At 43.6% G+C, this 71,470-nt stretch overlaps 2 protein-coding genes and 1 long non-coding RNA gene across 4 annotated transcripts in view; 2 read left to right on the forward strand and 1 right to left on the reverse strand.

Annotated features, from left to right (window-relative positions):
- RAB39A (RAB39A, member RAS oncogene family) overlaps positions 1–6,342 on the reverse strand; it is a 13,233-nt gene extending 6,891 nt beyond the window's left edge. The window contains exon 1 of the mRNA XM_055803127.1: positions 5,688–6,342. Coding sequence (XP_055659102.1) covers positions 5,688–6,010 — 323 coding nt within the window. The 5' untranslated portion in view covers positions 6,011–6,342. The remainder of the gene's footprint in view (positions 1–5,687) is intronic.
- A 25,756-nt stretch (positions 6,343–32,098) lies between these two features.
- Positions 32,099–53,655, forward strand: SLC35F2 (solute carrier family 35 member F2). 2 transcript variants are annotated; one of them, XR_008747005.1, is made up of 9 exons: positions 32,099–32,366; positions 38,686–38,861; positions 39,404–39,531; positions 44,826–44,985; positions 46,639–46,795; positions 47,583–47,635; positions 48,305–48,459; positions 50,993–51,179; positions 52,299–52,431. XR_008747005.1 is itself a non-coding variant. In XM_055802806.1 (8 exons), exons 1-8 carry the CDS (start codon positions 32,230–32,232, stop codon positions 52,515–52,517), a joined length of 1,185 nt encoding a protein of 394 aa, XP_055658781.1. In that variant the 5' UTR covers positions 32,105–32,229; the 3' UTR covers positions 52,518–53,655. The 2 variants fall into 2 exon arrangements, 1 of the variants encoding a protein (XP_055658781.1); XM_055802806.1 differs by lacking the exon at positions 50,993–51,179 and having other exon boundaries at positions 32,105–32,366; positions 52,299–53,655.
- A 6,522-nt stretch (positions 53,656–60,177) lies between these two features.
- The window catches only part of LOC129784401 (uncharacterized), an 11,670-nt gene continuing 377 nt past the window's right edge, over positions 60,178–71,470 (forward strand). Inside the window, exons 1-3 of the long non-coding RNA XR_008747114.1 lie at positions 60,178–60,337; positions 60,970–61,099; positions 68,762–71,470. The exon at positions 68,762–71,470 is cut by the window's right edge and continues 377 nt beyond it. This is a non-coding gene — a long non-coding RNA (uncharacterized LOC129784401). The remainder of the gene's footprint in view (positions 60,338–60,969; positions 61,100–68,761) is intronic.

Below are 71,470 nucleotides of genomic sequence, written 5' to 3' on the forward strand. Positions count from 1 at the left end.
TGAACAAGTTCCCTGGGAACCCAAGCGCTCTGCCTCTGTACGGGCTACAAGCCACCCAGTGGGGACAGCCCTGCCTTCCCTCTTAGCTCAGACCTGAGCCGAAAACAAAATATTGCTCCAGCTGAGTGCCTGGAAGGGTTCTGCTTGGGAGGGCTTCCCAGGAGCACGCCAACATCCTCAGATGTGCTCAAACTCCGCACAAAACGCAGAGGAACTTTCCTTTAGCACAGTGGAGGTACCTGTCTTTCACACAGATTCCTTGTGCACTATTTCACAAGGCACAAGGTCAGTGTTCACAGAGCCCATGGTACAGAGGCTGCTCAAAGGGTTTTGCTCAGGAGACATACAGCTTTATATCCTTTACAGGGCATGGTAATGTGCTGTATGGTAATGTGGCACTTACAGACATGGTTTAGTGATGGAGCTGGCAGTGTAAGGGTCTTTTCCAACCTAAATGATTCTGACTTCATATGTCTTCGCTAAAATGTCTGATGATGGGAGTGCATGGTGGCCAACAAAAGATAAGGAGGGCTGACAGTAAAAGGCTCTTCATGTGACAGCTGGTGGACTTGTAGATCTCCTTGGGAACTATGTTATGAATGTTCCATGAAAGGCGGAACAAGTCCTGAACGAAAGACTGAGTGAGCTTTAGTAAATAGAAAATCTGGCATCAGTCTCCAGAAGTCCCTCAAGTTGACAGTAGAGGATAGCAGAGTACTCAGGATAATTCAGACTCTATCAGAGACAAGATATCCACGTATAGACCACAGACAAAATCAGACTGGCCTTTCTTGTGTTCTTTCACAAGCAGGGATTCCACTTACATAACTATACACACTTTGGTAAGTGCTGCAAGGTCAGACTAAAAACAAAATGAAGTTTTTAACTTCCTTATTGTTGTCACTTTTTGAACAGAAGGAAAAAGAACCCTAAGGTCCTGCAGCTTTTCAAGTCAGGATGAGGAACCGCTGACAGGTCAGGTTTGATGTATTCCAACTTATTCATAAAGGATGTTCAAATTTCCATTTTTCAAATTATCCCCATGCAGATCCTAAATTCCTGTTGAAATGATGGCTTCTCTAATCAAACTAGCTTCTGGTTCAGCTGATTAATGTTATTAAGCTAGCATTATGGAAGGGAATGTGTTACTTGCAGCACCATGATTAATTTTCTGTGGGGAAGGAGGGAAAGGGGAGTACTTCCTTTAGTAGAGGGAAAGCCTTAAATTACAGACAGGGTGGGATTAGGGTGAAAAAGTAATGGCCAAATAGCAGTCTTTCTTCTAAAACTGGAGAGGTAGCAAAGAAGCCTGCCATCTCCTTCCAGGAAACTGTTCAGAGGAGGTGCTGGCTGGAAGTGGGAACCAGGACTTCGTTCAGATTTAGAATATGGTAAATCTGCCCGTGACTTTGAATGAAAGTGAGACTGAACTCTTAAATCCATCCCTGCATCTGTCTTTATTCATGTGTCTTATCTTCCTGCCTAAACCACTGTCTTCCTTCTACTCCTTTGTGCCCAGTACTTCCTTGCTGCCTTCTCTTTCAGCTTCTTTTTCACAAAAGACTCTGAACCCTTCTCTGAGCCTTAGCTTGTCAAAGTGCCCAAACCAACGTGTCTGCCTGGGACAAAGTTCAAGGTGCAAGCTGATATTTCAGAAAGGAGTCTGTCCCCTTCTGGCTACACAAAATGAAAGGAAACAACCCTCCTACTTAATAGAGGTGACTGTAACCCCTTCGTGACAGGAAGCCTACACTGCGCTGCTCCTCCTCTTTCAGGCCGCAGTATGCATGTCATACCAGGCACTGATGATGGCTGTGCTACAGCCTCCAGTCAGTCCACACTAAATATGTGAACTATTATACCGTCTTTGCCTGAGAGTTACAAAAATCAATGTAAGCACTATTAAAATGGTAATTCTTATATTCTCCCCCACTCCATATAAATAGAGACTATAAATCTCCTTATCTATGCTGTTGTTAAATATGGACTGTCCTTACATCCTCAAGACCATCCTAAGTTTTTATTTTCAGCAAGAATACTTGTATGAATAATATTTTTGCTCATTTCATATAATCTTGCCATTTAAAATAAATGAAAGGTAAATACAGATAAAGGGTTGGAGAAAACCAGTATTTCCCTACTACGATATGCTGAAAAGGTAGGACTTCAGTAAGCAGTAAAAGGGAACCATGACACTTTTATATTGATTGCTGTAAGGTTCCTCCAGATGGTTCTGTATTTGAAATTGCTGGAGGTGAGACTGCTCCTTAAAAGTTACACATTGTGATGTACAATAATGATATGAATTAGAATGTTTTTACAAAGGATAACTTCAAAGTCTTTATTTTTCATTGGGAATATTTGTTAAATGCAGATCCTAAATTCTTTTGTAAATTATGACTTCCCATGTAGAGTCTGCCTAAACTACCATTACAGAAGGGGGGAAACACTGTCTGGAACAGAAGTCATTCTCTTAGCTTGATCTAAATATTAGGTTTAAGATGTAAGACCCTAACTAATACTCTTAAGAAAAGCCTTGGTAAAATGATGGCCACTGAACAATTGTTACTGAAAATGAATGAGAAGATTAATTAATCACATCAGACTTTGGCTTTAGGGTGACTTTAAATCACTCACAGTGTTCCTTTCTCATTATAATCTTACTGATCTTTACCAGATGAACCAAACTTTCACTAAAAGCTTTATCTAATTTTGAAGACCTATTTTTACACTATGATTAAGACTGCATTGTAATGGTATTAATTTTGAAAATGCATATTGCTTATTCAGAAAGAAGAAGAAAGATAGCATTTTATTTTCAAGCCATGTTAGAAACACAAGGTAACTAATGCCATAGTCTGCTAAAAATATAATTGAAGCATCCCCACAATATTTTGTCCCTACGTTCTTGAAATTAATTCTTAGGCTCACCACCACTACCAAGCACTTTATAGCCTTGGAGGTTTCATGATTTAAATATATTGCTGGATTTAAACACAGGAAAATTAAATAAACAAACAAAAAATCACAGCAAAGGAGACGACGTGAAACACAGCCAAAGCAGCAGATCGATCTAAGTGAACATTGATCTCAAGATAGAAAGAAACCCGTGGTGTACCCCTCATTTATCTTAGTCTGCGTGACGGACCTGAGTCTACACCAAGCAAGTCTGTACATTCTTGTTCTAGCAAGGTGCTAAAGTTATTGATCATGCTGTTGTTGTCCATATGGCACTTAGCACAATGGGAGATTCTGCTTAGTGATGCCTTACTGATGTCAAAGTAAATACAGTCAGTAACTGCCCTGTCTGAGCTCAAAGTAAACTGTCCAGCACCAGTGTTTGCAGCCTGCTCACCCTTCTTGTGGAAGTGGTAAGAATCACTTTATTTGAGAAATAATGCAAACAGTGCATGTTAAAGATCATTTCTAAGACCACACATGAAATCCAGTTCAAATACAGCAGCAGCAATGACCTAGACAAATGTGAGAATTTTTCCAAAACAATTGTTCCAAGAAAATAAGTGCTCTCTTTCAAGAAAGTGTGATGGCAGGTGTGTCAGAGCTTACTTTTCCCCTGGGAATGTCCCTAATGCGTGGGACCAAAAGAAGGGGATTATTACGCAGCCAGTAGTTTGTCCTGGACGCAGGAAACTCCCCAGGGAGCTTTCAAGCCAGGTTTTACTTCCTCTAAAATCCCAATGCAAGTGAACCAGAGCAGAACTGGGAATCAGAACTGCAAACTGCTTGGCGGTCCACAAAATCAGATTGCTTCTTGGAATAATTGGTTCTTCCCCGAGACCATCTTTGCTTGTCAGCTGTAGTCTTCTCCATTAGCAGAGAACAGAATGTGCAAGTTTTTAACCTGTGGTGTATAACTTAGTAAAATATTTATAATTTACCTGAGTAAGTGTAAAACAGACTATACAATAACCACTATGATACTTGAGACACCAACTGACAAGAAACTCAGCAGGAAAAAAACCCACAGATATTTAAAACTACTTCCTTCAGTTGGTATCTTCTGGGTATTGGAAAAAACACAGATGTATACTAATGGTAAATTTAAAAGCAACTGACTGCATGACTCATCACTGTATATCCCCTGAGCATTCCTGGGTTAAAGGATGGCTGTCATTTGATTTCAAATGTATGCAAAACTCTTTGCATTTGCATTCCTTTCAGTGAAGTGCCTTGTCATTGGGCATCCCAGCTATTTGTCAGCAAATTCAAAATAAAGAGATTATACATTCTCAGTCACTTGTTTACAAGTGGGGGTTTTTTATGTTCTTTGCTAGGAAGCACAAAGAGGATGAAAAATGCTATCGCTGTTAATTTCTTTGCTAACCCTTCAGAGGCCTGCCTGCAAAACTAAGTATAAAGTTGTGACTCATGCAAGCCAAGGGAAGTTTTTTGTTGTTTCATTGTAATGCTTGTTATTGGGAAAAAAAAAAAAAAGGTTGGTGTCCCATGGTGAGACAGAGAAATCCCACCTCTTCAGATGAGTGCAATAATCTGCACAACTGTTGCAGCAGAAGACAGGGAACATAAAAGAATTGATTCTGGCCAGTGAAGAGACCCATTCCAACCGTCCTGCTAGCATCCCAGTAACGAGTGTGTGGGTCAGGTACCACATAAATGGGCTTATGCATTAGCCTCCTACCCTAGTTTATACCTTCTGAACCTCAATCCCAAACTAAAATCCACACACAACTTGCCTGAAGTGGCAAGCACTACAGATACAACCGAGTCACAAGAGTGAGTGAATGACAGTACCAGTCCGTATGTTGGGGAATTACCGTGACTCTTTGGGGGCAGGAAAAGAGGGTAGTTTTGCTGCCTGTTTGTGACAGAGAAAGGAGAGGGTTTAATACTCAGTGCAGCATTTGAGCCAGTCTAGCCACACTTATAAACGATAGAGGTATTAGTGAAGGCTCCTGGCAACCATCTGTGCAGAGCAGGTGCAGAAGGCAGATAAAACACTAATAAGGGACTGTAGCTGGCTGCCCAGTGGCTTCCACACTGCCAAGGCTGCACTGGTGCTTGCAATGCTGCTGCGCTGGAAGGAGGAAGCGCAGGGAGGTGGCCTGGTCTCTCCAGATTGCATGGGAGGGAGAGTTAATGGCACAGGGAAATACTGCAGGGGAGGATGAGTTTGGAGGTGATGACAAAGTAAGAAACGCGGAGTGAAGCAGGGGCCTTCTGCTGCAAAGAAGGAAAAAAATGCAGAGGAGGGATTGCTACCCTAGGTCCAGGACTCCAGGGCAAAGATGAGGGAGAGAAGGAGAAATAGGACAAGGCCACTTGTTACCCCCTACTGTGAGCTGGGAGGGGAAGGGTAGCTGTGCCCTGGTGGGTGTGAAGGGAAAGGGTGGGAAAGAGGAAGCTCATGGGGGGAAACTGGTGGGCAGTGGGGCAAGAGGGACGGCGGGCCACTGGGCTGGGGGGCACTGTCAGGCGATGGGGTGGTGAGGCTTCATGGCAAGGGGGAGGAGAGCTGCTTGGGGCACCGCAGCCAGGTGGGTGCAGTGAGACAGGCTGGGGGGCACGTCAGAGTCCTTGGGGCAGATGTGTCGGATGGTGAGGGGTACGGTGCCAGGAGGGTGGCGGTGGCCGGGGCTGCGGGCAGGGTGTGCCTGGGGGCCGGCAGGTTTGGAGGGCGGGTGGGGAGGAGATCTCGGATCCTGTACCTGAACCGCTCCTGCCCCGCCGTGTCCCAGAGCTGCAGCTTGACCCTCTTGCCGGGCTCGATCTCCACCAGCCGGGAGAAGAAGTCCACCCCCACGGTGGGGTCGGAGTGCAGCGGCCCCGGGAAGCGGCCCTCCGTGAAGCGGTGCAAGAGGCAGGACTTGCCCACGGTGGAGTCGCCCAGCACGATCAGCCGGAACTGGTAGATCCAAATCGCCGCGTCCATGGCGGCCCCGGCCTGGCCCGGCTCCGCCTCGGGGCTCTTCCTGGGGCTCCTGCGCGGCCGGTGCCTGCACCGCGCTCCGATCGCCCCGACACCCGGCATCGGCGCAGCGGGCGTGCGGCGGCGGGGGGTGCGCAGGGCCCGGGGAGCCGCTCCCGCGGGTGCAGGACGGGGCCGGGCGGCGGCGGGCGGAGGCCGCGTCCCCCCGCCCCGCTCCCGGGGCGCCGCGCCGGGCTCCCGGTGCCTGCCCGGGCTGGGCGGGGCGGGGCGGGGCGGGGCGGGGCGGGCGGCGCCGCGGGCGCTGTCCCTTCAGCACCGCGCGGCCGCGCTCCCGCCGCCGGCCCCGGCCCTCGGGCCCCGGCTCCGCGCCCCCGCCCCGACTGCCCCGGGCCCTCCCGCCGCGGGGGGCCGCGCTGGGGCCCGCCGCTCCCGCCCGCTCTGCGGGGGCGCGGCCGAGCCGCCCGCCGGGGCCTCCCACCATGCCGTCATGTGCGCGGCGCGGCGGGCCCTCCCCCGTGGTGCGGCGCGGCGCGGCGGGCCGGGCAGGGCGGGCTCTGCCGGGGGGCTGCGGCGGGGACGCCGCCTTCGGGATCCCGCTCACCCAGCAGAGCAGCTCCTCCCGTGGGCAACAAGTGCAGGGGACGGCCAGAGAAGGGGGGCGCGGGCGCGGGGGGCAGGCTCGCCTGGGAAATCAGGAGAGAATGGACCGGGCCGTTAAAGCGTGAGGTCTGCAAAGAAAAGTGGGAGCAGGAAGGAAATACCGGGAAGGACCAGATGGGCAGGTGAGAAAGGGTGTGGGAGCTGGCGGGGTGGGAGCTGGGCAGGGGCTGCCCAGAGGAGTGCAAGCTGGAAGGAGACATAGCAACGGGCAGAGGAGCCAAGTGCCAAGTGGTAAAACTGGGCTGGGCAAGTGGCGAAAGGGAAAAGGAGAGCGAGTGATCTAGGTGTTCCCAGAGAGAACCATGCAAACTGGCTTGAGAAAAGGCATAATACTGGAAATGACAGGGACACACGCTCTTCATTTCCCAGTGGAACAAACTGCCTGTACTGGGCCTCTGTGAAAGTACCTTTACCTATGGTAAGAGAACAATACTGTCAGTAGAGATGTCTGATGGAGAAATTTCTTTGGCCCCCCCGGCGTCTTCAGCTAAGTATCATGACATAGTAAATCTGCTGAGCAATAGATTCCTCAGATTTATTTCAACCACATGGTATAACAAAGAACAGTCCTCAGATAGCTAGTAAGGGCATTAGTGCCAAATAAGCAGAAACCCTGGGACTTTGGTAAACAGAATTGCAGCAGCTTCTTCTGCAGATCCGGCTGGGATGAGGCAGCTGGGGGCAGAGAGCCTGAGAACCCACAGAGTAGGCTGGGTGAGCTGTGAAGTAGGTTGTTGCTGGCAGAAGGTCAGCAGCAAGTGGATATTCATATGAATGGGCACTTTGATAGTGAAAAGGACAGAGAGAGGAGATTGGTGAGTTTGGGGTTTTTTCTATGCAGCCTGTTGTTTTTCCTCCATTAATGTCAGGCACAGATGCAGCTAAAACTATAACTGCCTGTGGCTGTTTAGGGGCGTATCTGAAACCACATTTCTTTTGTAACTCTGTGGGGCAATCTGTTATGACAAGTATTCTCATTGCCAGCATCTGGTTTTGTTATTACGTGGTCACCAGTGTGAGACTAGAATGTTTCCCCCAGGGTGGGCAGACCTTGAAGCCCCGCAACGTGGATAAGAGACCAAGGGCGCCTTGGCCCTTCATTGGACCAAGGGCAGGATGAAGTCAAAAGATGAGTTTGCTTGTGCCATGCAGATCATGTCCTCCAGCCCCAAAATGAAACTGGCTAGGATATGCATGCATGGTTGGCCCTGGGAGACTCAGCCAGGAGACCCCAGAAGCTTCCAGCAGACTTGGCCTGACAGCTGAGAAGCTATAAAAGGCACAGCCAGGAGCTGCCAGAGGGATTTATCTTGCTGTGCATGCTGAGTTGAAGCTGCAGGATGCTGCCTGCTCCAAGAATCCAGACTCTCCAGGGACCTTTTGGGTTGGCCAGTCAGTCCCTAGGACATAGTGACTGTGTCTGCATGTGTCTCTGAGTGTGTTTCCTCCAGAACCCTGCACATTTGTCCCCTCTAATTTCACCAGCTACTCCTGTAAAAAGTAAATTGAACATAGCTTGTACTTGACTAGTTGCTCCTTTGAGTAACGATTAAAATAAAATGTTGGCTCAGATAAATGAACCTTCAGAAGGGCAAGATTGCAGTTCTATATCGGACATGATTATGGGCAATTCCTATGGACCTTTTCTGAGTGTTCTGACAAAACTGGCGCTTAGATACAAGAAGTGTTTGTATGTGAAACAGAGATGTGAGGTATGTGGTATTAGTAGCTCTGATACCTGCTGAATGTGAACAGGGCAAAACTTGGAAGTGGACTTTGCTCATTGTACAATACCTAGATCCTGCATGGATCACCACCCTGCCTAACACCCATAGGTCTTCAAAGCCTCACACAGTGCTCTCTAGTTTAGAAGCACAGCAGATTGCTGTCCTTTGCACATCTGGGCTCAAAGAACCTCACACTAATGAGATACACAGCTCATTTCATTCCTAACAGGTGAGTGAAGTCAATTTGCCTACGGCGTTTCGAGTTGAGCTAAATATGTTTGCAAATATTTTCAGGCTTCCAATGTCTGGTCTGTCTAGCTAAGCTTGTCATTGTAGAAAGACAGTGGTATATAAATTCACATGTATTCAAAGCACAACCTTATACCTTCACCTGGGACCTTTTGAGTATCATATGTTAAATGCTACCTAGGGAACCTGCATTTGTCGTGTCTGCTATGAAATGCACAGGGTGGGTGAATTTTATCTCCATGTCATTCAGTTTTTATTAGCTTACCAGTGAGTACAGATGCCCTGAGAGCATGCAATCCATCACAAAGATCACAGACCAGTAGTCAGAAGCAGCAATCAAAGTGGGTACACTTTGAGGAGCTGGAATGGTTAAAGCAGAGAGGTTAAAGTATCAATATGAACCTGACTTTCCTTCAGAGAGTTTCCACTACTTGGGCATTGGCAGCTTGAATCTGTTCTTCCCAAGAAGGGTGAATCAAATGTAAATTCTGGGAAATAATAACAAAGACAAATAAACCCAGACTTCCAAATCTACTCCATTATTGGCTAGATGATTGCACTAAGCCATAAATCCAAGACCTTTCAACCTAAACATTCCTCATTTCTTTTCACGTTTTTGACTTGACATGGATTTTCTCCACCTTTGCTAAGTGTGTGGGTCACCAGGCATTACATAGATCACAGTGCTCCTAAACAATGTGCACACATATTACATGGAAATTTAGAGAAGCATGGACAAAAGTAAGTGATTCTCAACCCCAGTCAACCTGAGAGTGAGAAACTATGCTTTCTGCTGCTGCCTAAAGAACACATGAGAACTAGGGGACCTGTCTAGAAGCAGGTGCCATCCAAGCCTGTTTTAACTGCATAGGCTATTGGTCTGGAGGCTGATAGAGCTGCTTATTTTATCACAGAGAAAATTTCAATAGATGTAAGCTCTTGGAAGGTGCTGCCAGCTATATATTTTTTGTTTATTTTTTTTGATGGAGTAGTACTGGCGGTAGAATACTTCCTACTAATAAGCAATGACTTTCCTTCGTCTAAAATGTCATCAAGATAGGTAGGTTTCACCTAATGGTGAGAAAGACATTTCTTAAACCACAACATTTTGGTACTGTTTCTTCCACAGACTTCTTTGATGCACAGGTATAAAATTAGTATCCGAGTAGCAGAACAGCACTATGTTGAAATGATCAGTCTGCCCTAAAACCTCTTAAGTGGTATAAGAACAAATCTATAGCCCTTCTTACTTTTTGCAGTTTATACTATCTGATGGGTTTCACACTTCCTCCTGTGGTGTTAATTAGTAAGTCACTCCAACTCTTGATGAAGCTGATTCTCCCAGTGCTGCTTGGGAGGGCTGAGTGGGGTCAGCAGGAGCAGCAGGTTGAGGCCAAGATTTTAATGCCACTCTCGGTATAAGCCTTCCCTTTCAAAAGTTTCCAAGAGTACTCATATCTCCACAGACACTGAAGGCAAGTGGGTAGAACAGGAAACCTGCAGGACACCAGGCCTGCTAACCTCGTGGTCCACAGAAATCCTTGCCAGTACTGACAGGAGCAATGGAATGTTCCAGCTGCTCAGGTTCAACTTCTTGGTCTTGCACCCAGGTGCCACCTCTGAGCTCACTGTGGGACTGTGGTTACAGCTCCACATTGTGCTGGGGCTGATCTCACTACGCCAGTTTTACAGTGATGGGATAGCAAAGAAGTGCAGAGAGAATATTCACCTGGCAAGAAGGTGAAAAAAAAACCTGAGTAAAGGGAAATGTGTTGGAAAGTTTTATGTTTATTGCTTAGCATGATCTTATTGCATTTGTTATTTGTTGCTGGAAGTTGATTTCCAGCATACCTGAATACCTGGAGCTCTTCACAGGTGAAGGACAAAGGAATATTCTAGGAAAACATGGTAGGAGTTAAAAGCTTCTTTCATTTATGGTGTTATTAATGATTACCTGCATAGATTTCAACAAATAAATGGTTGGTGAGGGTATTTTTATAGTACCCTAAGTCTCTGTGTGTCAATGTGATTGTTCATTCAAAGGTACACTCTGACCTTTTAGAAGATGTCCTTGTTTGATGAGGGTGTTCCTTATGTTGTTGAGATAGATATGTGCATGGCAGAACATCAATATAAACACTTGTGGGGGGAGTGGGGTGGTGGGGGGTGGGCAGGGAAGCTAGTCAACTGAGTCATCAGAATCCATGGATGAATTTATAGATTAAAAAAAATCTACATAAATAAATAAATAAACATTTACATACAGATCCACTTTGTTCATAAGGCATTGAAATGACTCTGTGGAGATGATGCAAGTGAAACTACTCCATGGCAAAATGAGACAGAAGCAGATAATGAAGAACAGAAACACCCACATGAGACAAGGAAAACTTCTCCTAACTTCTCAGACCTGATCTTCCAGAAGGACCTACAACATAACTTCAAAGACAAGCCTGGGAAATGAAAGTCCTAACTTTTCAAAATATTAAAAACCAAGGACTAAGTATTTACTCAATAAACATTTCATAACCATTAAATATTTTTATACTTTTCCTCATATCTCATCAACTGTTAAGCCATCTCTGTTCCACACAAGTAAACTTCTGTCTGATCTACAGATACTGTTTCACCCCTCTTTGCCAACTATCTACTTCCTCAAAATGTGAGTAATATTGTTATACTCAGAGCAATCACTTCCAGCTTGACGTTTGCTGTGTCTAGATCAGACATACAAGAACTCTATTTCCCTCCCAAACATCCAATTACTCCAAGTGTAATAAATGGTATCTATCTCTGCAAATCTTGCCATTTTAGACATCTAAGATGGCATCTTAGTCACAGTTACAGAAGCACATTTAATTCAGTAAAGTGTCAGGAAAATCCAGGAACACGCAACCTGCTCCACTAAAACACTGAATTAATGCACATTGACATTTCAGAGTTAATGCCTAAACTACATAAGAATCTGTTTTTAGGCAGGATTAAGATTACCTTTAGGTGAGATTAAGAACCAAACGCCAAATGGCAATTCATTCTACTACATCAAACAAGTATCATGCCTGCCTTTTTGTCATTTATCAGTCTTACACCTCACTCTTCCTTTTGTCGTTTGGAATTAGTCCTTCTAGGATTCTATGCGCTCTTTGCTCTGATGAAGTCCATCTCCTCCATCTCTTTTCTGTTTGGGAAATGCTGGTGTGTGAAACAATATAGATTTCTGCTACCAAAGAATGCTTTCTGTCTAAGCTTTGTGCCATGGACCTTTTGGGTATGTTGATCAAAGAGATGCTTTTCTTCTGTAAGCACTGCATTTCTGAAGGAACTCTACACTGCCCAGTGGCATGGTCACCTGTTTTTCCAAGATGCCCACTTTTGCTCCAGATGCATTCTCTGATAATTTCTTAAGGACTATTATTTCTAATTGCCTTCCCAGTGTCTCTGTCCTATCCAGTGCCAGCAGCTCTTCTCATGCTTTATGCAATTGCAGGCCTCACAAAGCACATAGAAGACACTGATACGTAAATGTAATTGCTGAGCTAATTCAGGATGGGCAGACAAGTCTCCCTGCACTGTTTGCAAAAATTAAACTAAGAACTTCCATGTATGGTAGGTGCCACTGAGTTTAGCCTACCTGGAAGAATTTCCAAGACAAACGAGCTGTGATTACATCTGCCAAACTTGAACTGACTAGATTAATCCAGTATGAGCTGGTAACACACGTAATTTTTCTTGTAAATTACTTGGGTGGGAGGCCGGAGGGTTACAGAAACTGCTGTGGCAATTATTAATTGGCCTCAGGGATGGAGGACATCAAAAAGCTTGGGCCTCAGGCCATGTGATTAGCAGAGCCATTGCCAGCTTATATCAATGATCTAATATCAAAGGTAATAAATTGTTAAGATGATAGCCCTGTGGGAGCAACCACTATACATAGTCATTTGATACCATGTAGAAGCTGAAGCCCAAGATCTGCAACACACAGAAGCTAAGCTGACACCCATAGACCCAGCATGTCAACCAGCCAGAACGAACGACCTGTTCCTCTGGGGTTACTGGTATAGGACTGGTCTAATCTAGACTGGTGGGGCTGAAGCTCTGATCTGTGTGCGATGTGTTTGCAGAACAGGAATCATTATCCGCTTACCCATCCTCTCAGGTAAATAAATATTAGACTGAGTACTGTATCACACCACCCAGTCTCCCTGTGACCACAGGATGCATAGTGCAGATTAGAGACAACTTTCATTCCAAAAAAGTGACAGCTGCCCTGCACCCCTACTTCTGGTGCAAAGACTTGCCTTAGGCTTTGTAACTGGAAGTAGGTCCCATGGTCTTTCACCCTGAACACCATCCCCTGCACTTCCAGTTGGAGACTCACCTTGTTTACACTGGAGGTAGACTGAGTGCTTCCCTCTGCCCATGGGAATTTAAAGCCATTTAAAAATGAGTAAATGTCTAAAAAATTTAATAGAATATGCCTCTGCTCAAAAAGCATGCATCACCTGAGGATATTTAGAACAAATAAGAGGTTTGTAAAAGGGTATTAGCAGACATCCATGGATAAAATTTTCATAGCAGATGAAGTCATCAGAAGGGGTTGGATGCCCTTGCCTTGTACTGTTTAACAGACTACCATCGCAGAACTACTCAGGAAACTTTCACCCTTGAAGTAAACCTAATTGGGGACAGGCTTTACAGACTGTTACCTTATGTGACTGAAGGCTCATCCCCACGAACACAAAGGAGCAGAGGCACCCTGACAGGCAGGGGAACCCCAGTAACCTCACCAGAGCTGGCTGAGCTCCTGACAGGGTTGCTCCAAGGGCTGGTACAGGGGAGCCACCAGCCACAGGGGGAGACACCCAGCTGAGTCAGTAGAAGACACTCCCCACCAATCCCTCATCAATCCCACTACAGATTCTGAGAGGATTACTGCCTACAGGAACATGGGACTCACTATAGGAAGCTGGAAAAAAACATTTTGGGGTTGTGCAAAACTTACTTGGGATGTTTAGGGGAAGGACCAAAGATGGGAAGGGAAAGATCGAATTGGACTGGGGAGGAACAAGTGTGGAAAAATATGGAAGAAAGGGGATAAAAGGAGCTGGACTTTTGTAAACAGGTTACTGGTCAGTATGCTTGTGATGAATTGCAGGAAAGGCTGGGGCCTTTGCCAGCTAGGGGTCCATCCTAGGATGGTTTTGGTGTGCTCAAGGACACAGATAGCCAAGCTGTGCCAATGATCTCTTCATCACTAAGAAGTGCAAAAGCATCCAGAAGTAACTGAAGCAACAACTGGAAAACAACAGCAAATCAGAAAACAAATGGCATAATCATCAGTTCTTGAGCCAATCCTGTAACTAAGGACATGGAAAGCTACTGAGGTAGCTGGAGGTGGCTGAAAAAAGACCCTGGGGAAGGAGGACCTATGACTCTGCTCCAGGATGCAGGACCATCTCTGCAATCTTTGAGGAACTCCAGCAGTGGAAAAGAGCACAGGAAAACCCAAGACCCACCCACAACCCTGTGCTAGGATGATACAGCATGGCAGGACCCACCACACTGACCCATCCATTCCCTCCCCAGGATTTCACTGTCTCTCCTGTAGAACAAGTTACTTGTGAAAGAAACCACAATTCCAGGCTGCCCAGTTTCCCCCCCTCACTGCACCATCTCTCCCATGGCACAGGGAAGTCATGTAATTTTTAAAATTTCATGTGTCTGTCTATTCAGCATAATTGGCAGGTTGGGAAGGGGGCTGTAGGGCTGAGGTTTGTGGGAAGGTCACAGCCAGTCCCAGACAGCTCCACCTGACCCACTGCAAGTCACAATTGAGCACATCAGCCAGGCTGATGGTACCTCTGAGCCAATCAATCAGATGGGTTTGTAGCACCTCCGAAAAAGATGCATTTAAGAAAGGGCAGAAGGCACCAGCACAAAAGAAAAAGTGCCCAGGCTGGAGGAGGACAGAGAAAACCATGCCTGAGCAGGGGCCAAAGCCATGGAGCTGCCTGAGCAGGGCACACAAGGCATGACTCCAAAGGGACCGCTACTGATGGAGGAACCACCACACACTGACACCAATCTCCTGTGCTGCCCTTTGCCTCACTGAAGGGACTTAGTGCAATGTGCAGTAAGGGGATGGGAGAAGAGAAAGAGAGGGGAGAGGTGTGCAGGGGGAAGAAGGGGTGTTTTTAATGAGGGTCTGTTTACACTCCATTAAAGAACTAGCTCTCTGAAGTCCCTCCCAAGAGGGTTTCATTTCCACTACCCCTTCTGAGTCATTCTGTATTACTGCCAGGAATATTACTGTTCCTCCAGATTTTTGTGGTTTAGAAAGAAATACAGACAAGCCTTCCACCAGGGAAGTCCTGCTCCTAGTTAAAACATACTTTGAATTGAAACAGAACTCAGACCTTCTGAGCCCAGGAATGAAAATGAAAACTACTAGCAACAGGCCGAATCCTCACCGTAACACCTGTCTGAGATCTCTCAAAGCCCATTTGAGCGTCTTTGCTCTCAGCTCTTCTGTTCTTACACCCCAGAATGTGTCTGGGTTCAAAAGGAAAGCTCAGGGTTTTGCAGGAATCAGTCAAAGACGTTTAGGGATTCTCAGTGTTCAAATCCTGGAGTGCTGGTACTCACACGCATGTTGTTTTCTTTTTATCTGCTGAAGGGTACAGCACTGAAGGAAAGGAAGCTCCTTAAAGCTGCCTCATGTGCCATGGTAGACAAAGCTGACAAGCAGCACTATCCACTGGTGAGCTGGAGAAATCTGAGGTGAGACTGAAAATGCTGCTGCCCAAGTACAGCCCCTAACTAGAAAGAGTCTGAGTTGCCAAAGACTGAAAGAAAATGGTACACCAGGCGGAACTAGCAGAGGCCTGGTAGCAGGGCGGTTACAGGGGTGACCTGTGTAGAAAAGGGTCATGGACTGCCTTCAGTCACAGCTGGTTCCAGCTGGCTTGGCAACCAATAACACCAATCCTCTATGTGCCAAAACCAACCAGAGAAGCAGATAGCACCTTTGTGAAAATATATTTAGTAATGAAGAGCGGCTGCTGGGACGAGATGTGTGAGGATACACATGATGACACACAGAGGATGACACAGGAGCAGATACATCCTGAGGGGACTGCAGCTCATGAAGGAATCTCTGCAGGAGCAGCTACTACACTGAACAAAACTGCAGTCTGCGGAGGAATCCACACTGGGCCAGTTGAAATGTGTAAGAAACATGGAGTGCCAAAAAGGAAACCACTGCATGGTGATGTCAGTCTCCTGTGCTCCCTGGTAACACTTGGCAAAAGCAAGGGGAGTGGAGACTAGAAATGGGGAAAGAGAGGTGTCTGGATTGAAGTTGAGGTGTTTTCCCAAGGCATTTAATTTTTGTCTTGTTTCTTAGTGCTCCCAAATCAATAATTTAAAACTATGCAGTTGGCAATAAATTAAAAATCAATGAAATTTCCCCAACATGAGACTGCTTTCCCACAGCAAACAGACAGAGTAGAAAAGACAAGTGCTCATCTTTCTTAAGATTATGCTCTATTTAGGAGCCAGACTGGCTGCAAAGCTGTAATTTGTGCAGAACGTGGATCATTGAGCTAAGATCTGCTCTGGAATGGCTTCTAGCAAATTCAGTCCTTACAGGAAACAATAGAGAACAAACGTCAAAGGCAGTAAGAGTGAGAAGCTCTTATGTTTTGTTTTTGCAGATAAGGTTTAAGAGCCCTGTTCTGGAGTGAGGTCCATCTAGGCCGTTATCTTTTCTGACACTGTAAGTGAAAGTATGTTAGCACTGGCAAATATGGTGTAGGACACTGGATTCACCTTCAGAGACATCACACTGTACACTGAGATCTTGATGCTGTAAACTAAAGGTAACTCCTGTTCTAGTGATCTTTGTAAAGTTCACCTGAGAGGTATGATTTGAGCACGTGCGGGTGAAGTAATTTTGGATTGAGGGAGGATGCTTCTTTTCTGGAGAAGACTGTGTACAATGTAGGGGTATATACCAGTGGGTGTACACCTGCAAATATCAAGTTGGATTAGTTGGTGAGAAGGATAAGAGGCTTGGGAGCCATGTGTTGGAGCTGCTATAGATCTGGGCTGAATACTAGGGAGACAAGAGTAATCTGACAGTCGATTCCTGGAGACACCAAGAGATAGAAGCCAGTTACTGCACAGACTATGAGATCAGGTGTCAACTGAGACCCATCTGTGTGCATATGTCTCTGAGCATGAGTCAAGAGGAGACAATGGGATCCAGGGACAGTTACTGGGGAGATCCATAGTCCATATATGTAGCCATTGCTCTGTGTGGTGTCACGCAAAGTAAACTGGAAGGCCAAGGGTCCAGGGTCAGTTACTGGACAGTGTCTAAGGCCAACTAGTGGAGGGATCCATATTGTATATATGTACACATTCCACACTAATAAAACTTTAAGTTTTATTTATTTAAGTATTATAAGAGGAGGCAAGATTAGGCTGTTCATGCCATCTGTGTTTGTGTGGTCAGCTATGTATATGTATATATGTACATATGGTGTACAGCATCTGTGGGACTATTGGGAATACATGCAATAGTCCACCTCAGTACTGACTGCATCTGGCAACACGGAGCTGAGGCAGCCTCACCTCTGTTGGGCTACCAGATTCGACAGTTCTCAAACCAGTGAGTTTCTCTCAATACAGAAAGAAGCTCCAGCATTTTCAGATGAGTGACTCTGCACAAAGTAAACCATTCTCATGCTAGAAGTGGATGCACCCGAGCCTCTATTCAGATGAGTATTTGTCTATATTGCATGTGCAATAGCCATGTAATCCACCAACAAAAGGTTACTATGAATGCAATGCAGCAGAATAGCGCTGAAACTTCAACTCACAAAATTTAATTAATAGTGTAGAAGTGCAGGGACAGAATTTGTAACTTTTGCTAACTTAAGAAATTAAAGATAGATCTCTGGAGTATGTCCAACATCCTCACAGTTCCTAAAGTGTACCTACTCCATAAAACAAAGGTGTAACATCTGTTATCTGTAGTGTTTCCATGTGTGCCTTCTTGGGTGCATGCATTATTGAGTTGGCAGAATTCACATTTTAACATTTAGAGCATGATGATGAAGGTTAAAAATTTTCCTTGATAAGGAAACAATGAAACTACTTTTCCTTCCTCAAAACATATGCTATGGTCTGGCATGCTGAGTCAGTGTGATATATACTGAAGAAATTGCTCTTTACTCTTTAAAAATCAAACATTACCAAAGAAATAGTAATTATTTACCATTATTTACTCAGAATATCAGAGAGAGCTTTTTAACAGAACAGCATTTGCTTCCCCCTGCCCCCCTCCCCCTGCCCCCAGTGATTGTTATAGAAACTTTTTAATAGAATGGAATAGACTATTTCAGTTGGAAGGGACCTACAACGATCTAGTCCATTTGCCTGACTACTTCAGGGCTGAGCAGAAGCTAAAACTGTGTTACTAAGGGCATTGTCCAAATGCCTCTTAAACACTGACAGGCCTGGTGCATTGACCACCTCCCTAGGAAGCCTGTTGCAGTGTTTGACCACTCTTGGTAAAGAAATGCTTCCTAATGTCCAGTCTGAACCTCTCCTGTGCAGCTTTGAACCATTCCCATGTGTCTTGTCACTGGGTATGGGAGAAGAGCTCAGCACCTCCCTCTCCCCTTCCCCTCCTCAGGAAGCTGTACAGAGCAATGAGGTCGCCCCCTCAGCCCCCTTTTCTCCAAACTAGACAAGCACAAAATCCTTAGCTGCTCTCAAAAGACATTCCTTTCAGCCCTTTCACCAGCTTTGTTGCTCTCCTCTGGACACACATTCAAGCACCCTCACATCCTTCTTAAATTGTAGGGCTCAGAACTGCACACAACAGCAAACTTGCTGATGGTGCATTCAACTCCTGATTATTGATATTTATTCAAATCTAGATTATTGATAAATATACTGAACAGAACTGGCCCTAGAACTGAGCCCTGAGGAACAGCGCTGCTGACCAGTCACCAGCCAGATGTAGTCCCACTCGCTACAGCCCTTTCAGCTCTGCCCTTCAGCCAGTTCTCCACTGTAAATCTGCTCATCCCACAGGTGCACAACTTGTTGAGAAGGATGTTGTGAGGGACAGTATCAAAAGCCTTACCAAAATCCAGAAAAACTACATCCAGCACCTTCCTTTCATCCACTAGGCAGGTGACCTTATCACAGGATATCAGATTAGTTAAACAGGACTTTCCTTTTGTGAACTCACATTGAATGTGCTTATGATTGCATTATTCTTTAAATATCTTTCAGTAGTATGCAGTACAATCTCCTCCATAATTTTTCCAGGAACTGAGGTTAGATGAACAGGTCGTTGGTTCCCTAGGTCTTCTCTCACACTCTTTTTGTAGACAGGAATACATTGGTTAGCTTCCAGTCAGCAGGGACCTCCCCAGGCTCCCAAGACCAACTGAGAGTGGTCTTGGCATAACATCCCCTAGCTCCTTCAGAACTCTGCGATGAATCTCATCAGGCCCCATGGACTTACGAACTTTCAGCTGATACAGCTAGTCCCTTACAATTTCAGTGTCCACAAATGGAAAGTCACCGTTCCCACACTCGTCATCCTCCAATTTGGGGGACTGGGCAGCTCAAGGACTGTAAGTATTATTACAGACTGAGGCACAAAATGCATTGAATGCCTCTGCTTGTTCTTCATCCCTATTAGCCAGATGACCATCTTCAACAAGTATTGGTCCAGTATTTTCTTTAGGCCTCCTCTTGCTATTAACATACTTAAAAAAGTTATCTTCTTGTTACCTGAAAGAACACTGGACAGTTTTAACTCTAGCTGAGCTTTGGCCTTTTGTGTCTCCTCCCTGCATAAACAAACCACAGATTTTATCTTTTTAATTACCACCATCTTTCTCGCTTGAAAGGAAAGGTAGTTTCTTTGAAACTGTTAAGGACCTTTGTAACTTCACGGTTTGGTCCGTGCTTATTTCACTGCTGCCCCAAAGTTGTCCTATTGCCAGAGAAAAAGAAATCAAAACAGATGTAGTTAAAATACCCAGCTGTTTTTCCTTTCTCCCTTTGAATCTGAGTGGCCCTTCTCTACACAGACCATAGTCCAATAGGGCTGCTAGCAGAGCCAAAGCAGAGAAAAATGGCACTGCTAGAAATTCAATCTTGTAAAAGTACAAGATACCAAATTTGCGGGGAGGCGAGAAGATGAAGCACACTGGTTTCAGCATTTCTCATTAGAGAGTGCCTGAATCTAATCACTTCCACCTTTGTGACTAAGGCCATCCATTACTGTGATCATCAGTGCTTACAATACAGTATCAGCTCCACAGTATTGTATACTGATATCTAATTTTGGATATACTGCTAAAGACCATTTTGACTATTGGGTGATAATCAGTAAGAACTAATCAGTAGTGTGGAATGTATTAAGAAATGTTCATTGGATAAAGTTTAAAAGTGACCCATCAATTTTCTAAACACAAAATAGCAAAACCGTGGTGCACACAAATATGCATATAATATACATATGCACTTTCAGTATTAGCATTTCAGTCACCACAGGCAGTATTGCCCCAAAAGCAGCCCACCAACCCTTGCACGCATGCGCATGTGTAATGGCAAATTGGTGAAAAAAGCGTTCTGTATTGTATCTAGAGATGCACTGGCACAGCAAACCACTTTGTACCAAACAGGCTTAGGTGCACCTCCTGCACATGAGTCCGGCTTTGGTCCTAAAGCTGCTTTCATCTCCTCCCTTCGATACAAGATTTATTTACTTTTTTAAAAAAAATAATAAAAGATTAAAAAAATGTAAATATCCATAATGAAAAATAAGAAAGACTTTGAAAAGTATGTTAATTCTTACAAACTGGTTAACAGAACACGGCCCTGGGACAAGGATAGACACCGTAAATCCTCAAGCTAAGAGGTAACAAGGTAACAAGCTCAAGGAGAGGCAACTGGTTAATGCGACAACAGAAAATCACTTGAACTACGTGTGAACTACCCTAACTGGCACACTAAAAGATCCACTTTTGAGCAAAGAAACCCCCCTACTGGCAAAGCCCCTGCCCACAGATCATGAGGTGAAAAAAAAAAAAAAAATGCTGTACCTTTAAATGACGACAAAAGTTGTAAGAATCAATGAAAATTAAGTGTGACCAAACGTAATTGCAAAGAATTGTTCCAAGCGTGTAAGATGTGTTACCGCGTGTCAGAAGTGTGCTAGCTTTGTGGATTTACCACCTAGCACCCACCTCTGCGCAGACAGGCAATAAACGAACACCTAGCCTCTGTGTGCGGCTCGGGTGAAGAACCCAGATTTGGGGTAACACCTGTGCAGCACAGACCCTCTGAATCTGCACGAAGACACCCCCCACAGCTCCATCGCTGGGCAAGGGCACAGGCACGGTGCCTGTACCCCACCGCACGAACTCGGGGGCTGAGAAGACCAAGGCCAGCCACACTGAGGGCTATCCCAACGACAGGGGAGCCGCCCGGCCGCCTACTGAACCAAGCCCTCCTCAGACGCTGACGTGCAGAGCGAAAAGCCCCAGCGACCCCGGCACAGGCAGGGCCGGCAGGCGCTGAGGTGCGCAGCCCGCCCCCAAAGCCCGCCCCCAAAGCCCGCCCCCAAAGCCCGCCCCCAAAGCCCGCCCCCAAAGCCCGCCCCCAAAGCCCGCCCCCAAAGCCCGCCCCCAAAGCCCGCCCAGGGGCTGAGCCCGGGCAGCGCGGCCAGCCGGCCCCGTCACTCAAGCGGCGCAGGAAGTGCGCATGCGCCCCCCTCCCGCGGGCAGCCGAGCGCTCCCGCCCCGCCCCGTCCCCAGCCGTTGGGCGGCCGGTGGAGGCGCCATTTTAGCGCGAGGGGGCGCCCTCCGCCGCTGCGGGGAGGGGTGTGTGTTCACCTTCCGCGGCGGCGAACTGAGGGGTGGGTGGGGGGCCAAGGTGAGGGGTTACGAGCTGGAGTTCTGAAAACGTGTAATAAAGTTCAAGTGGAACGTTTTAAAAACAAACGCTTTAACACAAAATTATAGAAAAAGTCGATATTTTACCTGCTAAAATCTCTGCCCTAAAGCACGTGTTTGACTCGTTTGCTAGGTCTATGTGGGTGCATTAGCTGTAATTAAACTTGGTAATTAGTTTCGATGACGTGTTGTGCTAGTGGTGTACCAAAGATGTACCCACGTGTTTGTGACCAATGGTATTTTAAGATGGAAAAAAACCTTTGACATACTTTTTGCTGAAGCCAAAGGGAAAAAAAAACCCCTTTGGTGCTGAGGAGATTGTCAGTGGTTTTCAGGAGCAGACCCACAGACACGTTTATAGATGGATTGTTTTTATAAAAACCACTTTTTCCAGAAATAAATCCCAGTTGCTGTGGTTAAGATGCATTTCCCCCACTGTCTTCTCTGCGGTCTCCTGTAACGACGGCATCGTGTTCGCTGCCATAACAGAAACACCATAAGGAATGCTATTTAGTACAAGCAGTTGTCTGTATGAGAGTATCAAACAGTTTGGAAGACAATTACTCAGCTAGTTTTAACAGGGTTGTTTTCTGAGCGCAGGCCACCTTTCCGGGAAGCGCTAAGTGTGCACAGCTCGCCTCTTGGCATTGCAGGTCCATCACCAGCTCCCTTCGAGCCAGACCTGAAGATAAAAACTAGCTTACCTTGGTTGACACTTACCAAATATTCAGGTTTTCATATTTCATACAAGTAGATGCATTTATGTCAAATATTCGTAGAGACTTTTTTTTTTTGCCTACATCCAGTAGTTACAGATAGTCAAAGCCAGCTGGCAAGCTCAGCTACCTAGTCCTATGAATTAAGTCATTTTAATCTGTGAGCCTTCATGGTGATCCTGAAATGTCACTAGATCAAAGTTTGAGTTCACATGTATACGTACAGTCTTGGCAGTCACTCTGAATTTATTGCGGTCTAACTCAAATAAAAATCTGGCTCATGATTGCCAAATAGCAGAATACCTTGATCTTGGTAAAGTTCTGATTTGCAATGAAATGGGAAAAGGTCTGACAGTTCCAGGTGAGTCAAAATACAAGTAAATACATATTTGACTACAAATCTAGAAAGCTCTTTTTCTTACGTATGCATTGCCCAAGATACTGTACTATTTACAGCTTCAGGAAGCACAACGATCTTTTCATAATGCAGAAGTAATCAGAGCTATTTGAAAAAGTTTTAACTCACCATTAATGCAATGTAGATAACAAGAGAACATACCTTAGCATGCTGACAGAATAGAACAACCATTGATTTGCACATATTTGTTACTGAATTAGAAGGTGTCTTGGAAGTGATCAGTGTAATCTGAGGTGACATGATGTGACTGCTGAAGTTATGGCTGGTACCACTGTCTGATTTGGTAGGCTGGATAATGGTGGCAAGGGGTTTAGTGGTATGAGTGAGCTGAGCGGTAATGGTGGACTAAGGGATATTGGTGGATCAAGTGGTTGTTGGGGGGGTACCTGAAAAATTTGTATGCCAAAGAGACACACAGGAGAAAAATTGTTAACTGAAGAAACAGGATGCACAACAAAAATTATGGTTTTCATAAAACAGTGACTTTGTAATAAAATCATGTGAGTGCTTCCTGTAAATCAGTCTAGCTGTTGTTTTTCTTTCACAGATGTAATAGCAAGTCTTTCCTTGCATGGGATATTACATTTATCATACCCAAACAGAATGACAAAGCAATACTCATAGTACTCTGTTACAGGGTTTACATAACATTGATTATACTAAGATTGCATATATATTAAGGCTGTCAGATAAAAAGAATTCTGTGATCAGTCTTAGTCCTAATGGAATCATAATAGGAATAGGAATGGCTAAAACTATCTAGTTACATTTCTTAGTGAAAATGTTTAGGAAGGCACTTCAACATGTGAAGATAAATGGCTACTTAACATTTCCCTAACCTGGCAACCAGGCTTTGCAAGTGTCTGGGAGACTAATATTTATTGGGGGTGGGGGTGGGGTGGGGGAAGTAAATGAACATTGCTTATTTTGTGTTACTTTATGAGAAGAGCTATACAATTTCCCTTTGAATGTATATTAAACTGTAGGTTCAAAATGTCTTCCGGTATCTTCCCACATGGTGAAAGTTCAGCTAAAGTAATGCTATGTTAAAGGTGCAGTTTACATCACTTACTCATTAGTGGAATGTCTTGCCAAGATTAAAACAGAGAGTGGAATGCTGTTCCACAGGTCTGGTTGACACCTAACCTCTTTAACTTTTCTTCTACTTTTACAAAAATTTTCCTCTCTCTCCTCACTTAAAGAAAGTGTTTAGGAACTGTTCAGAATGAAAATACGAAGACCTGAACTCCAACATGGGTAGAAGAACAGACATATTAAAAAAAAAATATCTTTAAATACTTGATACTGAAATAGAATGTTCTTGAGAAAAAGTAATTATTTTTCTAAGAAGGAATTGATATGAAACATGAGCATTTTATTTAACTAAAATTTGTTCAAGCAGGAAATTTTAATGAAATGGCTTTTGTATGTATAGGAATTTTAGAAAAAATAATTTAAAATTGTTTACCTCTGCATTATTTGTGTCTGTTATTTATATATATATATATATATATATATAAATTATTTGTTTTCTACAGTATCTTTTTATATGTAGAATAGTTTTATTTAACACCGTTCAAATGTCTGGTATTACTCATATGTTGTTGATACTGACAAAAACCTAAAATGAAGAAAAAATAATTTGATCTTAGTTCCACATTGAAGTTGATACACTCATTTTCTTCTTTTTTGTGTGTAACACCTAATACACTTCTACAAAATACTTTTCCTCAAAGTGTGGTTTAAAATGTCAGAAGATATGTTTTAGTTTTAATAGTAATGGCTTTCCTAAGAATAAGTAACACTTCTTTCAATATAGATATGAACAGCAAAAAGAATGAAGAAACAATAAATAAGACAATTTAAGACTTCAGAAAGGAACTGGCAGAAACTATGCTTCTGAGACTTTAAATGTTAAAACTACTGAAATCACCCTGCATGATCATCTTAATAATCATTACTGTGTTCAAGTGTGGGCTCTTTAGTATAAGAAAGAAAATGGCATATAGGAGGGTATCCAGTGGAGGTCACGAAGATGGTCAGGGGTCTGCAGCGTATGACATCCAAGAAGAAGCTGAGGGAACCTGGAGAAGAGAAGACTAAGAGGGATCTTCTTACATTCTTCACCTTCCTGAGGGGAAGCTGTAGAGAAGACAGAGCCTGACTGTTCTTGGAGGCATGCAGCAAAAGGACAAAGGTTGACAATCACAGTCTGCAGCAAGGGAATTTCTGACTTGATATAAGGATTATATTTTGGGTTTTTTTTTTTATACCATGAGGGTACTTAAACACTGGAACAGGGACCTAGAGAGTTGTGGAATCTTGTAGATTGGAGATATTCAAGCTCAACAGGACATGGCTGTCAACAACCTGCTCTAGCTGACCTTGTATTAAGCCGGGGGTTGGGCTACGTGGCCTCCAGAGATCCCTTCCAACCAAAATTATTCTGTGATTCTATGAATATTTTTTTATAAACCCTAAGAAACATTTTGAAAGGAACATTCAGAAATATTATGTTTAATACTTCAAAACAAGAATATGGCAAAACCAGACAAGAATGAAAGGACTAGCTTTTCTTTGCTTCTTCTCTCAGATATGACCATTTATCTGTGCATCACAGACTGCATGATATACTATCTCACAGTCAGTCTTTCACTGATGAGGTAAAATATGCTGGTGCAAGCTCTTTCAGAAAACCACTTTCTAATTTCCCTATCTTAATGATACTGCATTGACGCAGCCCAAGTCTGCAACACTGCAAATCTAATTGGATGAACTGCTTGTGTGTCAAGCTATGCTGTCTTCAAATTATACTAGTTGATCTAATGAAATAATTTATTTCGCATGGAAGCCCCATTTTGTTTGTGGTGGGCCATCACAATGCTGTCTTAGACCTTCTTACCTGCAATTCTGTCATCAAGGTGTGAAGGAAAAGTGATAGTGCCAATAAGGTGTAAAAACAAACATGGAAGGACTGTCCCAACTTTTCTGCTAGTTTGGGAGTGGAGACACAGATCTCATCTGTCTGTAAAATACTATCCTACCCTTAAGCCTGTTTTTGGGAGGACCTGATTAGTCTCTTCTCAGCTCTAGTCTGTGTACAAGTGTTAAGATTTATAGATAAATTACACAATGCAAAGTCTGGCATTCACACACATGCAGGGTGGATCAATTGTGGATTCTGGCTTTCGCCATGGTGAGTTTAGTATTGATCATTACAACAACATCCCATCACTGACAAGCAAGTAATCTGAAATGAATACTGCAGAAACAATGCAGTCTCAGTTAAGAAAGATCTCAGAATGGCAAGTTTCCCAATTAAATATACACTGATTGTATTTTTCCTGTAATATCAGGGCTGAGTGCAGTGTCACAGGGTATTTTGATTAAAAAATGGGATCAACATAGTAAACAGACTACTTCATTAGTGATTTTCTCTTAAAGACTAAAATTTCTAATCTGGTTATATAAATATAGGGTGGGAGCACAACTAAAATATGCTTCCCCAAGAAGAACCCAATCCTGACAAAATGGATCTGCACCAGAGCTGCTGTTGTCACCCCAACCCCTTACCTTGTATTCCTCTGCCTTTGCATTGGAACTGGAGGTCCTCTCCTTGACAGCAATCTGATTCAGAGAGCTGATTCAATTGAACATTGATTTATTTAGGAAAAAAACCCAACCCCCAAAATCCTAAGGTGTTTTCTGGTGGCTCAAGCAGCCTCATGAGCTCCTTGCAGGATTGCAGGTATACAAGAGAAGGGGTAGGACCATGTGGCCAGAGGTGGAAGGCTTAGCATAGTGGCTTAGGAAAGTGGGTCCCCTGGAAGGTATGACTCCCAGCACCCCACACCAGAGCAGAGCTGGGATTCCATGCTGAAAGCACGAACTGAATGGCTGGCACACTGGATTATCAGATCCTGGGCTGATCGTGCAGGCCAGAGTAACCATTCTGTGTGCTTTACCCAGTCTGACAGAAATGCAGCCAGGAGTTTCTCCCTGGAAAACAAATTGCAAAGGCTTCCCAAACGTTAGGCCATAATTCCTAAATAATGTGGAAAACTTTCAGATAGGGTACCCTGGTCTGTATATAGGAAAGTCAAGGCAATTTTGCTAGGTCTTTTCGAATATTATTTTCATAGTCATCAGAGTGATCAACTAAAATAAAAACAAAAACATTCCATTTAGTCCCAAGAGCAGAAGATGCCTGTTGAAGAGGTCTTATTGTAGGCTGTGGCTGCACAGTAAGAGGTGTTAAATGCTAGCCTGTGAAACTACTAGGAGAATACGATTCTCTTGAGAGAAAGAAATCTGTCAGTGGGTTGAAGAACAGTTTCCTTCATTTCAGGGACAGACAGCCTGGGAGAAAAGGTCATGCTATCAACATGTGCTAAGTAGATGTAAATTTTAATGGTCCTTGGGCTTTATTATGTCTGCCTTTCTGACACATAGCTCTTGGTTTGAAACTGTAATCTCCAGTTTTCCCCTTAACCTTTTTGGTATCACTTATGTTGGTGTCAGTGCTCTAAGACTAAAGATTTGAGGGAGCTGTGTTTGGACTGTGTGCAAAGCCAGCGTCCTTTGAGATTTTACTAGTTATCAGTGAAATTAGCACCCACATTGGTGTACTTAGGCCTCAGGGGCACTACATTTGCCACAACCCCCATTTTTTTCTGCCTCAGTACAGTTCCAAGCAGGGGTTTGCATCTCAGATGAACTGGAAGTGAGGATGGTGTGTGAGATCAGAATTACTGATGCATAAAGACTTGTGTGACCTCATACTGATTGCCCCCAAAATGCCACCCTCTCTCTTACCATTTCCATTGGCTCTGGTGATTTTCAGTGACAATCAAGTACCTAAATTCCATTTTGGATCTTTTCTCATAAATAGAACTCTCCACATATTGAAATTCACACCCCTTCTCATTCAGTTGCTTTTGCTTAGTTAATACTTCTTTTTGACGTTGCGATGTGGAAATATATTCTTCGTATTTCCTTCTTGGTAGAGACAGCAGAACCACCCCTGCACTGCAAGATACGTCACACAGCCATAAGGCGTGTTTTTGCTCTGAGTATCTTACTGTGATGTTTCTCAGATTAATTTTTTTCTGGCTAATTTTAGAGAATGTTAGAATATATAATTTTAAAATTGTGATTTCCTTCATCTGCAAATCCTTTTATTCTATAGATACAAGACAGGAGGGAATCTTTTGGCTATCAGGGCTAATGCCCAGCTGCCAGGTAGTTATTTTCTTATTTCTGCTACTCCTATGGAAAATCTCTTCCAGGCCCTGATGATCCTAATAGACACAGCTGTATTGCAAATATTAGCAAGGAGCTGTCTCCTCATTTTCAGCCTAAACCTAATATTTTGTATTGACATGTTTGTTCTTGTGCTAACATTGTCTTTTATTTAAAGAAGTTTCTTTCTTTTTCTAGGGTACATTTTTGACAGTGGTCCTATCCTGTCTCAGTGTCCTTTACTAGACTAACAAGACAAACTTTTGTGGTCTTGTGTAGATCCTTTTGCATCTTTCTGCACATTTTTCTTGAATGTGAGTAACCAGCTCATAACACCATATTTCAGAAAAAAGTTTGCCCGGGACTTTGTATAGTCTAACACATCCCTTTCTTGAGTCCAGCTGATGCATCCTTGGACTACATTTTGTCTTTGTGCAGCTATTAGGCCTTTTCATTTCATGGCCATCCTGGGAACAGCAAGTATTTCTTTGCCTTGGTTCCTAATCACTTCCAAATGTTCAGCTTATGCTACAAATCTTTGCTACTAGTTTCCCAATAAACGTCATTGTGTTCTGTAGTGATAAATTTAATCTCAGTTCCAAGGCTGCACAGCTCTTTCAAATAGGTTTCAAACATTTTTGACTGGCTTCTAATTGGGAAAAATAAGAAAATAATGAAGCAGCAGATTAAAACTATCTTACATATTGTTTTATTGTTCCAGTTATTCATCCTAATTTTGCTCATTGGTTTAACCTTTGCTTCCTTCCTTTGTTTTTCTAAGAGAAAAGTGGTTATGTTGGAGAGGTGGTGTAAGATGATGAAAAAGTGGAAATGTGAAAACATGCAATTGTTGAATTAAAAAATAAATAACATTTTATTTCATAATAAACCAAGAGCTTCACTGAAGAAATATTTGAAAAAAATCCTTGTATTAATATTTTCTCTGAAAAAGCTTAATCAAAGAAAAAACATTCTATTATTCTAAGAATGTATTACATTAAACAAAAGAAATTTCTTTAGAGACAGTAATTCTTGTATGTAGCATCGATAAAGAAATAGAAAAAACCCAAACCACTGTGGAGGAAATCATAATCTGACCATGAAGGACCTCTAGTGGCATAAATACTTCCAATTAAAAAAAACCTAAAATGATGCTTGCTCATAATTTTACAAGGAATCACTTCTCCAGTTTCAGATTGAAGTTCAATTTATGTGATATATTTTGCCTTTCCTTTTGTTGACAAGGTAAATGCAGAAAATATTATTTTGCTCTAAAACATACAGCAAGGTGTCTAGGTGTACAATGGCATTGCAATTCAAATTCCTTGAAACTTAAAGCAGATGCTGTCAACTTAAATGTTATGTTCTGTGTTTTTACTTGTTATCATTGTTACCTACTTTTATCACCTACTCAGACTTATGATTTTCTTAGCAGGAGGAACAGCCTGATAGGACATACTGAAATAAAACTGTTTAACTAAAAGGAGTTGAAAGCAGATGAGGATATGAGAGCTATGTCTGTGCCCCGTTTGTTATGGCTGTGCTAATTTTTTTATTTGTTCTCAGCTCAAAAGTAATTTTTTTTTAAAAGTAGCAAAAATATCTGTGCTGTCACTTTTGGGTTATCCTTCAACCATTCTTGAACATAACCAACTATAAGAAATATTTAGATTCTTAGTTCCTTTCAATCACATTTCAAAGTAATTTGATATTTTAGATACAAATTTTGAAGAGAAATGATTTCTTTTCAAAAATCCTACAAATGTATTGCTAATAGTTCTTTATCAACACTTTTTCGAAGTCAAAAAAGAGGTATGTGCCTACTGTCTAGAGGCCTATTAAGCATCCAGATACAACCTGCATGCAAATCAACTGCTGCCACTCTGGCATTTCTCTCATCCTGGAAAAGACACAGTAAACCATGTTACCGTGGAACGAGTTACTTTTGTAGACTACCAGGAACAGAGTTTCTGTATCTGAAAGACGCTGCACAGCCTTAGTTGCACACACTCCCAAGTTTCCACTGGTGCTGGCGATAAAGACCAGTTCTGGGCGGAATGGAGAGTGTCTCCGGAGCTGGGCTGCCTGGCCGGCACACACTCCAGGCAGCTGTATGGCTTCGGTGCGGCATGAGGCAAACTCAGGGGCTGACAAAAAAACAGAAACACAGAGCCACAGTCACACCTGAGGTGAACCCTGAATCGTAGTAAAAGCAGGAACCTGGAGCAGGAGTAGCTGAACACAAAGACATGTTTAGATGTCTCGGATAGCTCTGCTGCATTCATGGCCATGTTGTCCACAAGCCATAAAAATTTTCTGAGATAGCAAAGTTTATCATACTCTGAAATGAACTTAGTCCCCAAAGTGTGACAAAGGACACTTTTAAAAATGGTTGTTGCTGTTGGTTTGACTTTTTAAAAAACTTTTTATTTTATTTTTTTTTATTAAAGAAATCAAATTAAAAAGAAATCCCTGCCTGTTTAAACTCATTACTTTGTGTCGTATTTTTGCAGTACACAGATACCCCTCTGGGACTGCAATCCTTCTGCAGCTGAGCAGCTCCGGTGTAAAGCCCCAGCCTGGTGGCAGCTTGCCGGGGTGGGGCTGCTGCAGCCTACCTGTAGCAAGGAATTCCAAGATCTGAGCTTAAATGGAGGCAAAAAGCACCGAAGACGTGATTCTCCTATCTCTGGAGAATCAGCAGCAGATTGCAGATATAGGATCAATAAAATTAAAGGTGAAGATAATAGTACCACAGCTGTGGAGCTCAGATATGATGAAATATGCAGGGTCTGATAGTTCTGCTTCTATTATACTTACTGTTACTTTAGGTTATGGAGAATTGTGACCAGCATGACCTAACTTATAACTATCACAACACTGAAACTAATTTTGACAGACTGATTTCTTGTGGGAGTCACAGCAGGATTTTTGTTGGATTGGGAATTCAAAACTAAAAAAACCATAAACTATTCTGTTACACAAGCGAATAAAAAACCAATGAAATATCAATATAATATAGAAATTGGTATGTATATTATAAACATAAAAGTAAATTTATGAATGCCCTCTTAAGACATATAATTATACAGCTTTTATCTCATAGTGACCTACAGCTTTAGTACTACACAATCACAGTCAAAGAGGGGATTTGGGGACCAATCCTCCACCGCGTAGCCAGCACCTTAGTGGATAGGGCTTGGCCCTTGGGAGGTGGGAGACTAAAATTCACCTTCCTGCTGAAAAGGGACTACCAGGCACATGGAGTTATGAAGGTGACCTGAAAATGGCAGAGTAATGCCTCTTATACACTCCAAAATCAAATCCTATGAGGATGAATTTGGGTAATTGCAAGGGAGATAAACACATCTTGAATGAGGGAACTGTGACAGAGAAAAGCATGTCTGAAAAAAGCATTGTGGTGTTGCGGGGAGAAAGATTAAACCGTGGCGCTCTGCAGGGAACAGGTGAGGGTAGAGAGCAGGAGTGTCTTGTGGCAGAAAGGATGACAGCATAGCCAGGACAGTGACATACTTGCACCAACAAAAGCAGATTACCCTTCCTGGAGGCACTTCTGGGATTTAATTCCACCACGTGTGACATATAGAGAGCATCATTAAAAGTGTGAGCTATTAAAAACCCCACCAGGGTATGCAAAATGCCACCAGGTTCTGCAGGTGAGTTCGTCTGCGATGTGGGTTAAGACAAATGGGACGAGGTGAACTCTCAGGCATGGGTGTCATCAGCAAAAAGGTGGGAGCTGAAGCATTAGAGGCAGAGGTGCCCAAGGCTGTGCACAAGGCTGGGAGAAGTTAAAATTTCAGGGTTTAGAGTAACTTTGCTTCATGTAACTAGAAGCTGAGACCCGAGCTGCCTGCACACGAGGCCAGCTGCAGTCAGGCTTCCGCAGGTCCTGGGGGTCGAAGCCTGCGGTGGGGCCGGGGCCAAGGCAGTGACCCGCAGCCAGGGCACCGGGCCGGGGCAGCTGCCCGGAGGCCCCGCAGCCCGCCTGAGCCGGACAGCAGCGACGTGAACTTCGCCTTGGCGCTCCCGGAGCCGCCCTGCGCCGCTGCTGCTCTGCGGTGCCCCCACCTGCGCCCAGCGTGCGCAGCGGGGCCGGGGCTCGCCACGGGAGAGGAGCATCCCGCGGCAGGCAGGAGAGCTCCGTCCCCCCGCCCCAGGACCAGCCCTGCCCCTCCTGGGGGCGGCCCCTCGGCGGGCACAAAACCGGGCTCGGCGGCTGCTGGGGAGTGTGGTGCTTCCGTCCCGCCGCCGCCGCTGCCGCGCCTCTCTGTCGCTCTCGGCCGGGGCAGCGCCGCGCATGGAGGCGGCCGCTGGTGGGGCGCCGCCGCCCGGTGCTGCGGCGGCCGCTGCGCCCGGGGCCGAGACGTCTGCCGGGGCCGCCGCCGCTCCTCCGCGCCGGGTGCTGGCGATGCTGGGGGCCAAGCTCTGCACCTGGTGAGTCCCCGGCCGCGGCCCCCCGCGCCCCGCCAGCCTCCAGGTGGAGCGGGGCAGCGCCGGCCTGGCGGCGGGGGTCCCACTCCCGGCCGGGGTCGCTCCCCGCTGGAGGGAGGGGGGGAGGGAAGGAAGGGGGATGCGATCTGTCCGCGCTGGGCGCGTTGGCCGGTATCGCGGCCAGGGATGCGGTCGCTTATCTGTGCCGGCGGGAGAAGCCGTGTGGCGCCCGGCCCGGGGCCAGCGCCGCCGCGGGGGGCCAGCAGGGAGCGGGCCGCGGGGCTGAGCGAGCCCCGGATGCTTCGGGGAGCTCCCGAGGCCGTGCCCCGGCCGGGATGCGGCGGCAGCCGGGAGGGCCGTGGCCGCTGGGGCGGGCTGCCGGAGCGGGGCTGGGCGGCCGGGCTGCTGCGGCACACAGCCGGGCGGCCCCTGCCAGCGCTGCGCTGCGAGCGCCGGGACAGGCCCTTCAGCTGAGCGTAGAGTTAGGGTGCCATGTGTCTGGTTTTGTTGAACTGTGAGTGTAATCTCGCATATTCGCAAATGCTCTTGAGCTTTGGGTGTGTTTTTTCTTTTTTTAGTAATTCCGGCTTACTGTTTTTCTGTTTTCCTGTTTTTTCTGTGCCTTCAGCTATTCGCTGTTTTTCTGAACTTTTTATCTATTCTGTACTCTTGTTCTTTGCAATGATGTTGATAAAAGTTGTGAGGGGCAGAAAAGATAACAGAACAAAATAGTAGAGGTGAGGAGGTGTGGAGTCCAGAAAGACCAATATCCCCTTTCCTTCCATCCTTGAATCAGTTCAGGAGAGAGACCTGTTCAAGTGTATCACTTAAAATGTGAGCACATGGAAAACTCGAGGGAAAAAAATCTGCCAAGATGTGCAGGCGTTGCATGGTGTCCCAAAGCTGGTACTTGGAAAGTGCTGCCTTTCATGAGAGCAGAACTACCTCCTCTGGCTTCCAGCCTGCAAGAGCTGCCATTCACTCAGAGCATCAGTTTCCATCTAGGAAAAAAACCCCCAAAAAATCCATGCTCAGAAGACTTTTTTTGGGCTCTAGATTTGGTCTTTAATAACTATTGCATCAGATATCCTTGGCTGACAAATACGAGATGCTGGCTGGCCTGCTGCTCAGAAGCTGGAGCCTGGCGACTGGGCTGCATGGAGCTGTGTGCTGGTCAAGCAGAGCCTGGTTCGGCAGATCAAAGGCTGCCTTTTGGTTATAAGATTTTTTCTCTTCTTCAGTCCTCCTGCCTGTCAGGAATGCCCAAAAAGACAAGTTAGGAACGTGTGGAACTGTTCAGTAACCTCACCTGTGCTGGCAGTTTTGCCAAAATGTTGCCAGAGGGCTACACTAAGGGAGTCTATTGATGGTACTTGTAAGGAAATGAAGAACCCTCACTGACTTCTGTGAGGTGGTGTCTGAGATGCTGAGCTGATATTTTTTTCTTTGTTTTTCCCAGGTGGCTGGAAGCTCAGCCACTTCAGTTTTGTTAGAGGCCTTTGAGTCGTAGGAAGGTTTAATACTTGTATGTAATAACAGATTATTTTTTTTTTAGTGAAACCAGTAGAAAGTACGCTTTCTGATTCTTGAAACTAAACAAGTCTGTCTTATCTGTTTCTTACCTTTTACAAATTAAATTGATTTCCATTTCAAAGCAGAACAATGAAATATTAACTTCTGAAAATGTAGTTCTTAAAAATACTTTTTCCTGTCCTAAGTTATCTGCTAATCATGTTGGAATATGGCTTCAGTCTGTCCCTGCATTTTCCTTTTAACTACTCCCAAGAAAATGTGAAATAATTCAAATGAAATGGTCTCCCCCCACACCCCAAATCAGGAAGAGTTCAGTAGTTAAAGCTGTGCAAGTAAACTGTCTACATGAAGAGCCTTGCCAGGCTTTGTCTGTGTTTAACTGGTGGTGTAAATACATTTAATTTTTGAAAAGCTGTATTTATTTTCATGAAACAAATCACATTAAAATTATAGGATTTGTTAAACAGCCTATAAAATTGTTAACTGTGGGCTTATAAGATTTTTTTCTATTACTTCCTCAGATACAGACTCTGATTTTATTTTCATATCTCGGGGTATTTTTTTGCATTTCACGCAGAGCCAGAGAAAGCCAGCCTGACTTTATCTTGTCAAGAGCCGTACGTTGTTCAGTGTTAGCTTTAGACCAGTGTGTGTCAAACTGTTGTGTTCTAAAAATCCCTAGAATGACTCCTAGCTTTCTCATAGCCATAGATGCAGGTAGCTAAGGCATGGTGGCTGAAGGGAGAGAAGTACTTAGTAGCCAAGTACCAAGCAGTAAAAAAAATAACAAAAAGCCCCCAAACTATAAAACTAAAAGGCCATTTCAGACCACTTACCTTGCGTCATCTGAGAGTCCAGAGTGGTTTAGTCCTTACCAATGCATTAAAAAAAAAAGCAGAGAGGATCAAGTTCTGGCATGGAAAATTTAATAATTAATATATTTTTAAAATTATAAATTATTAATAAGAAAATCATAGTAATCAATACCCACGCCAATACTGGAATGAATGGAAACTCATATCTTTGAAGCGTTTCTCCTATAACAAATTGTCATGCAAAATGAAACCAGTAGGATTTAAAGTTTGCTCTCAGCTTTTACAGCAGGTCAAATGCTTTTTTAAATTTGCTGTAGGAATTTAGTGGGCACTGAAATAATAAGGCTGCTGAGCCCACGTTTAATGAGGGTCATCTTACTCTGTTTAAGCCACTGTCTTGCTGCATCGAGCCCAGTGCATTGTGCTGGGAACATGCAATGTGAAGAAATTTATTTTGATACCTTGGCAAATGGTGTGAGGGGAAACCATTGCGGCTGCCTGCTGAGACTTGCACCTGGTGTTGGATGGGGGAGTTAGGGCAAGAGGCTGTAATTTTACGTGCAGATGAGAAGGCTGCCAGAAATGTTGTGTGTTGGGATTCATTTTTTTTAGGGCAGCCTTCCACTGTCGGTGAGTAATATCTTTATATGGTTCCTGTGATCTTAACGTTTTGAATCTGTTCAGGGAAGAAAAAAAATCCCTCAATTAAAATAAGAGGGAAAATAAAGAAGGGATTGAGGCAGGATGAAGCCTGCTTGCCTTGTCAGATGCCCTTCAGTACTGTAGAAATAAATTCTGTAGGACTGCTGAGACATACATTAACTAAATAGCAGTGATTACTGGTGCAGTAACCCCTAAGCAAACAGTCTGGTAGATTCTGGACCTGCATCTCTTCCCATATGCAAAACCGCAAGGAGATAATTCCTGAGGTACTTTAAAACTGGAAAAGTGTAGTTATTAGAAAAGCTGAGGATCAGCTTGGTGGAGTTATTCCACTGCAAGAGGGCAACCAGGTCTTTCCTGGTTTTTAATGAATAATGGTTGAAGCTGATCAATCGTTAGCAAATTTGAATGGCAGCAGACTCTCCAAAACACTTTTGCCACCTTACTGGAACATGGTCGCTCTCAGTTTGCCAAACGCTGTGCATGTAGAGTACGGGCCTCTGCTATGGAGAGGGTGCTGTAGTTCAGGAGAAGCAAAGCTACCCCTTGCGTATCATATCCTGGAGGAAAATGTTTAAAACCTTGTCCCACAGCAGTCTGTGTTAAACGAGCCAGATGCTTGCGGGGTAGTATTGCCTGTGCTTCTGCCTCTCTCTCTCGCACTGCCTAGGGGGAGGGTGAAGGGGAATTTGCATCCAGGAGAGCAGAGCTTCTGCTAGCCAAGGCAGCTTTAACCTCTCCTGGTAGTGTATTGCAGAGCACAATTTATTTTGTGGCCTACGCAGGCTTCACAGCTTTAGTCCAGTAAAGTTGCAGCAGTTTTGCCCAGCTTTGGCCCCATTGCTGCACCCGTTTCCCAGCTAGTCCAAGCACAGGGTGAGTTTAGTCCAGTAAATTGCTAAAGGCTTGCTCTGTGCTTCATCATAGGGGTATGATGAAATATTTTCTGCTACTTTGGAGCAAGAAACTCTGTTTAAATAATAAAAAGTATGGATGTATTTATTTTAAATGCCTGAAACTACATTTTCCATGTGGTACTCGCCGTGTTATTTCTTCCTGGAAATTCCAGTGAGTCTTCTGTTGCCTGACCTCCTGGCAAAGCAGCCAGAGTTCACAGGGATGGCAATGGGCGAGCTGGAACCCCATGCCTGCTTGAGAGAAGAGGTAGTCTCATCCCTGAAATTTTAGCTAACCTATGTTATGTTCTTCTTGGTGGCACCTGATTAAATTAATTCTTTAGATGAACATAAAAAGACACTTCTGCATCAGCCAGAGTTATTAGCCAGAACGTGTCATCATGATTGCTGATTTGTTTGCCAAATAGCAAAATCAAATCTTTGGCCAGAATAAAAAGAAATCCAATCGAAGTGATGTGGCTTTAAAGGTTTATTGTCTTTTTTTGTGTACAAATACATATATATATGTGTCTCAAAAAATACATGTATGTACTTTATAGCACTGTTTATGGTTAATGTTCTGCTATAAAGTAGCTGTGATAGATTTCTAGCTGAAACATGGTCTCTGTTGCTTACTTCAACATTCAAAATGCTAGAAATGAGAATGTTCATTTTTTCACACACCCGTTATTCACACAAGGCTGGATAGGACCTTACAAAATTGTCATGTGATACGTGAGTGCTTAATAACGTGAATGTGCATTGTTGCTGGGATTGGCAAGGCAAGCTGTAGCAAAACGTGAGGCTTGAATCTCTTGGAAGTGCAGCATGGCTGGACTTTGCAGAGATTTGCTGTCTCATCACAGTAGACTTGGGAGAGAAAAATGTGCCTAGCAGCATTTTGAATGTCAGAAGAGCTTTGGTGTCAGGCTGCACTGAAAAGAGATTCATGCAGCTGAATTAGGATCCATGCAAAGGTGTCTCGCTCATCCCATATGACTACGATTGTAGTTGGCTTTAGCACCCCTGAACGCACCCTCCTTGTATCTGGCAGCTGGATTGCACAGCGTAGCTGGGTGAGCTGGTATTTATTACATTAAAGTCACCCACCTTGGGGACAGCAGCCGGTGTTGCTGTCGGGTGGTGTGCCTGGCATGTGGGTGCCCTGCCAGAAATCATCGGGCAGCAATGTGGGCACAAGGTAGGTGCAGAAGCCTCATGGGTTGCTTTCTTCCCTTGCTTGATTACTTTGAGTAGGAACAAATAAATCAGTTGTGCAGACAGTTAGTCTCGCACTAAAGCCTGAAGAGTAAACAAATTCCATGTGAACTTTGCCGAGCTGTACAGACACCACAGCACTGAGCCCCTGTCACTATGTACTGTGAGTATGCAGTAGAGGCTGGGGTGGTACAAATCTGCACAGCTCCACTGTCAGGAAATAACAGCAAGCCAAAAGATACACAGCAATCTGTGCGTACTCCTGTTTGCCCAGGAGCATCTGGAATAGTTCACTCTGTATTAGGTGAAGTACAGCTACTCCAAGAGCGTGAGTGGTTTTTTTTTTTCCCTCCCTGGCTGTGGATTGGACTCCAAAGGAGTTGTAAATGCTGACATGATCTGTGGCCAAAATGTGTTCTTAACTCCTTCCTCAATTACAGCAGGACATGATTGAATATAGCAGAAAGAATCCACAATAAGTATTAATTATAACAATTCTTACTTTAAGAAATGATTTTTTTTACGGTGAGAACAATCAGTCACTGGAACAACCTCAAAGGTGTGGTCGAGTTGTCATCGCTGGAGGTTTTCAAGATGTGACTGGACAAGGTGCTAGATAATCTCACTGAGGCTTCCTTTCCCATGAAAGGTTGGTCCCAGGTGATCTTTGAGGTCCTTCCGACCTGGGCTGCTCTGTGATTCCATGCTTAATGTTTTTGTTTTCGTTAGCACTGCTCAACTTAGGGTCTCAGTTCACTTTCAAAGGCTCAGGTCTCGGAAGAGCCTGAAGGCACTTGTGCCTTATCTCCGTATTGCAGATTTCTATTGAGCAGAGTCAGAATGGGATTCTGTGGAGGACGAAGGATTTAATTCAGGCATGTGGCCTCTCTTGATGAGAATAGTTCGTGCCATGGGTTTGAGCCTGCCCAAGTAAGCTGCTTGAGGATCCTGGCAAATTATCACAGTCTCCATCAGTGGCGGTTTGAACTGGCCTGACTTCTTATATGGCTGTTACGAGGTTAGACTGTATCTTCTGGGTAGACAAACTCCTGCTTACCGGTAAATCAAGCAACATTGATAGGGAGTAGAAAAAGAATAAAGTGTCAGTCTAAAAAATGGCATTTTCCCTGTAGAACTATCAATTTTTTTTAAAATCTTGAATGTTTAAGCTTACTGTGTTGTCTTTTATATTCACAGGCATATTTTGAAAACGATAATTCTCGGCCAGATGCTCTCCTTGTTTATCTGTGGGACTGCTGTTACAAGCCAGTACCTAGCAGAACAATACCAAGTGAATACTCCAATGTTTCAAAGTTTTATCAACTATTCTTTGCTTCTTCTAGTTTATACAACAATGCTGGCATTTAGGACTGGTATGTGAAATATGGGATGGGAGATTCTGGTTCATAATTTTTTTTCCTCTTCTACATTTTCCTTTCATATTTTGAAACTAAAGAAGTCAATAGTTGTCCTGTTTTTTTTTAAAGTTCCTGCTGAAATTTCTGCTTTGTGATAACACATGAAAATTAATTTCACAGGTTACATGAGCATTTAATTTTATTTGAATTCATATCTGTTTAAAATTACAGGCTCTTTGGTTTCAAGTCCTATGTTGTATGAGGGAAAATAGGCTTTGTTGTAGCAAGCTTCTTTACCAAAGGCTATTTAATATTCCTCCTATTTACTCTTTAAACAACTCTAGTTTGTGGTTTTTTTCCTCGTGGAAGAATTTCTGTGCTTTTCATTATTTGCATTGTCTACTCTCGGGCTGCATTTTGCTGTTATTGTATCTTTCTTAAGGAGGGGCAACTGAAATTGAACATCTCAGTATTATCTTGCCTTTTAAAAGCATAAATCCCTGTGCAACATTTGATTGGAAAGAAATGCATATTGATTGCTGCTTTCTTCTAAACAGGCAGTGACAGTCTTTGGCAAATTTTGAAACAGAGGTGGTGGAAGTATATTTTTTTGGGACTGGCTGATGTTGAAGCCAATTACATGATTGTAAAAGCCTACCAATACACGACCCTCACAAGTGTGCAGGTAAGGACCCATCTCTCTTTTTGAACTGTTGTTTTTATTACAGTTTTGGACTAGTTTCTGAAATTAGATTCGTAGGACAGACATGAAAGCTATTTAAGCCTGAAAAAAATTTCCAGTATCTATTTTTTCTCTGCAGTACAAGGAAGAGCATCCTGCATCATGAATAACATTTCCAGGAAGCAGAGAAAATTGGCCGGTATTGCTTAGTGCCAGTTCCTGAGTTGAAGTGTAATTATTTTGATAGAAAGCACTTCTAAGAGTTTGTTGACAGCCACTCAGGTTTTTCTCCAGACACAAAATAAAAATTTATGACCAGATAACACTCTGCGCAGGATGTTGCTGACAAGAGCAAGGTAGATCTCTTGCCTAGTCCTAGAAGCTGTGGGAGATGTTTTGAGATCTAACCCCACATGTGAAGACATACTAGTGTTGCTGACCACGCAGGGAGATGTTTTGAGATCTAACCCCACATGTGAAGACATACTAGTGTTGCTGACCACGCAGGGAGATGTTTTGAGATCTAACCCCACACGTGAAGACATAATAGTGTTGCTGACCATGCAGTGAGGGACCAGCCCTATGGCTTTTGGATGTGGCAGTTCAGTTCAGGCCCCTTTCTGGAACAGATGGAAGGGAACTCAAGTGTGTCAGGCTCCTGAATTGACAGTAGACATCCTCTGCAGTGCTGGTGCTTGTTGCTGTGTTGCTGCGCTAGGAAAAATCTTGTGTTCTGAAATAGTTCTACAGGCAGGAGGGCTAAAGCTGGGGTTTCGTTGTCACCCTACGCAGACAAGCTGCTGGAAGAGTTAGTGCCTTCCTCCTGCCTCCCAGCTGCATGCCTCTGAGCTTACATAGCCAAATCCCTTGAGCAAACTGTCCCAGGACAGTTTGAGCAAAGTCAGAGTAAACCCTGCCGCTTGCTGGGCTATTGGCAAGCTGTGTCAGGCCCAAGTGAGCTCACTGTGTGGCTCCACAGCTGCTGCTAGAACAAGGGAGAGGCCGGTGCAGAAGCGAGAAGGAGGAGGCGGAGGAAGTGTGTCTGGGGCTGTTGCCAGCCTGTGCCAGCTCTTACCAGTGGTGTATCTGTGGCTGGGGTCATGGACTCACTGAAAAAAAAAAACCCAACAAAAAAAAAGTACCATACAGAATTGGCTGTTAGTTGGAAAGGAGTGTTTAGATGTCAGTGTTTTACAGAGTCAGACTAACAAGGGTTAATATTTAAAAGAATTACTGTAAAGCAATAAACTCCTGTGGTTGGGGCTCCCTTTAGCAGGCTGCAGTAACTTTTCGTTGTTACTAAAGACCAGTAACGTGTGCCTGTTGGAATACCACATTTCCACTTCATACTTGTATTATGAATCATTAAGCCTCTAATTTCCATACAAATAATGCCTAAGAAGTTAAAGCTTTAAGTGACATGTTTCAGTCTCAAGATCAAGTTAAGCTCATAATTGACACTGTTTGATAATGTACTTTACAGCTGAAAAAGCCAGGACTTTGATCCAAGTTCTCAGAAGTGGTAAAGCTATTCCCATGATTGCTTTCATAGAGACTTTTAAGAAGGAATAGATAGAGCAGGTTGTCCTGTCCAGTTGCCAAGCTCAGGCATTTGCTTGACCCTTTTTCCCATGTGGTAACTTTCAGACTGATGCTGCTTTGTGTCAGTTCAGTAACTGCGGATTTGTTGGAGCTGCCTGTTGCACTGTTTCTTGCACATTCTCTGAAGGCACTAGTTTCTCACTGTTGTCAGTAATGAGATACAGGACAAAAAAGAGCCTGTGATTTGCTCTAGTACAAGGCATTTGCTGTCTGTCAGTAGCAAGCATTTCTGCAGCTACATCAGAAACCGTTGTTCAGAGCACCCAGCCTGATGGCCTGTCTGCAGTACTGGCTGTGAGTGGGTGCCCAGGGAGCATGGAAGCAGTGCAGGGGTGTGTGGCACCTTCCTGAATACAGGGTAATCACTGTTAAAATGCTGGCTTACTGGAGCTTCAGCTCCATCCTATGAAACTGATCTTCAAAGCTCTCTGAGCTCAGCAAGGAACTTCCATGTATTTTCTCACACATGTACACAAAAGCAGAGCTAATTTTCCTTTAGTTATAAAATACCAGCACTGAATGGATGGGGTTGGGAGATTTTTTAAGGAGATATTGGGGATGTTGGGATGGCAGCTCTCATTTCTTTGTAAGTAAAAAAAAATACGTTGGTCCACAACTGAACTCTTCCTGTTTGGCTGCAGCTGAGGCAATGCCAGTGAGACTTCTTGCTGCTGGTGTCCTTCTGACTTGTGGCAGGACTTGACTGTGCTGCTGTTTGACCACATTTCATAGCAAAATCCAAGCAGCCTAGCTGTGGTTTCATGTTGTTAACACGTTATTGGGCGCAATTAGTATTTGATCTGTAGGTAATTTGAGTGGAGTATTTTATAGGCATCTATTGACAGAATGTCAGCTGATGGAAGAGTGTTAACCTCAACAGGAGAAAACACAGGATGAGCCCCTGGGGCTCAGCTGGAGGCTGCCCTAAGGGAGCCTTGTGGGGAAATGAACAGGATGAGCTGTGAAGCTTTCTTGCTCACAAAGCTGTCTGGAGCTGGCAATTATAAGCAAACCAATGACCTCCAACAGTCTATGATAATTTATTAACCTTGTATTAAAACATCATTTAATAATTTACTTGCCCTACCTTTAAAACCTCCTGTAAATTGTGGCCAAAGCCTGGCTTGAGTGAAAACATTTTTAAATCAAATCACCAGGTTGTTTTTTCCCCTGTGAAAATTCAGGCTAGAATAAATAAGATGAGTTTGCTGAGGCTCTAACTGGCAATAGCTATCAGTACTGCAATACTGCTGTTTATGTCATAAAACCTGAATAAATACATACTACTCTTGTAAATGGTTTAATTGACACAAATTATTGTGATGTTACATCTGCTTTGCACCTCTTTGAACTTGATCCTGTACAGAAGAGTTCTGTAACATAGTAGATGGAGGGAAGGCAAGATACCAGTAGTTGGAAATCAGATTTCTTCTGTCTGTAACTGAGGGTAATTGTCCCCTGGAACAGATTACCAGGGTGTGTTCTTCATTGGCTGGTGATGAACCTACTCTAACCATCCCTCTAACCAGGATGCTGTAGCTCTACAGTATGTTATTGGCATGGATGCAGCAATTCCCCATCTGGTGTTACTGAAAGAGCTTCTGGCTCATTATGTACTACTCCCTTACATGCTAATTAAGAAAATTTTTTAAAAGGGTTTTCTTCCACTCTTTGGGTTGCAAAGCTGCTTAGAGGTTGGAAGGCTGTATGGTAAAACCTTAATTAACAGGGAAGTGAAAGCTTGCTTACTAGTAGAAGTGATGTCTACTACCAAGGGGGTAAAAAGTTCGCTTTCTAATGTTTGTAATATTTCCTGTTACTTGATACTAGTCAAAACAGTTAGATTTTGAGGAAGCGTTAGGTTTTTCTTGAGCCTAGACTAAAGGTAAGGTAGAGGAAATGGCCTGTGACTAGATAGAAACTCAGAGCATGGTATTTTTCAGTAAAGCAAAGTTGTATTGAAATATGTGGTATCACATACTAGGACTTGTGTGGTTGTAATGTCTCATAATACAGCCTAGACAAGTGCTTCTGCACTTTACAAACAGACTTTACAAACTGGACAAGCTGGACGCAATCCAAGGAGCAAAGACAAGTAAAGGCACTGTTAGGATTTAATCTGTAGTAACACTCCCCTTAATGCCATGCTTGTAAGACTGAAGTCTTATGTAGTTATGAACAAGTAAAACCGGACGTAGCATGAAAGTCTTACGACTTTGGTTAAAACCCTTGGGGACAACGGCTGAACTAATGGAAGTCGGCACAGAAGAAGCCTGCAGTGGTGCACTTAGGCAGAGGCTGGCAATGAGCATTGAGGACTAAGGGCTCTTGATTGTAATGATTATGCCCCAGTCCTATTGACCTGGACCAAGTACTTTGTAGGGCCTTCAAGAGGCCAAGTTTTAAGGAATGACATTTGAGAGTACTTTGTGAGTAGTCTTTGGAAGGCTGACTACGTGTTCCCTTATAAAGTTTCATGGCATTCTACTGAGGCAGGTCAAGAAAATGCACCTTTTTTTTTTTTTCCTCCAGACAATTTCAGAAAAAATAATTTTGTTGAACTAAATATTAAACCAGTTATGATTAGCTCTATGTTCTTGGTATTTCATTCTTCTAGAACACTATGCCCATCTTATGCTGCAGCATGTTTTTCTGTATTAAGTACACAGCTAAGTCTGGATACTTGCTGTGGTAAAGGAGAATGGGTAGCAGATGGGTGGATCTTAACAGCAAGGCAAAGATACGTAGGATTTTAGGAACATAAAGGGAGGAGATGATAAAGAAGGGAAAGAAAAGTCAGTGTCAGTGCTTATCATGGAGTGCAGACATCCCTGAACCATAGCTGTTCAGTCTGCCTGGGGGAGTGTCTGCAAACACATCTGAAGTGCTTTGGAACTCCACCTGTGCTTCTCTGCTGCTGCGGCATGGATGAGTTAGAGTGGGTTACCTGCTTCTGACTAATTGAGAGTCAGTTCTACAGAGTAATGAAAATGTGTTGGTGGCTTGTACGTGCTTTTGTGGGAAGCTGGAACATTGGAAGGTGACTTTAGGAAAGCTGTTCTTCCCTTCCTATCTTCCTGCTACCAATTTTGCACATGGCTTCCAGCACATGTACTACTTTTTTTTTTATTAGGATCCAGTTGGGGGAGGGGGAGAAATCAAAACCAAAACTGCAGAGTCAGATTCTTGTCCTAGTCACTTCAGTGTAAAATCACATTACTTGTACCCTTCAATAGTTCCACATTTTTGCTTTGTGTGCATGGAGCCCTAAATTCTTATTACAGATTTGAGGAGGAGTGAAAAGACAGAACCTGCTGGGGGAAAAAGGAAATGTAAATGAACCACCTCCTTGTATTGGTGTCACGTGGAGCAATGTGGTTTCAGAGCAACATCCTAGCATTTATTTGTGAAGCTGTGAGATTGATTAGATCCATCATTACAAGAGTTTCTAGATCAGTGCTTTCCTACCAGGAGAGAGCGGACCCCCACCCCAGCTCCTCCTTCACCTGCAAAATGCTTTTAATGGTAAAATGTGAGTGTGACCACTCTTTCAAACGAATCCACTGGGGTTGCTTTGTGACTTTCGTTAACATCTGATAGAAACGGAAAGTAAGAGCCTGTACATTTGCTTTCAGGGCAGTGCAGCTGAGATTTGGAGTGGGTTTCTAATTCAAACCATTTCTCTGTACACACAGCTGCTGGACTGTTTTGGGATTCCTGTGCTGATGGCTTTGTCATGGTTCATTCTCCGTGCAAGATACAGGCTGATTCATTTTCTTGCTGTTGCCGTCTGTTTGCTGGGTGTAGGAACGATGGTGGGTGCAGACATTTTGGCAGGGCGGCAGGACAGCGAAGGTAAGGAATCCTTTATTGTGGGGGGGGAAGAGCAGAGAGATGGCTCCCATGGTGGGCTAATTTGTAAAGGAGAAAGAAGAGCAAATGCAGGGGGGGTGGATATAGTTTTATTTTAAAAGAGGAGAAGGCACACTGCTATTTGTATTTCTTGTCCTTTGAGAAGATGGTGGCTGCGGAGACACTGGTTTTATAGGGAGCTGTGGAATTTCTTTGCCTGTAGGTCTGGATTATTTTTTTTCTACCTTAAAAGAGAAACAGTCGTGTTAAGCTTAAATTTTGCTGCTGTTCATCAGACCTGATGAAGGGCCTCATTCTTGAAAGCTTGTTCACTTTTACTAATAATCTGAGATGGTCTAATAAAAGATGCTGCTTCTCCCTGCAAACCCTGCATTGCTTACATGGTATAAGCCTGCTGGCAGCCAGACTTCTCTGATTTGCAGTTTATGAGCACAAATAGCAAATAAAAGGTTACTCAGCAGCAGCCGACTTCTCTGAGTTATCTTTGGCAGACCCAACAGAAATGGTTCTTGTATCCCCAAGGCCCACAGGTCACAGCCTGGAAAGCAGGGGCTTACTATGGGAGAGCAGGAGGAGATGTGGGTAGGATGCCGGGATTCCTGGGATCTCCAGGAGGGAGGCTGGGCTCTGGGGACCAGGATCCAGCCAGGTGTAGATAACGGCAGGTCTTGTCTTCTCTATGGCAGGTGCCTGAATCAACCCATATCACAGCGATTTTATTCTGAATAAGAATTTTGAATTTTCACAGTCAGAGAGTATGAGGCAAGGTAAACTTCTGGGCATTGCCTTCAGCAGGCAGCATAGAGCTAAGCCTGGTTGGTGTGATTTTGGGGCCTTACTATAGGCAAGACACCAAGACAATCTGAGGTTTAGCTTTAATGCTATGTGGTACAAGTATCTCAGTCGTGAAGCAGAAGTCTTATTTCCCTGAGGCTGTAAGACAGTTGTGCTTTATTTGCTGACCTGAATATCCTTACTATTGCTTACCTTCATATTTCAGACATATTTTCTTAGTGATTGCCAGCTGGCTCAGGGAAGGAAATCTTAAATCAATTCAAGGATTTAAACAACAGCGATCCTTTTGCTATTTAGCTGATGCATAATGGCATTTACTTGACAAGTGATTGTATCATAGGCAGTCCCATTTGCACAGTATAAATAAATTGCAGCAGAACACATGATACCACCCATCTGCAGCCCACTTAAGACCCCTGTGATTAACCTGAAGCTGAGTTCAAGTCCCGCTGAAATCGATAGACTGATTTTAGCAAGACTTGAATCAGGCCTTACTGCAAAAATGGGGTCAATATTCAGAAGGGCAGAGAGCATCTGTAACCAGGGATTTTCTCAACTCCCTACAGTGCCTAAGGATTGGACCAAACTATACAGCAGTGGCTTGGTCAGGATAAGGTTTAAATACCAGGTTTAGTTCATTCCAGACTGCAGGGTGAGCAAGTAGCAGAGACTGTGCTCGAACACCAAGGCATTGGTCTGCACACACAGGAGATGTTTCCTTTCCCCTTACCCTGGGAGGCACTAGGAAGAGATGTTAGAGATAAATTTGCTTGTCTTTTTAAGGAAAGTTAAAAAGTGTTTGCAGCATTACCCTTATTGTGGATTAATATTTCTGTACAGGTAGTGACGTGGTGATTGGAGATGTCTTAGTGCTTCTTGGTGCTTCTTTGTATGCCATTTCTAATGTGAGTGAGGAATACATTGTGAAAAATCTGAGCAGAGTGGAGTTTCTAGGAATGGTGGGCTTGTTTGGGACTATTATCAGCGGTCTACAGCTGTAAGGATCTAATATTTATTTTAAAACTAATTAAGAATATTCTACAGATGATTGTCTTCTGTGAAATTATGTTATTAAATTAATTCTTCATAATTAATTCTTCTGCATTTGGCCTATATGGGAGTCCTTCCACTTGAATTTCATTTTTGTTTGCTTGTCAGCATCCATTTTATATCCTTTTTGTATGCACTACTCTTACGACAGCAATCCTAAAGCTGAAATCCTGCAATTGAACACGTATGATACTTGGCTGTATTTTTGATTTTGTTGATCTTCATGAGGATGCTCAGTATGCTGAGGACTGTTCGCAGGAATGTATTTCTTAATGGATTTTATCTGTGGAAAAATTTAGTAGATAATCATAGCAGGAGGTCTTCCATATTAAACTTCAGTTTAAAATGAAGCCATGTATCAACCACATTAGGGTAACAGACCACATGCACTTAAGTGTGTCTGAATTTTATGTTCCTTGTTTCTCATCGTTATAGTTAATTATTTCCTCTCAAATAGTATATGAAATAAAACTGAATCTCTGAAGGATGAAAAAGCCTGGGAAGAAGGCGTAAGAATTAAATAAAAGTGCTTTTGACTTTCAGGCCTTTTAATTTTCAAGTCTGTGTTCATGCTTGTTAGATGTTGGGAGTTTGGGTCATTCAATAAATCTTCAAACAAAAAAATAAGGGATTATAAATCAAAATATTTCTTATATATTTTGGTAATTAAATTCTCTACTTGAATATGATTCTTTTTTCTTTTTTACTGTATTATATCTTTTCTCTAACTCTAGAGCCGTTGTGGAACATAGGGAGATAATGAGAATTCAATGGAACTGGAAAATTGGTATGTGTATGACAAAATGATGTGCATTTTTACAGAATACTGGAAAATTATAATCATTCAGACTTTGAATGCTGGGATTTTCATTTTCTTTCTCTGGATATTAAGCCATATTCGTATTGTCACAAATTTATTTTCTGCAAACTTTGCAGCTCAGCAAAGAGACAGGGTTCGCAGGATTGAACATTAAAACTTTTGAGCTCAGGCTTTGCATTTTGTGTATAATATGAAATAATTTTTCAAAATAAATTGAAATAAGTAAAAATTAACCTGTTTAATTACAGACATGTTTGGTGTCGGAACTTCACAAGAACATTTTTCTGTTGTCCTTCCTAAATGAAATACTGGAAAAATGGATTTTGTGACACATTTTGACCTCAACAGAACTGTACGTTGTTAAGAAATGTGGCTCTAACTTTCTTCAGTCAGCTGTTACGCTAACTAGGAAAGAACGAGAACTTTCTTGTATAGATACAGTAATTTTTGCAGTACAGGGGAGTCTTGGGAAAGAAGTATTTCTTCCATGTTTTTCTTGAATTTATGTTTCCATATCTTTTAGGAGACTTTCTCCTAAAAAATAAAATACGTAGTTTTAAGGCATCTGAAGAATATCAGTGTTCTTCAAAATCAATGTTCTGTGCCTTAAGAGTAAATTGTCATCTTGTTTTACAGCATTGCTGTTCACAGTGTTTGCCCTGTGTATGTTTGGGCTGTATAGCTTCATGCCAGTAGTGATTAAAGTTACCAGCGCAACCTCGGTCAACCTGGGTATTCTGACTGCGGATCTCTACAGTTTGTTTTTTGGACTTTTCCTCTTTTTCTATAAGGTAAGTACTTTCATTCTTTCACTACAATTTCAGTTACGTTTTTACTCTAAAATTAGAAATAAAGCATAATGTTCTTAAAAGCCCCTGAGCAATTATTTGCACTTGTACATTTCTTCACCTTGTATTGTTTGTTGTTGGCAGATGCCAATCAAGAGGAATCATACTTAGTTAATTACATGGCATTGCCACATTAAGCAGATAGTGTCTTTCAAACAATTTCACACTTGATGGAATACGTTAAGAGTTAATTTTAGGAGACAGCAAATCATTTCCTGAGGTGTTCAAATGGTAAGAGTCCTTGCTGTAAGCCCTGTGTGGAACAGTGTTGGATTTGGTTCATCTCTCCAAGAGTCCAAAGTGCAGGTTTGAATTTCCCTGTCCTGAAAGGCATTTGGTGGCTGAGAAGGGGACAGTTTGGCTTGATTTCCGGAAATTCGTATTTTCTTTTAGAAGTTTTATCTGTTCATTAAGAATATCTTGGGATAAGAATCAAGCTTTCTCGGCGCTACGACTAAGGAGAGAGTAAAGGAACTGAAAAAAATGCAGATAGATATATTATTTTGTATGCTGTCCAAAAGGCAGTTACTTTTATTGTGCTCTAAAATATTTTTGGTAGTGCCTGTTCAAGCTAAATGATAGTGCTAAAAAGATTTCATGCCACCTTACACTTTTGATCCAGAATCATTTGTGGGAACCTAACTCGTTACAGCAGTTGGAGTAATTGAGTCGGTTGCTTGGTGACTGGAAGGGCTTAGTGAGAAGCTTGTGAATTTCACTTAAGAAATTAATTTGTATTATTCCATGTGGTTGCTTTCTCTTCAGCATTATGGACAGCCAGTAGCTTTTAGGTCAGATTTGTTTCTAAAAGTGAAGGCCAATTTATTTTACAGCACAGAGGTCTGGTAATGGTAGGGTCTGCCAGCAGCTAGATTTTCCTTTTCAAGAGCCTCTTAGCTCAGCTTTCCTCACTGTTTTGAGTTCCGAAATTCGCTCCAAGCTACAAAGCATCCATTAAAAATGAATGTAGGAAGTGAATCATACTAAAAATTTAAAAAATACTTTCTAAGTCACTTCCAAACATGCATTTTGGCATCCAGGTAGCTTAACTCAAGAAATGATTATGAATTTATATTCATCATAGTGAAGAGGTAAGCAAGAACTTTGGAAGGAATATAATAAACTTCTATCCTTCAGGATTTTTAATTTATTTTGGGGTGAGGTTTTTCTCAGAGCAGATAATCTCATAATTGCTAGCTGCAGGGTATTCTTTAGCAAAAAGGAAAAATGAATTGGAGAAGACTTTGGGGTTGTATTAGGGTTGAATTTCAAGTACTTATTAAAATAGGAACTTGCATCTGTGGTTAGAAAAAATGAAGTGGTAAAAAGGGGAGTAATGATGCTGCTGCATCTTCAGTAATCTGAGGATCTGAGCTAGCTTAGGAACCAAGAATTGAGGGAGCCTGATTTTGACGCCGCTTTTAACGTAACACTTAGCAGCAGAAAATCTTATTGCCAAGTTAGCTGTATAGTTTCTTTACCTATGGGGCAAAGAAACCAGGCAGGACATTTCCTGGATTGAAAAGCACCCTGGACTCAGGAATCTACAAACAAAAATGAAAGGAATAGCTCTGTATTCCCCATTACCAGATGATATTTCACAGCAAGCCACTGAGGGCTTGGCTTGGCTAGGCTGTAGAATGGAACAAGCCATGGAGAGCTCAGCGTTGCTGCGGTCTGAGCCTGCTCTGACACGGAAGCAGCACAAAGGTGCAGCAGCTACAGCACAGACCAGGCCCAGGAATTTATGAGGTTTTGACTTGTGCCCAGTGTTTTGCTTATGCACTCAACTTTTCAGCCCCAACCACGTCTAAGGTGAAATGTGAATTTTGCGTGCCTGTTTTGATGAGCTCTTTTTGCTTTTACTCCATGATGAATCTTGCTGTGCTTGTTCCTAATGAGCTCATTGTATAGATCCCTGTAATCCCTCAAGAGATGTTAAAAAAGGTCTTCAAATGCTTTGTTATATAAGCTCCAGTGGAAATCGGTATACTGCAGATACAGACACTAGATGGAGTTACAGTCCTCCAGTAACGTTTAAAGCAGTCTTCAGGCTTGATAGTATGGGGATATAAGCTGCACAGGTACAACTGAAATTGGTGTTTGAAGCATTGAAGTTGCTGCAGTATTTGAAATAAAAAAAAAAGGAAAGAAACCCAGGGGAAGGATGCTGAGCCTTCCCCAAAACCAAAAATAAAAAGAGCATAGGCCTGTTGGAGCAGCATGGTTAAGGTTCACCTGCGTCCATAGCTGCAGACACATAGGAAGGCCTTGGATGACTGCTACGCTGCAACAGCTTTGGCATCCTGGCTTGGTGACTGTGCATCTGCTCTTGGAGGAATTGGTTCTTAGAGGATCAGAGACACCTGCTGTCTTGTACATACTGCAAGAGGGAGTCTGGTAGTTACTGCGACTGTCCAGTCTCGCCTGAGCCACATGTCCTTGCATACAAGCACATGTTCACTCCTGGCCTTAGGTTGCATTCTGGAGAAGTCATGCAGGTGCCTTGATCCAGACCCAAGCTCTGCCCATTTGATGGGAATGGGTCAGTCAGGGACCACAGACGCTGCTGCCGCCTCCATCAGGACATCTTCAGATCCTGGTGCTTCCTCCTGTGCAGAGTGAACACGAGTCCAGGCTCCTCCAGGCAAACAGCCAGCAAGGTGAGGAGAGGGGGCACTTATACAAGGCCACTGTGTTTCAGTCTGCTTTTCCTTTTGCGTGATGGTGTGCAAGGGTTTCTAAGCCAAGTGACTGCCAGCTAGGAATTGCAATGCCTTAATTGTAGATGCCTCAGTCTCTTTTGGATCAGAGTCCACCCTCCAGGTCCTACCATTCATTTCATCCAGCTCTGCTGCTTGATAAACTAGAACATGCTTTTCAAGCACATCTAAGGAAGCTAAAGAAGGAGGCTGGGGAATACTGACATTGTGATGTAGGATGCACTAAGTCCTTCATCCTACTGTTTAATCAGTGTGGTTTGGCAAAGGCAATACAGAGGATTTTAACAAATCTGATGAAAAAGTGTTCCTGGCTGTGGATAACTTGAACACTTTGTATTATTGAATTTGGTGTTATGAGGTAAGCATTTATTTTTCTGTCAAGGTGGATGAATCTTGGCAATTGTTGGACTTTTAACAGGGAAGTGAATGATAGTCAATCAAATGTCTGATGTGCCTAAGCAGTTCATACTCTTGCCTCACACCACTCTTAACAGAGCACAAATGCCAGTCCTGTAAAAGGAGCCCCAGTCTCCTCTCTTCAAGGACTTTTGGGTGTAGAGAGCAAACCAGTTTTGGTCCAGTAATGTTTATCTAGCCCTGCAGATGGCTGAGAGCTGTGCGAAGAACCATCTGCTCTGGTGACCTGCAGTAGAATGGAGAGAGTCATCTCTTGTTAGGACCTGTCATATTTGGCTGTGCTGAAGCAAAATTCTTAGGGGTGCAGTGTTTCAACATTCATGTGTGTAAATAACTGTCCTTCAGTATCACCATGTTTATGGCCATTTGCTCTCTGTTAAGATGCTTCTATGTAGACCTAAGGAAACTCCCTGTCCAACAGCGTTGAGGATGAGCTGCGAAGAAAACCAGTCAACAGCTTGAGTCTATCAGTGAGTGGAGCTGTTGAATTTTGATTTTCAGACTTGAATACAGATCACACTGATAATCCTCATTAAAATAATTTTTAAAAGGAAGGATAGCTTTCACATTCTTAAAACAGGGCAGCATTGACATGTTTTTACATCAGACAAGACTTAATAAGTTTATTCTTTCCTCTGCCAGTTTTCAGGTCTTTATATCCTGTCCTTTGTTATCATCATGGTGGGCTTCATCTTGTATTGCTCTACTCCAACTCGGACAGCAGAACCCACTGCCTTGCCACAGCCCAGCAGCACCGGCTTGGACAACGCTGCACTAAAGCTTGAGGAGAACGATAATGAAACTCTGGCTGTGACTGTACAGTTCACAAGAGGAGAAACTGTGGTGGTCAACGCTGATTAAAGAAATGGCAGCATTTCAAAATAGAGCTTTTTTTTTTTTAAACTGCCAAATTTCCCTCAAATATTAATTAATCTGGAGAATTGTTCTACTGCCAAGGCATATGTCATGCTGCGCTGGTTTTAATGCACTGGATAGACTTTTAAGGCCAGATCCTCAATCAGTGAAACTGTATTGATTTACCCTTGCAGAAAATCTGGCCTGTAGAAGACAGAGTAATATTTATGTGAAGTCTCTGGAAAGTGAGAGACTGTTATTTTTAAATGCTTAATTAACTTAACAGCAAATGTGTGGGGGAAAAGATAAGTCAAAGCAAGCTCCCAGGTCACTAAGTGGAGCAAATATGTTTTATATTGCATTAGGGACCTGAATCTGTAAGATGCTGAAGGCTTCGTGGTTCCCACACCTCTGTGCAGAATACCTTCAAACAGCATCTTGCAAAAGCCACTCAGTTTCTCACAGGATCTAGTTCTGCAAGCCATATTGCATACAGACACCTTCCACGTGCTGGTGGACTTCATTCCTCCACTGGAAGGTTTGCTTCTTACATTCCACCCGTATGTTTGTCTCTTCATATTCTGCACTCTGTTGCAGCTGGGGCTGCTACAAGTATTTTATTTTGAGTTTTGCTAGTAAGGGAAGTTTAAATACGTTTTTAAAATATAACTTTTTATAATGCCTTCTTTTTCTCTGCAGTGGCCTGTTGTTTGGTGCATTCCCACTAGGTGGAGGAGACAAAGTCAGGCCCTTGCTCTGTTCGGTAGGAAGTGAATATTTTTTTCCTGGATGAGACAGCAAAAGGGTTTGAACTGTAGTTCACATCTCAGTGAATTTCTCCCAGAAACAGGACACATTTCTGCAGAAAGACTTGAATAAAATTGACATTTCTTAAAATAATTGAAGCATCTTAGCCATTCCTCATTGCAACAGTAGTGACATAATCTCCAAAACACTTAAGTGCTTTCAGTAGATTCATTGGCAGTTGTCCTCCCCCTCTTCATATTTACAGTAAATGATTAAAAAATATGAGGCTGCAGTTTTAACAGTAGTAAAACCATACTGGGATCTTATTTGGTTTTTTGTACAAGCCTTCTTAGCTCAGGTGTATGAAGTAATAAAAAATAAAGTTTTCAGCAGCTGAAGGCTCTTGGTTTGGTTTTTTTTTAAGCTACAATTTCTTTATTGCCCAAAATGATATTAATTTTACTGATCAAATGGTTGAACTTTGCTGTAAATAGTAAATATGACGTGAATCATGTTGCTTTGATGTCAATGGAGACATCCTGTGGAGTCTGGCATCTCTAGGGGCTGGCGGATAGGACCCACGTTCTAGAGGAAACCTGTGGTGTGGAGCAGATTGTGGAGGCCAGATGAGATGCCCTGGGACCTCTGAAATAGCACCGCAGCCTATGGTTGAGACACTTAATGCTTCCTTGATGACCACACAGGGCCATCTGGATTACTTTAAATGCTTAACCTTTACACAGCTAAAACTGGATGAGATGAATCCCAGATGAAGCTTGTGGCCCAACCTGCAGTATGTTCTTTCTGTGGTCACTGTGTGGCATTTCAGCATCTCTGTGGTGGTTGCTAAAACAGCTGTGTGTTGGGAAAGTGCTTTGGTGTGCCTGCACACCACATATGCAGTGCTTCATGAAAATCGGTCTCAGTTTATGCGCCTCAGGAAAAATCGCAGGGCACTTTGCACAGATGGCTACTGTGAATTGCTGTGCAACAAAGAGAAAGCATGAGGCAGCAGCTGGAGTTAGAAGCATGATGGAAAGTGTGGTCAATCAAAGGCTGGCATCAGCAGGTGAAAGCATTACCTTGGCAAATGGAAAAGGTAAAGTTAGCTCCTAAGTTCATAGCATCCCTTCTAACAGTTCCCATCAAGAGAAAAGCAGGTGAAGGTTTTTCCTTTGTGCCAAAGCGAGGAATAGAAGAGGACACTTGGTCCACCAGCTTGCTAATGTAGCACCTCCACCAGAGGGTGGTGCTTGGCTGGTGTCCTGTAGTGCTGGTGTGAACAGGAGGGGACATGGCAGCTTTCCCCCCCAGGGATGACCGTGGAGGTTTTCCATTAGTACCAAGTAACACAAGCTCTTATGGCGAGTGCATTGGGGTGGGCCTAGTGGGTTGAGGCATCTGCAGTGGTGACCTGTGCCTGGACAAGGGAACAGGTGACAGCCCAAAAGGTGTTTGCAAGGGGCAGAACCAATGCCGAAGGCAGGGACCCGAGTCAGTGAGCAAATGAAAGAAACAGCTAAAAAGAGAAGCCATCCTCTGGCTTCTACCCGTAAGTTGAGGCTGCTTGGGGGGGAAACCGATGAGGCAAGTAGGAAGTTTTGGGGAAATCCTGTTTATTGATGAAGGTGGCACTGAGTCCTGTTCTAAAAATGGGGAATCCTTTGCTTTCTGCCAGGGTCCCTCCAGCTGCCAGATTCCCCCGGCAGGTCCCACTGTGGGGCCATGCCTCCCTTGCCTATACTGCTCAGCATCTGGCGTGGAGCCTGCCCCTGCGCCGCTCACAGGAAGGACATTAGGGGTGGTTTTGCAGCTCCCTTCGGAGAAATTGCCTAACCCAAAACGCTTTTTGGTGAAATTTCTGTGTGAGAGGTAGAAATCACATGTGCCTGTTTGGGATGTTTATGACCCAACTTGCTGGTCTTTTTCTCATTGCGGAGTTGTGGTGGGGTTGCCTCACTCATTTCAAATGAGTAGTGAATTAAATGGTAAAGCACGTATTGGAAAATGTCAGGAGAACTTAGAAGCTTTACTGTGTCAAAAAGTAAAAAGTGCACCTGGTTGAAATGTTAATCTACAACATTGCTTTGATTGGGCGATAATCTTGCTGAATTAGATAACCATTAGCTGCTGCCTATTTGTCTGGGGCAGAAAATGCTATGGCTGTCCAGACTTGAGGAATGGCACTTATCCCGCCTTACGGATCTGAATTAAAGTAAGGATTAGATCTTGATTATGTGTTAAGAAATAGTTTAACCTTGGCAATGTTTTCTGAGAATTTGTAGATACATTATTTAGGGGTTACATTTTTGAGGGATTGTGAAAGGAAATGGATCACTCCTTGGATCTTCTTGTAGGTGATTATTGCATGAACCGTTCACCGGAGGTTTTGTGCTGCTTAAACCCATCAGCATCAACAGGTTGTGTTTGAAGAATATGAACTCTTCATTGCAGCATAATCAAGGGGGAAACACCTGCATTTGATTATCAAAATCTAGATGCCATTAAATTTGTAGTGCAAACACAAAAATGTTTTAATTGGGTAGCTATCCTGTACTGCTGCAAGACAAAGAGCATGCTTGTGGCAATGTAGTATGTTAAATTTCTAAATCTGGTGTTATTTCCAGGCTTGTATTCATTTTAATTTTGATTTGGATACTCAGTCCCCTCCTGTGTAGAGTGCTCCCTTTGAGGGGGGATAGTATTTTATTTTATTCTCTATAATTAGTAGTGGTAACATAATGTAGGTTTTATCTGAAAGTATATAGAAGCATGTATTGACTCAGACTTTGGCTGGTCTTCAAAACACAGGACCATCTTGTGGCGTGGTGTGAATGCACAGGCAGTAGCTAATCTCAATATATATATACCATTAAAATCAGTATTGTGTAAAATGTGAAATTAGAAACACAGCCTATTAACTATGAATTTATTCTTCCAAGGCTTTTAAAATGTGATAGTTGGTTGTAATCTGATTTGAACAAATTGGGTTGGACAGGACTTCTGCTGAGCCGCAAGGAGAAGGAGCAGCGTGGCGCGGCACGCCAGCTCAGATTCCCCATCACTTGTACTGGAACACCTTAGTGATGTCAGACATGTTCTGAACTGAAAACTTTAAAACTCCATTTCACAGATCCAGGCTGTGATTTAACTTCATACAGAAGATTTTTGTGCCACATTGTTGGTGGCTAATGTTAAAATGTGCATTAGTGCCACCAAGAAGGTCTGGAAGGTCTTTCAAGCTTTCAGGAGGACAAGGTTGACATTTGTTGTCAATCTTTGTGTCAGTGACCCCACTGCCCTTGCTGTCGCCGTGATGCAAGGCTCTTGTTTCCCTCCTTGTGACCCTGCTGCATGTGGGGTCTCCTCCGGCAACCTGGGAGGGTGGCCAGCCGCATGGCGATGGTGCACATCTGATGTCCTACCCTTCATCACCCTAAATTCCTACTCCTATCCCTGTGGAGCAACTACCCGGGTGAAGAGGTAGCAAAGCTGACTGGCAGAAGGGCTCTGGGTCACAACCAGCACCGTGGTGGTGGACAGAAGAGGTACTTGAAGCCTGGCCTTGCAAAGTGTGAGGCATGGGGTGCCGGTCCCCTCAACCTGCTCTCTGTGGGATGGGGGCCAGATACACCGCCCTGGCTCGCTGTCTGTCCTGGGAATTGGAAGGAAGTAGGTGCAGATTCTTTAAGAAACATGCACAAGTGACACATGTGTTGCTCCTGGAGAGACAAATGTTCAGTTAATGAATAGCATATGTCAGATTATCTGGTACCTCCAAGACAAGGTGCATGGATGAGTCTTTAACATCTTTTTAACATCAGAGAAAAAAAGAAACAGCTGCCACTTGGATTAAACTCAAATATCAAATTAAAATGTGTGACATCTAGCCTCCCTCCAAGGTTTGGTTATGAGACATCAAAAATTATCTGGCATCAGAATGTCATGGTGCGTTGGGAAAAGAAAAATCTTAGTGTGGCAGTAATTGACTGGTGACATTATCTGTACTAGAGTTTGAGGGAGAGGATGAGCTTTTGGACATCTGGTATTTGAAGATTTTTGACCTTTCCTAAGTTGCACATACTCAGTTCTATATGATGTGATGTCTGGGACAAGGACATCACTTCTTGTCAGCACCATTCATTCACACTTTATATATTGTGGGAAATTTCACTGTGTTACACATATCTGTCTTGTAAATACCTATTTCCATCAGTTAGGAAGTCTGACAGAGAGAAGTGGAACAAGCTACATGATCAATCATGAGCAATTTTGAGCAAACAGAATTTCCTAAAAATGCAAAATGAAGGATCCTGGGACTGTCTTGGTCTTTCACCAAAATATGGCCTATTGGCAATTTGAGTGTTAGACCTGATGAAAATCTGATGATCTGTGATGTTACAGCATTTAATGTTTAGCTCAAAGCTACACCTAAACTGACACTCGTCAGACAAATAGCATCCGAGGTGGTGGAGTCTCGCCCCCCTGAGCTCTCTCTTTGCAGTCCTTGGAGGGAGCAATTCAGCTTTCCCTTGGAGATGCCAATATTTGTTTAATGAGATTTCTTGGTTTGGGTGCCTAGTTTTAGGTGGAACCAAGCCAAGTCTAGAGAGCCCAACCAAGTGCAATTCCCTATTCTTACGAGCATTGGTGTCTGTAGTAAGTGGTTATTCAAGCTGGAAGTTTTAGAATTTATGTGAGAGATAAAAGAGGAACAGAGAGATTTGGTTAGCAGCTATGGGAAGCCCATGGCTGGTTCAACAAGATTGGTGTGCAGTGGTATCCAAAGTGGTGTGGATCCTTCACTTCTCTCCAGATGCAATTTAATTTTTCTCTTGTATAAGAGCATTCAAGACTGAAAGTTACAGATTTTATAAAAAAGAGCCAGAAGGAAAAAACTGATTCCTTTTACATCACAGGTCAACACATTCCATCCAGTTGCTCAGAATCAAGTGTGTAAGTTGCAGCATCTCTTTAAAATCTTGATACTAAATTCCCAAAGCAATATCGAATTAGTCTCATCTGGAAGTAGGAGGTTTTTTTTCATGAGTTGGCTCTTGGGTATATAAAGAGCAAAGAGAGAAATTTACAGTTCTCAGAGCCATCTGAGAGTACACAGCCTCCAAGAGCAGGTTCCCATGCCCTTCAGGACTGATATATTTTGTTAAGCTACCAGCTGGGAACAGTTGTGATATTTTAATCTTAAGTGTATGGCCTGGGGTCAGTACACCAAACTCAAGCCCATGACATCACCTTATTCAAAATAAACTATTTCACCAGTTTATCTCCAGACAGTCTCCCTAGCTGTCAATACCAAGAGCAAGGCTTGAGCAGTGAGGCAGATCACTGGGACTACAGGTGAAAGGTGTGTTTTGTTCTCATAAATCACAGTGTCAGTGTCCAGAGTACTCCAAAAGAGCAGAGTGCGTATACCAAAGCTACATTACAGACAACTTCCAGATAAAGCGTTAAAGACGATGGCTAAAAATATTATAGAGACATATTATTATTGTATCAAATGAAAATGTCATGTTTATTTAAGAATTTTAATTTGTCTTTACAGAAATACCTACGTTTATCGTGTACTGATGGCTGGAAACAGTGCAATATGTCCAGAAGCGCAGGTCACTGAAGGTTTATGTGAACAGCAACTAGTGACAGCAGTTGCAAGTCTTTAGGAATATTCTTGATGCTACAGCAGTCCAGGGTGATGTTGCTGCTCTGCAGCACCATCTATTGACACTGTATCTAATTATTTTAATTAGGATCAGCACTCTGATAGGCAAAAATGCGCCTTCTGCAGCACAACAACATAACTCACTAAACGCATGCCCAAGGGGGTGACTGGAGACGGTAAAGGCGACAGGAAAAGGACTGCACACGAGTCTGGCTGCTTGCCAGTAGTCCAGAAAAGACTGATTTTGCTTTAACTCATTATTATTATTTAATAAACCAGATAGCTCATCCATACACAGATCTTTGTTACAAAGTGGGGAATGTTTTAGGGTTAACCTTCAAACTATTGAGCCAATAAAACACCCCCTCCTTGAAAAATTAACTTAAAACCACTGACCGAGAAAGCTTGCTCAGGGTGGGAGGGTGCGACCAACATCAAACAAGCCACTGCGCCATGTTCTGATGATAGTATGTGCGTGTGCATAATGTTTGTGCCCTTGAAAAATCAGCGACCACTTAAAAACCTGTGCAAGTAGAGGATACTACTGGTGTTGTTGCTTTGCTGTATTGTTTGCAGCAGAGCTCCTTCAAATCAGTTGTGAGGAGACTGCGATGCTCCTTGAAGCTCAAAAGTCTTTGTAATTTGTCTCCCTCTGCCATTACTGTAAGTGCCTGTTGGACTTCCCTGAAGAATTTGCTTTCATTTAATGAAGTTTATACATTGCATGTGTTAAAAAAAGAATTCCTGCTGGGTAATCCTATCTCTTGTAACATCAGTAAATTAATTTGTTTCTTGAGAGCAAGAATGATTTATAACTCACAACAAAGCTAAAGTAGCATGACTAAATTAAGAGGGGCATTCAGGCAGCTGGAATGCAATTACAACATAAATGCACGCGCCATGTTAATGCAATATTAAGGTTATGAATTTAGCAAAACAGGAATCAGCATGCACAAAGATACAGTTCCTTCCTTCCTACTGTGTTTGTCTGGTTGTGCTAACATAAGAAACATCTGCACTAGCTAGATATAATCTGACGACTACCTATGGATTTTGTGCATGCAGACGGAAGATGCCATCTTATCTCTGTGTTGCACCAGCTCCTGGACGGTGACGCACGCTGTGCTGTCAGAGAGATTTTGCTCTTACTCTGATTGTTTTCCTTAGTCTAAGGGAGGCGTTTGGCAGGAATCATGTGGTTGCTGTTTGCACAGAAACATGGGGAGGCAGGGCAGGGTGCCTGGCACATCTCGCCCACCCCTAACGCTTGCAGGAGCTGCCATGGGGCTTCCCCTGTGGCAGTGGGTATGATCTGTGGGAGCCTGGCCTTTGGCTGGGATGCATTGCAGCTGGGGTGGTTTTCTCAGGATCTCAATTTCCAGTGGAGCATCATCTGCCAAAGGTAGGTGTCCCTTGGTCTCTGCAAAGAGCATCCACCATGGCAATAGAGCTGTCATGGGCCCTCCAGCAGCATCAGGAGGACAGAGTGATGGTACAGGGCCCCACATCATCTTAACTGCAGTGAAACCTTGGTCCAGCCTCACTTTCTGGGTCCTGCTTTGAAATACATGGGTGATGAATTTTCCTGAAAGGGATTTGCAGCAGGGGGTGAGGAACATGTGGCAGGATTTGGAGCCACCTAAGCCCTATATCCTGGTGAGGACCTCGTATAGATGCAAGGAGCAGGTTTGTTATGTAAATCTCAGAGGCATCGACTCAGATTGCAAAACACTTTACAAGACATTCTTGCAGATCCAGGACACTTAGCACAACCCTATGGCTGCTTCTGTATCTGTAAATAAAAGAGGCTGTTCCCTGGCTCCTAAGCCAAGGCTGCAGGGTCAGCCACAGCTAAATTCTTGCTTCTGCAAACGGGAAGGCATTCCCAGATTCACTGCAACTAAATATGTAGAGGGTTCTGAGAAACACCAGAGCACCACCAAATGTAACCTATTCCTTGTATTTGCTTTTTTTTTTTTTCTCTCTCTTCTGTTTTACTTGCTATGAATGTATTTCTCCTCTTTCCTTGCCCAGATAATGTAAAAATCAGCTTCTTTGGCAGTTTGGTCTCGCAGAAAGGAACAAAAGGAACCCTCCACCCAGATGTGCTTCCTCACACACAGACTTGCAGTAACCGTTCTTCTGAGAAACTGTGAAACATGAGGTAATTTGGCTGGTGCCCATGCTCTGGTCTTCTGGAACAGCGTGGAGGGGAGACTGCCCAAGGCAGGGTGCTGGTGGGGGTGGCACTACATCCGTGGGTGTTCAACAAAGCCTGAGAAAAGCAGCTCTCTAAACAGGAATGGCAGCAGTTGGAGTGTTGGGTGAGCCTTTTGGCCATTTCAGCATAGCGCATGGCATCCATAGCCTGCGGCTAACGGCTGTGTCCCCTTTGCATAACACTCAGGTCCCATTTTCCTTGGGCTCTGTGGAAATGACTGGTGGTTCTAATATGGTGGTTATTGTTTTGGGGGTTCCTTGAGTTGCAGAGTCTGAAAAGACTGGAAAGATGAGTCACAGTCCACCAGCAGAATGGTTTAACCTCCTAAAACTGAGGATGCATCTCGCAGGCCCTGGCAGGCAGCATGGGGCTCTGTCTGATGGTGAAGTCCCCCAGGAAGTTGCTGGAAGGCTGTGGACAGCAGTGGGAGCTCAGCCTGGAGCAGCCTTGTCCACACTGCCTGCCTGGTGTGGCCCTTGCCAGGAACCTCGCACCAGCTTAATTTCAACTGAGGTGGACAGGTTCACCGCCAAGAGACTCTCTGGGAGAGAAAGGACCTTTTAGCAACATGGGTGATCAGGACAGCAGGATCCAGGAGTCAGTGAGGAAACTAAAATGCTCGAGACCTGTCACAGCACTCTCCAAACTATCAAGCTGCAACAAGGTCTTTTACCATCTCGTACCAACACACACTTCACACCAGTCCCTCTGCTGCCTTCTCCTAATCCCACCTCATCCAGGGTGTGTATTCTGTCTCTCTTGCTTCTTCCTGGGCTGCTCTCCCTTCATTGGCTCTCAGCCCCTTAACAGAACCAGCCACAGCTGCACCCTATCTACATCGGCCAACCCACCGCCCCTGAGGCCAGCCCACAGCTGTATATTATCAATGATAATTAACCCAGCTTCATTCTGCTACAAAGACCCATCGAGTGGCCCTGCACACAGGTGGTGTGACACAGTGTGTATCCCTACATCTATACTGCCTTCCTTTGTGCTGGGCCCTCATGGATCTGCCTTCCAGGATGAGCTGCAGGTCTGTGCTGCCCCAAATTTGTTTGGGGAAGTGCAGTCAGCACAAGGCATGATTTGCCAGCCTTTATCTTATTTTCTGTGGTTCATCCAGTGAAAGCTGTGACAGAGGTTTAGCTGTACCATGGAGATGGCTCAGACGGGATCTGGGGGGAGGACACAGCAATCCTGGGTCCTCAGGTCTGGACGTGCAACACGATCCTGTTGTGACACTGGTTCAGAAGGCTGAGCAGGGGTAAATGGACCAGGCCCAACTCTCTCATGCTCCCAGTTCCTTTTATAATGTCCTTTGCTCCCCTCTGCTGTGTGCTTTCTGCAAATGACTTGTTTGGGTGCCAGGAACAACCAGTGACAAGCGTTAGTGCAAACTTCATTAATGCCAGTGTGATTACAGTCTCTTAAATGTCAAGCCCATGCACATGCCTGGGCCCTACTTTCTTCCAGCGAGATCTATTTTTGTTAGAGGACAGCCTGTGAAATTGCAGAGCACACACTCTTCATCCCTTAACGCGGCTCTGCAAAATCAGTAACTTTGTCCACCGTGATGGGCTGCAGTGTTTGGGATGAGGGAGAAACGAGTCACCCAGAGGAGTGAGGCAGATCAGAGGCTCCAGTGAGCTGCTATGACTGTTGTTAATAGAACATAAAATATTGCATCAAACATCCATCTGGGTTTTCCATAGGTGTTTTCAAAACTCCTTGCAATTTTGAGGTGTCTGTTGTCTCTCATCTGTAGTTCCTCCACAGATGTTTTGATCACTTTTGAATAACTGCTGGGGAAAAAAATATTGCATCGAGGGAAGAGAATGATTTATCCAAGCATGAAAGACATTTCAAAAGACAAATGTCTCAACCCAGGCTGTTAACCTTAGAACTCCAACACAAGGATTATGGTCTACTGAGAGCTAGAAAGTTTATTGTAAAGAAAAGGACCTTTCATCTCAGTATTGAACGAGGAGAACTGAAGAACTGCTACCCTTTCTTTCTGTGAAAGAGTACAACAGTCTTTTAGTAGCATTATCAGGCTTCTGGCAGAACTCAGAGTCATCTTTGTAACAAACTGGATTAAGATTGTTTTAAAGAAGACCTGCATTTTGCTTTTTAATTTGGTGGTAGTGTTAGGATGTTTTCCACAGGGACTGTCTCAGCTTGGCCCAGGTCATTTAACCGCCATTCAGTTAGCAGGAGTGATGGATCAGAGAAATTTCATTAAAGTGATCCAATATTCACTTTTTATTATAAGTTGCGGGTGCTGTGTGTTGTTACTCATTACTGGATCAGCCTTTAGCCTCAAGGAGGAGCTCCTCTGAGGGTCGTGCCCCGTGTCCTGATTGGATTCGTATCCCTAAGGTACTGACCACAGACAGAAACCAAGACTGATGGTGGCCTTAAAGGTCAGTGCAGGACAGGTGCTGACCTATGACAAAATACTTCATGCTCTTCCCTTAAAAAAGGGAAGAGAGAGCAGACGATAGCTGCCAATCTAATTTATAAGGGTTTGTCCTATGGATGCTTTTGCTGGATAAATTTTGGTCACTTTCCTGGTTTGTTTGACTAATGTTGGCTAAAATTAACTTGTATGTGTTGGTCTCCACTTTCTGTGATCAACCAGCAAGGTTACTCCTGCCCGACTATGGACATGTCCCTCTGCAGGGGCTGCTGGCAGCATGGTCTAGCAGGTGGGACGCAGTCCTGAGTAGACCTGAGGACCCCAGGAATGAAGGTCTTGGGCATGGTGCCCACCCCTGGCCTCACTGCCTTCCCCCTCTGCTGCTGAAGGCCACTTGTTTGCAGGGACTGTGGTGTGATGGGGCAATTTGGAATCACCTGAGCAAGTGCTACTGCAGCCAGCCCCGGGGATGTGCCCTGCGTAGGCAGGCCTCAGGCTCGCTGACATCCCTGCACGGGCATGGTGCTCTTGAACATCTGACCACCCTGTTGCTGAGAGGGAATCTTGCCTGCTTTTGGGATGCAAAGCTGATTAAACCCCCTCTTTGTTATGAAGGATGCACACTCCTGTGCATGCTGTGAAGGTTGCAATGAGAGCCCCACCGCCAGCAAAGCCTTGCAACTGTGTTTGCACAAGCTCACGTGGTTCCAGCTCTGCCTGGCCCACAGCAGCTTTCGATCTGGCACAGCATCAAGATGCAGCGGAGTTGTGTCCTTCTGGGACTTCTTCCCATCCAGTTAAGCTTCTGTGTGCTGTGATCTCTGTCTCAGTAGTAAATTGATCCTCTGGCAGGGTATTCAGTCAGAAATTAATTAGTGGGAGCAAAATGTTGTGAATGCATAGAGTGTTGTTTTTATTCTAATAACCTAGTTAATAATTTTGCTTCTTCAAGCAAAGAGGGAAAGTAGTGTGAATTCCAGAGCTTTGATCAGGTGGTGACTTTTTGATGCTAAGATAAGAATCTAGACCAATAGTGTTACACAAAAGCAATTTGAAAGTACTTTGGTGTTTTTGAAAGTGCCCTTTTTGAAAGATGGACCAGGCACTCAGAAGAAGGTCTGTGCCCCAACATGACACCACCGAAGGTTGGTGCTGTGTGAGGTAGGGAGGAAGTTGTGTATGTTTTTCTTTATAGGGGTAAATGGACTGAACTACAAAGCGCTTAAGACTTTGATTATTCTGCTTAGGCTCTGTTGTGAGTGGATACTCTTGGGAATCTCAGTGATGCAGGCAGGACTATGATTCAGGGCAGGCTGCAGGAGAACACCCCCTCTGACACTGCTGCTTGCTCTGGTATTCCTGCCCAGCCGAGGCAGAACATGCCCCAGAAAACTGCACCTCTGCTCCAAGGTCTGGCAACGTTTCAGTTGCCAGTATCTGCTTAAGTAAGTAGTATCTGCTTATTCTTTTCATTTATGTTCCCCGAAAATGTGTGTAGACTTTATCTACTTAGTACAGATCTTCACCATCTGCCCGTGACATTCAATATTCTCTCTTTATTTTGAAATGGCTTAATTGACTCGAGGTCGCATTGCAATGACAGGCCTGTGGGCAAACCTTGCTCGGGGTGTCTGGTGAAGCTGCGGGAGTGAGCAGAAGCACTTACTCCTCGTTTTGAAACAGAGAGAGCACATTTCTAGGGGGGAACAATGAGCTTGACCATTTACACTGGTACTTACCTGAACCCGTGTAACATAAACACCAGAGCAGGTGAGCTCCAGCATGCCAATGCCCTGCAGTTGTGTGCAGCACTGGAACCTGTACTCAGCACAAACACAATACAATAGTTACCTGCGTTCAATACAACAGGTAGCAATGCTCACCTGCAGATTTACTGCAGTAACAGGAGGTGATTTAACGCTGGCCTTTTGAAAGTGGTTATTATACTATGGTGGCACAAAGACAAGGATGTGGGGGATGCTTTTCCACATCTGGGCTTCTACTTATAAGCTGTGCTTCATTTTCTCTGTTTCCTTTAATATAAACCTTTTCTTGATGTGAAATCCTGAGTGTTCAATGCAAGCCACAGGGACACTTGCCCTTAGGGGGCTGCCATCATCAACAAACAGCACAGAAATATTAGCTATGGATCAGCTTGGAGCTGTTGGGAGCAGAAGGCATGTGGCTCACAACAGAAGTTACTCGTGGCCAAGTGGGATCATTCTTAGAACAGTGAGCCTAGCCAGGTATTTAACTCACAGAGCTGGCACCAGAACCGTAGCTTTTGTGCCTTCTGCTTGGCAGAGGCTCAAGACTGGAATACTCCAAGTTCCTCTCTGTACCCACCTCATCAGCTGATTGGAAACCTCAAATCTTTCCAAACACAAAAATAATTTGAAAAGCTTTGTCACATTTCTCCCAGTTTAAAAATGCAGTTCTAATTATCTGCAACGTCATGATTATCTCCAGAACCTGGGATAGTACTCATTTGTTTTAGCTAGCAGCTGCTTTGATGCCCATAAGCTCTTCCTAAATCAAGGGGAACTATAAGGAAAGTGATGTACTACAGTCTGTTATCTGATTTCTCAGCACCGAGGTGCCTTGAATAACCACTTCTGGTATTAGTTTGGAAACAATGTCAATTAGTGCTTCAGACTATCTCTAGACTAGCATATTTCTGGAAGTGGCCTTATGTAGTTAAACTTCTGTTTTTAAGTGGCTGACATTAGTTGGTCAAACACTGAATAGATTTGTTTGCAGTAACTTTACTGTGGTCTGTTTTGATCTTTAGATCTTTCTCTTCAGGAGTGCTGCCTTGCAGACAGCATGCTCCAGTTAAAAGTCCTTGTCTGGAGAAAGACTTTCAACTGCAAAGTTGTTAGACTATTTTCAAAGCTTTTTTTTCATCAGAGATAAGATCTATGCTTGCCTACAGTCAATGTCTTTGAAACACCATAAGAAAACAGAAGCCATCAACAAACTGCATTAATAGTTCAGAAAGATGTTTAATTATTTATGGTGAAGCTTCAGCATATTCTTGATATAAAACTTCAATGTAGAGGAGTTGCCTTGAGATACACCTCCCTGATCAGTACTGTACCACTGGGAACAGTTTATGGGGCTTTTATTTATCGGAGAATGTCAGCAACATTTAGTTAACTTAGAAGAAGTGTATTAAAGACACTTTACATACTGAGGTTATGGTATTGTTTCGTTGCTGCTTGAGTATGCAAGAGTCAGCACAGGCTGATTGGGTTTCTGCCCGCAATACCACCACAATGGGAGGGCATGAAGTACAGGTTACTTAGAAAGCATGGAAATAAGCTATTTTATTACAGCTTCTCAGGTAACACAATGAAACTGCCATGGTCTGAGCAACTGTACTGACAGCCAGGACCCCAGGAGCTCAGCCAGGGAGACTCCGTCTGCCACAAGACTGTTAGGTGGCTGGGGAAAGTCATTTGATCTTCCAAACTCAAGTTTCCCAGGTATTAAAGGGGGGCAGGAGGACACCAGCTTCCCTTGCGAATGCTTCTGGAGTTAGAGATGAGAAGTAGCTTATGAGTGGTCTGGTCCTCAGCAATCTTAAAGGACTGTAAGTCAGAGATGTGCTAGGAATTTAGTTAATTTCTAAAAATTAATTTATCTGGCCAGACAAGAATGACATTTTGCTCCTGGTGTCCATTAAAGGACCCTTTTACGTGCAATATTGATTTTATGTTGCAGCACCAATGAATCCGGCATTATAACTTGCCCTGCCAGGTAGCTATGTGTCACTCTCCTTTGCATACCTGGTTTTCTCGGGGAAGCTGGAGGGTGCATTAGAGAGTCAGGGACACAGAACGGAGGTTGAGCTCCTCTACTTGGCTTGCCCCAGATTTAAATGAGAATGAGAACCAACATGGTTGGCATGAGGGCAGATGAGGAGTACGGGCTGAAATGGTAATGCAGAATTGCAGGAGATAAAAACAGGTTTCTCAGAAACACTCCTCTCACCACCAGCATCTCTCCTAGTACCCGCTCTGGATGCTTAACCTGCCTTTCCATGTTAATTTTCTCCCTTCTGCAAAAGGATCTTAGCACTTTCTGCATTGATAACATTGCATCCAAATCCCTAATTCCACAGAATATCAATGAACTTTCCCAAAATCTTGGATTTACCAAGGCAGAGGATGTTAAATGCTCACTGCTGTATCAGAAGGTCATCACACAACCTGGAAGTTGAAGATTACCTTCCTGAGGTCCAGCCAGGTGCCCGCTCCCACAGCCCTGGCGTGTGCTCTACCTGCTGCAGAGGCATACGTAGCATACATACATACGTACATACAAGTCACCTCTTGGTGGAACTTGGGTCACTGCATGAAATGCTTGGTGGCCTAAGTCCTGTCCTTAGGGAAAACATCATAAACAGCAGGATAATTAGGCTAGAAAGGCAGATTCACAGGCAGATTTGTTGCACATTTATTGATACAGCCAGTAGATAGGAAAAAAAAATTAGAAAATGGTGTAGTCTTATACAGTAGCAGAACTAGAGGGAGTGAATTTCACAGCTTCTGCTGGGAGTTCATCTTTTCTTTGACTACTGCTAGCCTATACCTGCTGGGCATCACTTTTATCTTTGACTCAGAGGACACTTCTGAAGAAACTTCCTTCCCTGGCAATTTTTAAACTTGAAAATATCTCATAATCTAAGGCATTTCAAAGGGAAAAAGAGACTCTGGATCTACTTGCAAGGATATTATCACACTGCTGTCTGAAACAGCACTGCTTTTTCCCCTTGTATGTGAAACAAAAGAGCACTGAAGAAGAGAGAAGAAACCCAATGCTTACCCAGGTGCCAAGTCAACGCACTTGGAAACCAAAGCAGCATTTGGAGACAGTTCATTTAGCACTATGCCTATGATTTTTTTTGTCACCGTGTGAGCTTTTAGACCTGTGTGTCCTGGAGAACTGAGATGAGGTGAGGGTCTTGATTTTTACAAAAAGTCGGTTTCTTGCCCTTGTGCTTGCAGAGGAAATGTGGTCCAAAGGAATAATAATAGCTTAAGTCAAGAGAGCTCCTTAGTTGCTGCTATTTAAAGAAAATTGTTTGATTGGATTTGGGGGAATGTGACTCTTGATATTTAAATATTTGAAGCTGGCAATAGTAACCCAAATCTTTTTTTCTCCACTTAAAACTTCCACAGGCTTTTTGCAAAGTAATCATGGTGCTGACAACACACGACCTGAGCCTTTCCTGTTTGTGCAAGAATTCACAGTAATGGCACACATTTGACTTTTGTGCTTTGAAACCAGAACAAGAAGAAAAATAAAGCCAAGCTCCAAATCCAATTGTACGTTGATTTAACTGGCTTGGAACCCTTCTTCAAGTGAAATCCTGCAAAAGCAGAGTGCTGGACTTGATCTGAAGATTTCATTCATGTTCGAAATTGAGATCTAGCTCTTCTACCCACAAATCTACTTTGTAGGTAGGAAATGGGAAGTTTCTCACAGGGTTTTCAGCCCAAGAAAGTAGAATGAGGGACAAAAATTTGTCATTTTGCAGATACCTTATTTTGGTGCTATCAGAAATGTGTACCACTGAAATTCTTACTGCATAAAAAGTCATTAAAGTATCATATTGACGCATGGCAAGATTCAAGCTTGTTGAGCAGTTTTTGTTTCTACTATGGAAAGCCCATATGGAGAATGGGGTTGTTACAGAAGTCTTTCCTTTAGGCAGAGCATGTGAGCTCTTGGTTGCTTTTGTATTACATTTTAAATTGACTATCACTGTTCTAGGCAAATAAGCTATTCCAGAGCAGCACTCTGTGCCATCACTGTATTCCCAGATGAAAATCACCTTGCCTGTATGAGCCAGTACAGGGAAGTTCAACTGCCTTTTTATTCACTGTGCACCTGCACAGCAATTCTTCTGCATGTGTGAATTTGCTCCAGAGTCCCATATCACTGTGGGGACATCCACCTCAGTTCCTGGGCCATTTACTTGTCATCTTGTTGTGAGAGAGAGCCTGGTTAAATTAAAAAGGGAGCAAGAGCATCAGCACAACCGCACTTCAGCACTCCTGCAAGAAAATGCCATCAGGCTTGGGCAGAGGCGGGGGGTGTGTGTGTCTGTGGTTCAGATGAGCTGCTGCAGAACACAGTGCAGATTTTGAGGTTGTAAATGAGTTTTAATCTACGCTGACAATTGTGCATCCCTGGCTTTCCTCTAAGCTGCAGAAGCAAGAGCAATTAGTCTGGTTAAGAACATGACTATAAAGCAGACAATATGGGCTCTAATAAAGCAAGCATGCTTTTCCATTAAAATAATTTGCATAATGTAATTCTTTGAAGCGTTTTCCTCATTTTTCAATGTTGTTTTCATTCACTGAGCTCTGTATTAATTGCTAATAAAAAACAGAGCAAGAATTTTCATTTTAAGGGCTTCCTCTGTCTTTTTGAAGTAAGAAGCTCAAAGCAAAGCACAGTTTGGCAGCTTACATTCAGGTACACCTCAGTGCAGGCCTACTTCCTATCAAAGATGTTTGATAGCTCAGAAGACACTGTCATTGCAGAGTGGACACAGGGGATATGCAGCCTGTGAGAGTCCTCTGGTTACCATGTTATTAGGCGCCTATCTAAAGCTTAATGGCCAGGCTATCCATTCCCTCGCCCTGAGCTGGCTCTGTTTTGTTCTAGGGCCAAAGTAGCTTCCAGCCAGGGGTCAAAACTGATGGGACAGAAGTAGTATAGATAATGTTTAATTTTTTTGGTCCCACACACATTCTGCTCTGAAGGGCCAATGCCTTACCTAAGGCCTGGACATGTGCTTGTTCTGTGTGTTTGACTTCATGCATTCAAAACACCACCAAACAGAAGCAGAATGAATGAATCCTTAGTGTGCTGGGGGCTGAGCAGTGATATCAAGATGCAGAAGTTTTTGTTTTGGCCATGGCAGCTGCCTTTGCTTTTGGGGAACAAGGGAAGATTGAATGCCCCCCTTGTTTAGGCATAGTGAAAAACTGTATGTGGGTAAGATGATGAGGGTGGGACACTGGAACAGGTTGCTGAGAGAAGTTGTGGATGCTCCATCACTGGAAGTGTTCAAAGTAAGTTTGGACAAGGCTTTGAGCAACTTGATGTAGAGAAAGATGTCCCTGTCCATGATTTGGGTCTTCGACTAGGTCTTTGAAGGTCCCTTCCAACTCAAACCATTCTATGATTCTATGATAAAGTCATGAGTTTGCATCCTGGGGTGTGAGATGTTTCCTAATGTTCTGATGGAAAATCCCCAGTAGGAAGGAAAGGTGTGGTAGCTGCTGTGTGTTTGTGATAAAAAGAGGAAAACCACCAAGGTTCAGCTCTGTAGACAACCAGAGAGGTGTTTTCTGTGAAACCATGAGAAAAAACCCAAACCCCAAGGCATGAAACTTTGGGTAGAAGGAATCATGGCCAAAGGCAATGTGTGTTGCTGGTGGTCTCTTACAATGCTTAGTGGGGAAAAAAATGCTTTACATACTTGGAAAATAATATACCCCTTAATTTTTCTCCCTTCTAGAAACAGTTTGCAATTTTCTTCTGTTTCTTGAGTTAAAAGAAGCAACTATCTAGCCAATTTAGACCAGGCTATAGTCCACAGCCCTGGTTTCCTTGTGCATCACTGTGGCAGGATGGTGAGTGCGCTGGTGCTGGGGTGGGATGAAGCAGGTTGTCCTGAAGGTGAGGGCTGGGTAAATGGAGCAAAACAAAAACAACATGGAGAATATTATTATCAGTACGTGTCAAGTGAGTTACAATTTCTCAGGTGATTGAATGCAGAAGTTTTCTCTGCTGGTGAATTTGAATGAAGTATATTATATTTGATTGTATCAGTGGAAATATTTTTTTCTGTCAGTAGCATTGTTAGTTTTCTT

This window comes from Falco peregrinus, chromosome 4 (assembly GCF_023634155.1).
Source record: "Falco peregrinus isolate bFalPer1 chromosome 4, bFalPer1.pri, whole genome shotgun sequence".
In the NCBI taxonomy this organism is placed as follows: domain Eukaryota; kingdom Metazoa; phylum Chordata; class Aves; order Falconiformes; family Falconidae; genus Falco; species Falco peregrinus.

What these genes read in the sequence shown, in the direction of transcription:
- SLC35F2 (XM_055802806.1), top strand. Translation starts at nt 32,230, where the DNA reads ATGGAGGCGGCCGCTGGTGGGGCGCCGCCGCCCGGTGCTGCGGCGGCC. An exon ending in AATGCTGGCATTTAGGACTG is followed by an intron (nt 38,862 to 39,403) that starts GTATGTGAAATA and finishes TCTTCTAAACAG; the next exon opens with GCAGTGACAGTCTTTGGCAA. An exon ending in TTTTCCTCTTTTTCTATAAG is followed by an intron (nt 48,460 to 52,298) that starts GTAAGTACTTTC and finishes TTCCTCTGCCAG; the next exon opens with TTTTCAGGTCTTTATATCCT.